This window comes from Lissotriton helveticus, chromosome 9 (genome assembly GCF_964261635.1).
Source record: "Lissotriton helveticus chromosome 9, aLisHel1.1, whole genome shotgun sequence".
In the NCBI taxonomy this organism is placed as follows: Eukaryota; Metazoa; Chordata; class Amphibia; order Caudata; family Salamandridae; genus Lissotriton; species Lissotriton helveticus.
The window spans coordinates 565,686,472-565,758,560 of record NC_136070.1 but is presented as its reverse complement, the minus strand read 5'-3'; positions in this window follow the sequence as shown (position 1 = coordinate 565,758,560).

Here is a 72,089-nt window from a genome sequence, read left to right as displayed (position 1 = left end):
TGATCACAGCAGTTTGCCTCACTGGGGCGTAGTATAAGAGGCTCATGTTTAGTATATTGCATATAGTGCCTTACTGGTTCCGAGATCTCGGATGGCATCAGGGGACTAAGAGGAGTCGCCCCTCGCCCCTGTCTGTCGCGGACGGGCGCAGACGGGCTGGACTCTGGCTTGACTCCGGCGCGAATACGGTGCGCCCGCTGAATGCGTCCGCTGCGCGGAGCCAATGCCGTTTGTTTCTATACTGTTGCCTCTCGCCCCAAGGGAGGATAACCCTACCCAAGATGGCCGCCGCACTAACTCCGCCCGTGCCCCAGGTCGAGCAGCCCTAAAATCGGCCGGACCCTCTGTGGGAGACAGCGCTAAGTGGGGTGAGTGCAAACCAATACAATTTAAAATCAAGATAAAAAGATGCCTTCACCCGAAATCGGTGTAGACAGCAGCGTTGCGCTAAATCCGCGCGCTAGTGCAGGGGGGAAAGGACACATAGGGCAGTGCACACAAAAGGTAGTTTAAAAATAGGAGCAAATAGAAAAGAATGACTGCCCGGCTCAAGCCTCAGGCGACAATTGCAGATTTCTCGCGATTTTGTCCTTCTACTGTTTTTATACTGTTGCCTCTCGCCCCAAGGGAGGATAACCCTACCCAAGATGGCCGCCGCACTAACTCTGCCCGTGCCCCAGGTCGAGCAGCCCTAAAATCGTCCGGACCCTCTGTGGGAGACAGCGCTAAGTGGGGTGAGTGCAAACCAATACAATTTAAAATCAAGATAAAAAGATGCCTTCACCCGAAATCGGTGTAGACAGCAGCGTCGCGCTAAATCCACGCGCTAGTGCAGGGGGGAAAGGACACATAGGGCAGTGCACACAAAAGGTAGTTTAAAATAGGAGCAAATAGAAAAGAATGACTGCCCGGCTCAAGCCTCAGGCGACAATTGCAGATTTATTTTTTCACTTTCAACCATACTGCACAGCAGCTGCTCTGCTGTACAAAATGGCTAAAAATTCATTGACAAATCCAATAGATCTTGCATAGCAGTGCCCTTTTGGTTTTGGCAATGCTTGTTTTGGTACTGTGTCCAGTTAGAGATTTCCTCTGCTTGGAATTTAATTTGGTAGCAGCTCCACAGTGTGGTATCTGGTGCACTGCAAGCGACTGCTGACGTTCCAGTTATAGGCTCTGAATATGTTATGGTGTAAATAAGGACTCGCTTGGTAAGAGGCACTTACCAAGATAACAAAGGTGCCCCTCATGATAACTTTTACCAATATTACATTATGTATCCTAATAATTTAAATTCCACAAATTACACATTGCAGCAGTGTTGAGCCATGCTGCATGGTTCTCTTAACCATAATCATACACAATTGCTTTATAGACATTCTTTCCTAAAGTAAAATTATGTTAGGGAAATAATATTGGATCATTTCACAAATTGCAACAATTTGTCAGGCATCATTTTTGTAATCATCATAGAAAGGGACCTTAACATAGATCCTAATATATAGTTAACAGGGACTTCCATTCTACTCTTCTTTTAAACTAGAATGAAATCCCCACCAGCCTTTATGTACAGAAATGGGTAACTCAACAGGACCTTATGCTTTTAATGGTTTAGAGTGGCCTACTATAATCATTTTAAAATCTGTTTGCCAATTTATAGTTTCAGTTTTTAATCTTAATCTCGGCTGATATACTACATAACTACCATAAAGTAATCCTATATCCGTTTATTAAGCGGTTTGTTTTATTAGCTTAAACAGATTGGGCTGGTCGCTACATCCATAGTTACAGATTTCAATATTTCCCTGTCATTTTTAGATGCTTTCCCGAAACAACTACAGATTAGAAGTTGACCAGTGCATCCCTGTCAAACTCAATCCCTTATTAACAAATAATTGTTTGCAACAGTTCCAACTAACCCATAGAAGCATTGGCCACATTTTCCGCTGATGGTTGCATATAGTGAACAAAAACCTTAATGTTGGGGAACCTAGACTTATTTTTGGTCAACAGGTTTTGAGCCAGAGCTAAAAAGAGAAAGTATGAGATGGGAGAAGGGGAGAAACAAATAAGAAAACAGGGAGAAATGAAGAAAGCAGGGATTGAAAGGAATTTACGAAAGTGAGATGGAGAGAGAAAAAATGTAGAGGGTACATAAAAGAGGCCCACGGTGGAATCAGCACTAGGCAGCTGTGGTGTTTGTTAACTCCAACATTAAGGAGCCCCGATGTTGGGCCCCTAAGGGAGCTTGGGGTCCTGCTCTTATTTTTAATTTATTTAATTAATTTACAGATGATGCACTGCGGAAGCCCAAACCAAATGGAAGTAAATAGATGTGGTCAGTTTTGTTATGTGCAGGATACAACGTTCAGTCAGTTAATAAGCACTGATTGCCAGATAGTGGATAGTCTGGAGGGCTCTGCAGGTCAATGATGTGCTAGTTCTTCATTTAGGTGTCTCTAATTATGCGCTTCAAGATAGTGTAACAAAGGATGACCTCTTTTGTTCATGTATTCTAACATTAATCTTAGGCTCTTACTACATCTGAGAGATAATTCTCTCTAGATATCCTGACATTTAATTCACCTGATGGTATCGCTAAGGCAAAGAAATGATCAATCATCTCAAGGCGGATGTCAATATTTTTTGATATTGAATCATCCATATCATTACCTGACAGAAAATAACAATTCCGCAATATAAATTCAATTACATTTGTATGATCTCTATTATTAGGTGGAAAAATGCCAAAATGCCAGCTTCTCAGAAAAAGAAACATTTATCCTCAAAGGCTGTCCTCCTAAATATGGTATGCTATGTTACCCACATTTGTAGAGTGCAACAAATACAGCTCAAAAACATTTGTTTTTAAAAAAGATCCTTGCTCATAATACACATCTAAAGTGTAGTTTTTGCCTTTACCCAAAACACAAGGCATCCAAATGAAATCTCTGCAAATAGTTCATTTTCAAGACCCCACGTGAAAGAGACAGGCGCCTAGCTTTTTATATGGAGGAGCACAAAGTGTTGCCCCCGCCTCTGGGATGCCCCCTTCACAAGGAAATATAAGAAGTAACTCTGTGAGAACTTTCACAACAAGGTAAACATGAAAGCATCTTGAAGTGCCCAAGTTTTTCTCTGAAGGAGAACAACTGAATTGTAAATCAGGCTCTAAGTATCCATCAGCAATGAAAGTACCATCCACTCTGAAGGTGATGGAACATCCAAAAACCATATTTTAGATTCATAGATCGAAGAGGAAGACGAGAGTCTAGAAATAGTTTCAGAGGGGGAGCAGTCCCATATGGGGTAAATTCTGCAGCAGTTGAAGGTGGACTATGTTATTAAATATTACCATTTTGACCCACAAAATTACAAGGATGTCCTTTACAAAGACTCGAGGTACTATAATAGACACAAAATATATATTCATTGCGACTATGACAAAGTGAAGTGTTATCCATCACTTGCCGGAGATGGCATAGGTTCCAGTATAATTTTTATGACCTTTTAGCAGATGATTTAAAAATATTTGCGCAAGAGTGACAGCACCATGTTTTCCCAAATAGCAGCCTGCTCTGCAAGCCACCCTATCACCCTCATCTTCGTGACACCCGTTACCACAGCCATCTCCACCTCAACAACCTGCACTACTGCCTCCGCCCCAAGCATTTGCCGATTCTGCTGACTCCATAGAATAGGGGGGACCAGAGCTTTGAGGAGAGCAAGCATGAAGTAAAGGACACTGGATAGTCAAGAAGAAGAGGACATCAGTCTGGAGGACAGTGGCAAACATGACGTTTCATAAGATAACCATGCATATCCCCTCATACCATATGATGGAGAGGAGATGCTATCTGAGTCTGATTCCACCACAAATAGTAGTATCTGAAAGAGACAATTAGTTATGGATTCCTCAACTTAGAATTACCCCCAGGGGTCAGTCTGGATCCCTGGTCGCCGGAATTACGTTGCGGTATCTACTTAGACACCGCCCCTGTGTGCTGACGTGAGTTCTTTCTTTTTGCGCCAGCCAGCGCAGATCCCGAGAGAGTGGTCCCTCGAGTCACTTTTTACTCCATTTTTGTGACTTTTTGTCAACGTCTGTTTGAGTCGTTACGACTCCTGGTGCACAGGGATGTCATCTCGGCGGACCGGCTTCAAGCCTTGTGTGCCTCTGGTGCCAGGAGTGTGACGACAACCTGAAGTCGTGCTCCGACTGCCGGGCCATGGCTCCGAAGTCTTTGCGGGAGCGGCCCTGAAAACTTCTGGAGGCCCCGCAGTAGGCTCGGCGCCGCTCGAGGACCCAGTCGAGAGGTAGCTCTCGGGAACCAGTCGCGGGACCCGTTGCAGAGCCATCACCACTATTCCTCCTCTTCGCCTTCGGGTAAGTTGAAGCACAAGAAGAAGGCGAAGAAGCATCGTTGCTCTTCGCGATCTCCCCGTCCGTCGGCTGGCGCAGCGCAGAATGTGGTAGGTAGTCATCCGGCTCCGCCCGCAGAACCTGTTGGGTCGACTCTGACCCTCCCTCCCTTTCCGGGAGCCGGAGCAACCCCTGCCCACCTTTGTAGTTTTTACAAAGCCCTCCATCTATTTTTGGGCAGCCCGACTCCGCCGGTGCGCCTTTGGGCCCCGTGGACTCGACTGGAGGCTCTAGGGCTTCAATGCCTGCGGCTTCAGCTCTGGCACCGCAGGGCCCCTAGGGATCCAGGCCTGGGTCCAGTTCAGCCTCGTGACACCTCCTGCGGCGCTGAATCCATTGGTGACGCCTCCGCCCCCTCTGACACCGGTTGTGTCCCCAACCGACATCGACCCTAGCCTTCCCCTCGACACGGACACAGAGCCAGACCAACATTGGTACCGGCACTGAACGGTACTTTTGTACCCCTGTTCTCCCCTGCTGTTCCCTATCACCCTGAGTGGCTACCAGAGGAGGGTGAGGAGGACCGGAAGGGGTCTGTGGACCCTCTGACAGACCAGTTAGAGGAAACGGACAGGAGAAAAGAGTTAGGTGAGGCCTGTGTTCTGGACACTTCCCCATACCTTGGTATGGTGTCTCCCCCTACCGTGGCTACAGAGGAGGGTGCATCTTACGCAGAGGTGTTGCGTAGGGCGGCTGAGGCCTTAAACCTTGAGCTTCCTACGGTGGCAGTTAGGTGCTTCAACCGGCAGCGGCCTCTTTGGAGGCGCAGCTGCCATTCAATGAGGCCCTCACGGACATTCTTTTGGGCACTTCGTCCAAGCTCAACACAGGGGCTCCTGTGGATAGGATTGCCTGACACCACCGCCCGGTCCCGGATGACCCCATTTTCCTCTCCCTTCCCTACCGCACCACCTGATAGGGAATCCAAGATGCTGGACCAGAGGAGGAGCTTCGCGCGCATCCGAGATGACCGCGTGAGCACAGGGCTCCCGAGACCCTCGCCGCCTCCCGCATCCATCCTGAATTATATCCTGACTACGAAGATGGGTTATTAATGACGCTGCCCAGCTGATATAATAGCTGCTTTCAGAAATTGATTTGGACTTCGGGTTCCTAAGCTATGACATCCTGCACTTTTGCGGCCCACCCCTTGGAGACACCCGGGTCTTGAGTTGCTGCTGTGCCCAGGCAGTAATTCAACAACACCGGCTAAAGGGGTCCAGGCCATAGCCCGGAGTTGGCTTTCGGTTTCGTTTTTGCTCACTGGCATTGTCCCTCACCCGGACCAACGCTGGGTGCAACTGGATCCCGTGACTTTCACATAGGCCTGGGAACAACGAGTGCGTGGCTGCAGACATATACTGGCTTGAATCAGCCTTTGGTGTTCCCGTGGGTGAATTCTGAGGAGCCATTTGGACCAGATCTCAGGCGCCCCTCGGGGGCACGCAGCCCACCATGACAGGCAAGCCCGAGGGTGAGAAACGGAGAGTCAAAACCACCTTCCGGGGGGGTGCAACTCAAACAAATGTTATTGGATCGTTACACTCATCCCAGAGGGTCCCCCGGTGGCACACCCAGAGTCCGGGAGGAGGCAACTGATGATCCTACTGTGTCGGCGGATTTAACACTGCAAGACGTCATGGGCGCCATTGCTAGCATCAAGACATCCATCGGCCAGCAATACGAGGCCCTGGCCCTGAAACTTGACACAGTGGCCATCGACGTTAATCTCATCAGAACAGATTTGGCGAAGACTAATGAGAAGGTCAAATCTCTAGACCTGAGGACCTCCAGCCTTAAGACGGATATGTCCGACTTGCAGACAGAAGTTCGCAATTTGAGATTCGCCAACGATTTCTTTGCTCGTCGACTGGAGGATTTTGAGGGCCGTGCAAGGCGTAATAACGTGCGTATTATTGGGGTCCCTGAAAACTCTGGAACACTGACCACTGATCTCCTTGTCGAAGACCTCATCCTCAATCACCTCACCCCCAAGGGACTGAGTAAATTCTTCGCGGTGGAACGTGCACACAGAGTGCCGGGAGGGAAGGCGAAGCCGGGGTTCCCCCCGCGGCCGATCATCGCCAGAATTTTTAATTTCAGGGATAGAGACGCCATTTTGCAGGCTTCGCGGATGGGCGGCCCTACGCAGTTTGAAAACACCACGGTGAACTTCTACCCGGACTTTTCCCAATCCGTCCAGAAGCAAAGGATGGGATTTCAGGGGGTGAAGAGGCGACTTAGAGATATGGACTTGAAGTATGCGATGCTTTTCCCGGCCCGTTTGCGTGTGGAGTATGAAGACCGGGCACTCTTTTTTGATCGCCCCGAGGGGGTGAGTGACTGGCTGGATACGTTGCCTACCCGGGGAGATCGTACGGAACATTCAGGTGGAGCTGAAGGGGGCCTGTTGGAACAAGAATGAGCGATGGAACCCTAGTCCCGGACAATGAGTACAATAGACAACTGTGGCTTGCTGACTTTTGTGATCGTATGCTTTGAGGTACACGCCCGGAGGTGGCGGGGGAGAGAGGGACCCTTTCCTCCTCTGGGTTTCTTTGTGTAGATTACTTTTTGATAGGGCGACAGGCACACTGCAAGTTGGGGTGGCTTTTGAGTCTACGCAGGGGTGCAGGGTGGGGGGAGTTGTACTGGGGTATTGTCGGGGGGAGGGGGGAAGTATGTTGGGAGTGTTCAATTTTCTTTCTTTTTCAAGGCACCGGACTGTTTCAACTTTGGACTTGGGTATTGTGTTCGTCATGAGGTGGGAGATCATCGAAGGTCTAGATGGGGGTAGGGGGCTGAGGCTATTATGCTGGAATGTAAATGGGTTGGGAGGCCGGATAAAAAGGGGGGTAGTCTTGCAAATGTTGCGACGCCTCTCCCCTGATGTAGAGTTACTACAAGAGACTCATTTGATTGGAAACGCTTGCTACGCTCTGAACAGGCGGGATATCGTCTCGCTGCACACTCTGGGTTCACTACTAGTTCTAGAGGGGTGGGTATCTTGGTCAGGAACTCTCTTCCCCTGGAAATCGATGACATAGTTCTGGATACTAGGGGGCGTTATGTTGCACTCACTGGTAGGTGGGAGGGAAAAACTATTTCATTGCTCTCGGTATACGTCCCACCTGGCTTACAGACCACTACTTTTGCGGATTTGGGACGAGTAGTTTTGGGGCTCCCAAATGGTATCCTGATACTGGGCGGTGATTTCAATTCAGTTGTCTCCGGGAGGGAGGATCGCTATCCCCCCAGGGACCTTACGAGAGCACAGTCTTGGTTGGGTGGTTTTTTAGAAGCACTGGGACTTGTGGACTGTTGGAGATTGATGCATCCAGGACAGACACAGTACACTTTCCACTCAGGTGCACATGGTAGTCTTTCTAGATTGGACTATGTTCTGATACCGGCTGCCCAGTCCTCGTCAATTGGGGAGATCAGACATCTGGCTAGAGGCATATCGGACCACTCCCCCCTGTGGTTTCAGATAAATATGAATGTAGGTGCTGAGGGAAGGGTGGCTCCGATTAATCCATGTTACCTCCTCAACCCCAAAACCCGTACTGAACTGATTAAGTCTTTGGATCTGTACTTTGCTGAGAATGTGGGGTCTGTGTCCTCTCCTGCCTCACTGTGGGAGGCATTTAAGACGGTCATTCGGGGACAGGCGCTGTCGTTAATTGGGTGCGCTAAGAAAAGCAGGAATGAGGCAGTAGTCCGCCTTGAGACTGAAATTGCTGAGTTGGAAAGTGCTTTGGAGCGGAATGTTACCCGTGATGCGCTTCATGTTCTCAGTCTCAAGCAACTTGAGTTTAGGACTTTAGTTACCGATGCAGCTAAGACGATGGGTAGAGAGCTGCAGGGACGACTGTATGATGTGGGCGATAAGGCTGGGAAACTGATTGCTTGGCTAGATAGAAGGGAGAGGGCAAGTCGTGTGATTCCAGTGATTGAGAGACCTGATGGCACGCGAGCGACTGACCCTGTTGACATCGTTGAATGCTTTGCTGAATATTTTCGGGACGTGTTTTCCCCAGTATCTAACAGGCCCGAGGAAGATTCTCATTTGTTGCTACGGGATATTGCGTTGCCTCGTTTGTCGGAGTCAGACAGGGACTTGTAGGATGCTGCGCCCACGGTTGACGAGGTGGCTCTCGCTGTACGCTCTATTCGCTCCGGGAAAGCTATGGGCCCTAATGGTCTTCCCATCGAACTTTATAAGCTGCGCCCTGACACGCTAGCGCCGTATCTCCGTGATATGTTTTTAGCATCGCGAGAAACTGGCTCCCTTCCTCGTGATCAGCGTCTTGCGACCATTGTGGTGATCCATAAGGAGGGGAAGCCACGAGACCGCTATGCGTCCTACAGGCCTATCTCGCTCCTTAATGCTGAACCTAAGATTCTAGCTAAGCTGCTCGCAAACCGCCTGATAAAGGTAGTCAGTGACCTAATCCATCCAGATCAGTCTGGTTTCATTCCAAATCGCAACACAGCATTGAATTTGCGGCGCTTGCATGGTGTTCTCGCAAGGGGGACGTCGCTGCGTGAACCGGCCATCTTGGCGTCCTTGGATGCCACGATGGCCTTTGATACAATCTAATGGCCATATCTCTGGGCTGGTCTCACAAAATTTGGTTTTGGCTCTGGATTCATTAGTTGGGTAAAACTTCTGTATGAGACACCATTGGCACAGGTTGTGGTAAACGGCCGGGTCTCCGGGCCCTTTGCTCTTGGGAGAGGTACGCGGCAGGGTTGCCCTCTGTCTCCACTTCTCTTTGCCCTTGCCTTGGAACCTCTTGCTGCCTGGATACGGTGGGAGCCCTCGATGAGAGGCATACACTGGACTCCGGACTTTGAGGACCGCATATCGCTCTATGCGGACGATATTTTGTTGTACCTCACGTCGCCTCAAAAATCATTGAATGTATTATTTGATGTGCTTAACTGGTTCGGAAGAAACTCCGGCCTCGTCATTAACTGGACTAAATCTCACATATACGTGCTCGCCGGCGGCATCCCCCTCCTGCCGCGTGGATGTCCTATCCAGGTGACACAGACGGGTTTTAAATATCTGGGAGTCTTTATAACATTGGACCCTGCGGTTCGCTACGAGCGTAATCTGCTTCCTCCGCTTCAACGTTTACGATCAGACGTGGTGGGTTGGCGTAAACTGCCGTTATCTCCTTTAGGGCGAGCAGCTCTTTTTAAAATGATGTCCTTGCCGCGGTTTTTATATGCACTCCAGAATACATTTGATGTAATTCCGGCGAGGTACTTCCGAGAGGTGGAGACTTTACAGAGGCAGTTGATATGGGACGGGCGTTCGCGTATCGCTCTTCCAAACGTAACACTTCCCTGGTATGACGGCGGTATCGCACTTCAGGATATCAGGCGATATTATTGGGCTTCCCAGCTTGCAGCAATTAACCATGTGATGTATGGACCGGCATTGAATCCAGCGTTTGAAATGAATAGATGGCTACTACCGGGGGGCGATTATAACAGGGCGCTCTATTCTGGATCTTCTCGCTCACAGCTTTCGGGACCCACAAAGATAGCAGTACGAGTGTGGCATTGTGCGACTGCGGCCATGGGCTGGAGAGATCGACTGACCCGTGCGACTCCGCTTTATGCATCTGCGAGACTGGGTTGCCTGTGGGGAACGAAAGGATTCGAGAAATGGGATATGATTGGTATCAGTAAAGTGTGTGATCTCTGGGTTAAGGGGCGGATAAAGACTTTCGTAGAACTACAGACGGAATAAAAAATAAGTGATAGGGAATTCTTTCGCTATGCCCAGGCCCACCACGCGCTGAGTTCGGTCTTTCCCGTGGGTAGCGACATTCCGGAGTCTTCCCCCCTCGAAGATCGTATATTAGATGGTCATGTGCCGGATAGCACCATTTCTCTGATCTACAAGAAAATGATCAATGATCGCTCGAGCTTGCTCGAGCACCTCAGGGCGATCTGGATTGCGGATGGTATAGAATTAGACAATGAGGACTGGCAATCAGCGATATCCTCACCCAAGGAGGTCGCGATCCCGGCCCGTCTCCGCCTGGTCCAGCTTAAGATCTTACATCGGATTTATGTTACCGGCCCCCGCTTGATTCGTATAGGTTATTCGACGGATGGTTTATGTAAGCGCGGTTGTGGTCTGCTTGGTACCTTTCTCCATATAATTTGGGAATGTCCTGAGATGGTGCTTTTCTGGAATCGCATACAAGAGGTGATGAATGAGGTAACGGGTGTTGCGATGTTGCCAGAGGCTCGACGTTGTTTGTTGAATGTATGGGAGCCGAATGACTATGATGTGTCACAGATACGATGGGCGACCCTTGGTAATATGATTGCAAAGAGAGACATTGCACAGCTGTGGGGTTCCCAGAGGCCCCCCACGGTTGCGGCCTGGAAGGAGAACATGGACTGGTGCATGTTTAGGGAGACGACTGTGTATGTGGCACGAGGCAGACCCAGAAAATGGGGAAAAATTTGGAGCCAATGGAACTCGTATCGGGGAGACGTATGTACGCCCCCCCTCACGGAGATATCAGATCCTCCCCAGTCCCCCTGACCCGACATTCCTGGCGTTGTGTAGCGTTTTTTGTTCTTGACTTTGTGTTTCCTGCCTCCGGCCCCTCATCTGTGTAAAACCCTGTACCGTATTGCTGTGCACCTCCCGTCCTCCTTGAGCACACGCCCGATTATTGTATTATTGTTCTATTGCCTTGTTGGTTTTTTCTATATTTTTCATTACAATAAAAAAGAGTTACAAAAAAAACAAACAAGATGCTGGACCACCTTGGGAAGAAGATGTTTTCTTCCTCCAGCTTAGGACTGCGGTCAGTGAACACCGCATGTCCCTTGGGCTGTTACTTCCACTCTGTGTGTGACACGGTCGCGCAGGTGCTGCCACAGAGCCCGGAGGAGGCCCGGGCCATGCTCTTCTGTGCAGTTGCTGAAGGGAGTGACGCAGCGAAGTTCGCCATACAGTGTGGGCTGGACACTGCCAACTCGCTAGGCAGGACGATTTCAACGTCAGTAGCCCTACAACGCTACACCTGGCTGAGGTCTACTGGCTTTTCAGGTGATGTCCAAGCTACACTTTTGGACATGCCCTTTGATGGCATTCGCTTGTTTGGCGACAAAGCAGACAACACCTCAAGCGTTTTAAGGACTCCAGGGCTACGGCCAGGTCCTTGGGCCTCGCTTCCACCTCTCCCCCACGCAGTCTGCTTTTTGCCCCTTTCGTAGCTACGGAAGGGGTGCCCCGTCACGTTCCATCCAGAGCCACAGGCCTGTGCAAGCTGTCCAACCACAACATATGAAGACAAGCAGCAAACAAAAAGCCAAACAAGGAAAAAATTCACAAATTGCAAGAATGTTCAAATTTAACTTTGATTTATACACTTGATTGGCCACAACAGGTCGACGCGTTTCGAACCCCTACAGCTATGGGGTTCTCCTCAGGACCAGAAAGCTGGAAAAGAACAAAAAGACAGCTATGTCTTAATATGTAACCAAACTTCCATAAAGCCACACTCCTTATACTCTGCCTCGTCTCAAGGAGTCTGCTTACCTTGTTTAATGCATGTTGTGTACAAATATGAAATACTGAAAGGTGTGTTGGGTGTGGGTTTGCTGGAATGTGTGTGGATTGAAATTAGTGGATGGTTGTGAAGAATGGTGGATATGGGATGATTGATTGGGTTTGAAAGAGAGGTTGTTTTGGATCTAAGTATGTAAAAAGGCGTAGTGAATTTGTGTTTTGTTTAGACAAGGTAGTTTGGTGTTTGTCAAAAAAATGTCATGGATCAAATCTTCTTCACCTGATTGAAACGTGATTTTTTGAATACATTTTGATTAAATCATACTGAAACAGTTGTTTCAAGATGACATTGTTTCAATTCTATGTGCCGTTAGAAATTAGATAATTGTTTATCAGTATTGGCATTTTGTTTTTTTTTGTTTGAACAGGGCTCAGCCTCACTGATTGGAGTCTAAACCCTTCTTTGTTTTTTGGCTACTAGAAAGAGTGGCAAAGAAATGTGGCCTTCCTATGACTTTGACTTTGTAACAGTGCTTCCTTTATATTTATAAGGAACAATCCATACTTTCTGTCAAATCTTACGCTGCACAGTTCGAATAGACAAAACAAGGGTTGTATTACATTCTCAAACCAGGTGGAGCGATGTTACGCATTCTGTTAGAGGAAATCTAACCGCTGTAGAAATGAACGATATCTAACAACATCAACCTCAAAGCATGAGATCTGCCAGTACTTCACAGTAATCTGACAGATGTCTTCAGTCGAATCATCTCATAATGTCATGATTGGAAAGCACTCTTTAGAAGATGAGGTCAACCCTAGCTGGATATATTTGTGACTTGCAGTTGCGCTGGGTAGCATTGAGACCCTTCTTTTTTACCCACTGTGCCACTCCACACAGAGTCCTGTCTTGTGCAAATAATTAGTGACCATGCTCCTCATGGTATCAGTTGATCCCAAACCGCAAGGCAAGGTCTCCTCCAGTAGGGGAAACAAGCAACTCAAGTCCGGTTTTGGCGATGTTAGGCCTTTTCAGTGAGGCATAGCTTGAACCCTACTGGCGCAGTAAGGAGGTAACCCTTGCCTGTGCATACCCTTACCCATGTAGGGTACTATATCACACACGCACACACACACACACACACACACACACAAGATTATGGGAGGGGTCCATGCAGATAGTGTAAATCACTGACAATTGTTCTGGATAGCATTAGAACGAATTGTTTTTCACTCACTGTTTCAGTCTCTAGACAGATTACTGCCTCATGCAAACCAGTATTGGCCTTTCTTTTCATGGGAACAGTCTCCCCAATCTGCCAGAAAGCCCCCTACAAAAGTGAACAGAAGCAACCACAAAGAAGTTTTGTCGATGTTAACCTCGCCAGTGAGGCAGAACCCGGATTCTGTCGCACAGTGAGCAAGGTACCCATGTCTGGGCGTACCCTTGGCCACTGTGGGCTGTATATTAAACACTTCTGACAATCGCTCTGAGTAGAATTGCAACCCGTAATTTTTTCCCCACTGTGCCACTCTAGACAAACACACACAGTCTGCAAATTAGTACTTATTCTGATCCTCATTGGACGAACTTCCAGGGGTCAGCCTAGAAATTGGGGAGAAGTGTTTTCTATGAACTGGTGCAACATATTTGCTTATGCTTTTCCTCCTCTTTCCCCTACCTAGTCTGACATGATTTTTTTATAAAATATTTGTATTAGTTTTACCATTAATAAATCACTTACAAAATTACAAAATTAAAAGATATTTGGCATATTTCAAAATACATAGCAGTCATCAGGGTAAGGCAACTGTTACAATCAGGGTGCATTAAACCGTCGCCTTTCTGTGTGATGCAGTTCCATTTCTGTTGACGGGTACACACCTAGGTCACCTTGATAGGCATTCCACTTGCCCCACTTTTTATCCCATTTCTTAGTAGTCTGACATGATTGACTATACCAGCCAAACATGACTTCAAAGAGCCCGGAGCCCTACCAGCCTTTCCCAGAGACATCTGTAGGGGGTGGTGTAATGCAAAATATGCTGAGGTTGATTTAGCCTCATAAATGCTCACCCCTAAGCGTGCTGCCCCAAAACCTTTAGTGTTATTGGCAGCGGGGTTCTTACCTGCTACCAGTATCCTTTAATTATTTGTGGGCGTTCCCTTCCACCGTATGGTGCAATGTGTAATATGGGGTTTTATTTATCTGAACATTATGTGGAGTATATTGAATTTTAAAGGGCAGTGGACTAGTAAAAAATGTTTTCAGTATATAAGAATTAAAAAATGTTACCGTCATTTTGCGGCTGCTCGAGGCCACCGCAGGAGGCCACTCAAGAGGGCAGCCCTCTAGTGGCATCGGGCACCCCCCTCCTGAGGGGGCAGGGAATCTGGTGGAGTCCTGTTCCTGGGCACGGGCAGTGCCGCGTCACGTCTGGTGCGCGTGGCGGGGTGGGGGGTATATAGGCCCCCCCACCATGCTGACGGCCTCTTTGTCACACCGGACACGCCATGGCCGCTACCTCACTGGACATCTCGTTTTGAGGAGTGCCCCCCTCTAGGAGCTGCTGAGTTGCAGCGTGAGTGCATCCATGTTACACTCCCCCTCCCGCCCAGCCGCCTGAGGAAGGGGGGTGTTTGGTTAACCGCTCGCTGCTCGGCCTCGTGATTGCAGCTGCCTTAGGGTTAGTAATGGGTATTCTGCACAAAAGCTTAATCGCCGCAGTGCAGGAGGGATGGCGGCAGACCAATTGGTGACAGGGTGGACCGGTAATGCAGTGGCGTCCTCACGTGGCCCAGTCTTGGGAGCTTGGCCTGCGGGACAACTTGGCTCCGGCTGCTGCCTAGTCTCGGGCCAGTGTGTGCCAGGGGGTTCACCCCGTGCTTATGGTGCACGTCGGGGGAGCGAGGGCTAACACGCGGCCTTCGCGTCGCGCCCCCTCACCTATAGTAGAAGGGACAGGGTCTAGTATCTGATATGTCTCTACAATGCCCCAGAGAAACTTCCTCTATTGGTTTCGTCTGGCTATGGCTGGGTTTACATACAATTTACCTGTTTACAGGGTGGCATGGTTGATTTCAGTTGATTGGTGGTGTTGCTTAGTGTAATGGTATCACTTGCGGTTGAGCTTGCTATACGTTGACTGGAGACATTTATGGCAATGTTCAACATGTAAGGGTGAGAGACCCACCAGTTCAGAATGGAAGCATTTTCAATATGCTACGCAGCATGCCAGAATTGTGGCTTCAATTATCTTATACAGCTAACAAGCATTGTTAAAGCCAATGGTACTGGCGTGTTGTAGGTGTACTGTGGTTTTGTTGTATATATCCGGAGGCAATGTCAGATACCACACCAGCCGGCCGCACACTAAGCTTAGCACGAAATGCCAGCGTATGGGTCAGCCATGCCAGATTGCATTGACCGCACAAACAGGAGGGAGCCTGTGGGGCACTGCTCTGCCAGAGGACCGAGGCTGCGGTAACACAGACCTTGTGTGAGACAACCTTTGCTCATGTAGAGTGGTCTCATAGGCGGGGCGTGCCTACCATCGACAGTGAGAGCTCAAGAAGCGACAAATGCTTGGTCTTCTCGCATTGGCAGGCGAATTCTGGGTGGGCTGACCTCGGCATGTCACCTTGCAGTAGTTGCACTGACTGGTAATATTGGCTGGCGCAGCACTTGGTCATCAGTCTGTACCCTCGTACGGGGATCATCCTGGGAAGCGGGCACATTAGGGCTTAGCCACCCTAGAATGATATGCACAACTGGCACACGGCGCGTCAGGGTTTGTGTCACACAGAACTGGAGGATGTCTCATGGGGCACACTCACCGCCTGTGGTCATGGTGTGGGATAATTATTGTTTTACTCTAGGAAACTGAGCTTATGCCCATGTTCTGTCTGCCTGTGCCACCGGTTACCAGCCCAATGGTGGGAAGTATAATTCTACACTTTCCCTGGAAATTACAATGCAAAGAGAGGCGCTGCGAAATGCTGAGATGGATTGGGCACGAGGGCCTTTATGAGGAACATCTGCTGGCACCATATAGAGACAGGTACCATGTACTCTGGGTGGGCATCCCTCTGCAACCATGGGCAGGTTTCAGATCGCTTCAGTTATGACATGCTCACCGGCGCTTTAGGCAGGGCAGCAGGCGGGGGTGGTAGTTGCCATCTAACAAGTGTGCTGCGGTGCAAAAAAGTCTGGGAAAACACTGTGTTAGAGCCAAACGGCGACAGGGTTCTAGACCATTTGGCATTCCCAATATTCAGGAAAGGGCAGGTATTTGCTCAGAATGTTCCCCTCTGGCTCCCACAGACTTGTCTGCCCCCTGGGCTATCCTTCTATGGGATGGGATAGAACCTGAGACTGGAAGGGGCATCTTCTGCGACCGGTGTCCCAAATACATTGATAGTCAACGCTGGGGTAGATGTACCATGAAGGGCATGATCACTACTTGGGTTGTCTCTAAGTTTTGGGGTCAAACTAGGTTGGATCATTAAGCCTACAGTCCTGAGGAAGCGTCCAGCATTCCTTCAATCCAAGTAAGGGCAGTTAGCGATAGATAAGTATCAGCGAGGGGGTTACATATACCGGCTATTCAGCATCATCGTGCCCCGGGGCCACGCGTGCTTCACAAAAACACAGAGCTGCAACCAGGAAAGTGCCAAGTGGCAACAACAAGTAAATGGGTTTAAGATGGATCTCCATGGCCTTACAGCGGTGTGAAGCCATTCTCAATTTGAGGTTCGCCCAGGTGGAAATTGGGTGCTTTTCAAGGTTCTCACGACCAATGCGTTTTGTGGTAGTTCCTAGCGGGGCAACTGACGGTGTACTGCAGATAAACAGTAAACGGGGGAACTGGGATTCTGACACTTTTGGGGGTTGGAAGCATCCAGGGTAAGAGATGGACAGTAGGTACTGTGCATCCTTGATCCGACGACAGTTAAGCAAGCGGGGTGCTCTGCGTAAGTGGTCGCTGCACCAAAAGGTGAGGTGCCTCCAATAGTGGGCACAAGACAAATATTGTTTCAAACCTGATTTACACCGTTAAGGTGTTCACCAGGGTTTATCAAGCAAAGGAGTTTGTACAAGCGTCTGGTCAATGAAGCATAGTAGGTGCACCCTAGAACCAAGGGTAGGTGGCATGTGCCTGCAGTTAAGCTTATATGCCCCACCCGGTTAGCTATATTAGCCCCGCGGGTGGGGACGCTGTCAGCCAACATAGTGTGCTGCCGTCCCAGGAAATGGGGAAACAAGGTGTCAAGCACAGAAGGCTACTATGCAATAGAACATTTGGCACGTCCAGTGTTTCAAATTGTTTTTTAATTCAACGGGCGGGTTATTGTCCACCCCTGGGGCTGCTCAGTGTAGGCAGTGTGAAGTCCCCCGCTCCCCTACTCGTGAATATGCTAGGGTGGGGGTAAGTAGGACTTAGTCAATCCTTAATGTTAGGCACCATATGACCGGCAGGGGGCATTGTATAAAATCAGATATTCTCTGAGCCGGTATGTCTAGGGGGTTTTCACCACAGAGGGAGCTGAGCGGGCGATCCCCATAAGGCAGTGGTTCCCAAACTTTTTTGACCCGTGGCTCCCTTGACCTAATCGGCAGTTGGCCGTGGCTCCCCACCATTTATTTTTTTTAACCAGTGGGCGGGATGTAAGCCCGACCTCGGGAGTACTTCCTGTTGTCTTCCGTAAAGTAATTGGGACGCAATGAAGGTATTATAATGATATTAGTAACAAAATAAGAAGATAACAGTTGTTTAATAAAAACTTGTTAAGTGAGAAACAATACAAGACTTTTTTGGACCACACAACAATAGTTTAAAAACTTCTGTATAATAAAATATCTTTTTCAATGAACAGGGAAAACAACGGAATCCGAATTTACCTTACAAACTCTAGTGAGATGGATGTGCTTGTTTTTCCTTACATAGCTCCTGAAATCTTGGAGCTATTTTTGAGATCGCAACACGCATTTCCTTTTCAAGGTTAATTGTTGCCCTATATTTGGACTTTATTACTGCAACTGCTGAGAAACCAGCTTCACAAAGGTATGAAGTAGCAAACTGGATCAAAACATGCAGGGCTCTCTTGCTTATCATTGGGTATTCATCCCCAGCTTGGCACCAGAACTCAAACAGTGACTGAGACTGGAACCTTACTTTCAATGCCAAGTCACTTGCAACATCAATAAGCTGTTCTGCTTCCTCATTGTTGAAATGCTGAGGTATCTCAGCATTGAAAGGGTTGTTCACCCATTTTATTGGCTCCACTTCATCCTCTGGAAAATATTTGTCAAGGTAAAAACGCAGTTGCGACAAATACAGAACAAAAACTGTCTGCAGTTCCTCCTTTAACACCATTCCATTCTCCTGCAGAAACTGGTCCAATGAAGGGAAACATTTATAGTCACCCTTGCTTACACTGCTTTTCCAAAGGCTCACTTTGTTCTTAAAGCCTGAAACTTTGGATGACAGTTGCAAGATGTTAGTGTTATTGCCTTGCAAGGACTTGTTCAGTACATTCAGTTTTTCAAATAGATCAGAAAGAAAACCCAATTGTATTAGAAAGTCTGCATCAATAAATTTGTCAGCAAAACAATGTTCATCATCATGTAAATATGAGTATATTTCATTCCTCAGCTCATACACTCTAAGCAGGGAATTACCAAGAGACAGCCACCGAGAGCTGCTGTAGAACAAGAGGCATGAGTGGTCGGCACCCATGTCCTCACACAGTTTAGCAAAAAATCGTGCTTTCATTGGTCTTGTTTTAATATGATTTACCACTTTGATTACTATTTTCAAAATACCATGCAGTTCTTCACTGAGGTTTCCTGCTGCCAGTGCTTCTCGGTGTATTATACAGTGTGTCCAAACAGCATTGGGCGCTTTAGATCGTATGCGAGCTTGAAGTCCTTGGTAGCATCCTGCCATTGAACGACCCCCATCTGTACAAACTCCAACACATCTCTCCCAGTCAATTTGATTCTGTTGCATAAAATCATCCACAACTGCATACAAGTCTTGACCTGTAGTTCCACCTTTGATTTCTTTACAGAACAACAAATCCTCAACAATTTGTTTTTCGTGTACAAACCGGACATAGCAAATAAGATGGGTGTCTTTGTGGTTGTCTGTTGCCTCATCCAACTGCAGTGCAAAGTCTTTTCCTCGTAGATTACAGATGAGCTGATCATTAATATCTTGAGCCATATCATTGATCCTCCGGCTGACAGTATTATTAGAAAGAGGCACTTTCAGCAGCTGTTTACCCGCATCTTCGCTGACCATGTTTGTTACCATTTTAACAGCAGCAGGCAAAATCAGCTCTTCTGCAATTGTGTGGGGTTTTTTACTCTGTGCAACTAGATAGGCCACTTGATATGAGGACAGGAGGGCATTACTATTAATTTTGGTTTGTTTAGAGAAAGTGGACTTTTGTACTTTGGCTTCTGCAACTTTTCTTACAAAAAATTCCCTTGGTTTTCCCACCACATTTGGGTGAAGACTTTCAAGATGCCTCTTAAGTTTACTTGGAAGCATGCATTCCAGAGCCAAAACTTTTAAACAGATTGCACATTGCGGACGGTCCTCATTATTAACCTGAACACATGTGAAACCATAATCCAGATACCTGTCATCGTACTTTCTGTACTTGGCTTTTCGTTTCCCGTCCTCTTTGTCAGAAGAACCTGCAACTTCACTTTGCGCAGATGAACTTGAACTCTGGATTAGAAATCTCTTCATTGTCAATCAGAAAGATGGAAATCAGTTTCACGCGTCTGAATTATTCGGATGGAGAAGTCTTTCTATCTGTAAAGTTCCTGGCCTTCTTTGCTTTTCCTTTGCTCAAGTATGTCCAGGTTTCTTCCGGGTCTCATCCAGTCTCCACGGTATAATAAGTCTGAAGTACAAAACATCCAGGTAAGAAAAGTATAAGTAGAACAAAAGTTATCCTCTTTCTAATGATGGATCTATTATTGATGTTAATATCCAATAGCAGCCCGTGATGATGATGACCATTTGGATTAATTATTCTTATTGGTACCCCACACAGGTAGAAATAGCATTCAGTTTTGTAATGAGATCTAAGATGGCACATTTTTGCAAACAATGAAGAAAGCCAAATTGCAGCTAATGTGTACATCAGACTGATTTGTAACACCAAAGACCACACTTCAACAATTCCTGGGCCCAGCCAAGGACATATCACAGTAGTACAGAGTACGCTACAGAACGGACATATCGTTTTTAATCCAAATCATGGCAGTAGTTTGACTGACATTACAGCAACCCCTACTGAGTTTTTTCTGCTCCCTAATACTTTTTGCTCTCTACTGAGAACGGGCTAAACCGAGAAACACGTGTCTAGAAAGAACAGGACTACCTACAACTTTGGTGAAAGACTACAGCAACTTTGAAAGTAAGCATACTGCATTTACCAGGATGCAATGGGATGAACTCTGCTGGGATGAGAGGCAAATGCTGCAAAGCCCGAAACATGTAAACGCAGACGCCTGTGTGCCTGTGGAGAGGTACTGTGACCTGTGAAGACTTGGGCACCATTTCAGCAACCCCTGATGACTTTTCTGCCCCTTAATACGTTTTGCTCTCTACTGATGACGGGTTAAACCACCCTCCCTCTCACTCCTGGAGGGGGCTTGAGCCATCTGCAACATCCTGGTGGGCCTTACTACTGGTCGAGAGGGCCCGTGCCTCACCCACTAAAATTGAGTGAAGAGATGTGTGGGATAGATAGACTGCAAAGGAACGGCATTTGGTAAAACCACGTGCTTACCACACAGCAGTCAGCACCAAAACAGGGCATCAAGGACCAAGTACAGAATGCTTGCATTATTGCAAAAACTAAATAACATCCTTAATAAAGAGCCTTCAGACACTGTGTGTGCTACCTGCCATAAAGCAACAATGGGAGCGCAGCAGAACAGCATTGAGCCGCAGATAGACTGGAGTCATGAACACAGAGAATGCTCAGCAATTGTAGTATTATACCTCTGCTTGTAGTTTCTACGTTTTTGTAACTTGCACAAGTCACTTTTTCCAACTGTAATGTACCTTTTGGTACTTCTTGTAGTTTGTTTGCTCACGTTACTGCCTCATGTAACTTAACGTTTGCTTTTGTAATTTGGTCACTTGTAATTTTCTCCTCATGTATCATTACTGTTCCTATTGTGAAGTGCTCTGACACCTTTGGGTAAAGTCTGCACTATATAAAAATGCATTAAATCAATCAATAAATAAATAAATATGATGCAGAAGTGGAGACCCATTCATTGGAGCATGCAGGACTATTTCTAGCAGGTGAGTCCCACCCACCTCTCTCTGTGCCATTCCAGAGAGCTCCACTGCCAATAACCTATTCTTATTCAGAAAATGTTCCCACAGAGTTTTCCATTTCTGATGCCACAGCTGTGACCCCTATATTATGAATTGGTTCTCTGCTCCTTACTGTAGCATCAGAGTCGTGCATACAATTTTCTTGACCGAGGTAACGATGTCACCGCTGGAGAAAACCACATGCATCATTTGAATGAGGAAAGATGTCCTTTAAAACGGAGACGACATTTGAAAGGGGAAAACACGGTTTCCCATCACCTTAACAAAGCTTATTGTGCAGTCAGATGGAAGCCTGTGAATCGTAGCATGCACCGAGCATTGAAGAGCTGCTCAGGCCAGAGGAGATTGGCAAACCATGATATAAATTAGATTTTAATTGGACACATTAGTAAAAATGATGGATACCATATGCCCCTTCTTTCACGAAGACACTTTTTCCTGCAAAAAAATGTAAATATCACTTCTGCCCCTTTCATTCAGCCAGATGCGTGGGTGCTTTGGTCAAGTTTCGCTTCTCATCATAAATCAACTCAGAAAGAAAATCTTATGCCAATAAAATTGAACATGGAGGCGCGCAACTACACTACCGTCTCAAATACATGCATACGTGTAAAATACAGTATTAGTGATTGCTGCATTAGTTTACAACTAGCTTACTTACCGATTTTTGTTCCACAGGGTCCCACGAGGCGAGGCGAGGCAGGGCAGGGCACTGGGGTCAACAGCAATGTTCGAGGCGATGCACGGCAGGGCACTGGGGTCAACACCAACGTTCCTCCGAAGTACAGGGTCCCACGAGACGAGGAGCGGTGCGGTGAGGTCGGGCTGGGCAGGGCAGGGCAAAACACGGGGTCAAGGGCAACGTTCCTCCGTTACACAGGGTCCCAGAGACGAGGCGAGGTGAGGTGAGGTGGGGTGAGGTGGGGTGTGGCGGGGCAGGGCAGGGCAGGGCAAAACACGGGGGTCAAGGACAACGATCCTCCTACGCTCCAAGCTTGCTAAGGCACTAATGGTGAGCCTACGCAGCTTAAGTAGGATGCGTGCGTGCGCACGTACGCATGGATGCGTGTGCTGGGCCAAACCATTACGAGGGCGCCGTTTTAAAACCCCCCCGCATGTTGGGCTTCAATGTAGGATCACCCACATCCTGCCTGGCGCGCCGCGGCGCCCCTGGCTGCTCATCACGGCGCACTAGGGCGCCGCGGCGCACAGTTTGGGAAGCACAGCCATAAGGAATAAGGGATGCCGGGCAAGGGCAGGAGGGCCCCCTTGTTCATTGTCACATACTTCTAGTTATGGACACTCAGGTGCGTCATGATTTAGAAAGCAAAAGGATTGTGCAAATGCTAAAGTATAATCCTTCTCGCCCTAGCCTAAAGTAGGCAGGCGGCTGTGGGAGCGGTCAGCTAACAAGTGGGCTGCTGTCCCTTAGATGTGGGGCACAGGTGTGCAGGACACACGGTGCTAGTTGGACGGTAGCTAGGTGAGATCAGCAAATTTATGGGGCTATGTGAGCCATGGTGTCTGAATCCGCCCCACCCAGAGCTGGCACGGGGCAGCATCATGTGAAACAGTGGAACTTTCCCACAAGAGGATTAGTTCTTGGCACAAGTTCACAGGCCAGAAGGACTTTTGGTTTCAGGAGACACTAGCTGATCCTGGCTAACAATGGCTATTGAGATATAGATGGGGTTTATCTATCACCACTAGGGAGGTATCCTTTCCCTTAGATTTGCAGGAGGCCTGTAAAGGAGAAGTTGCAGGTGAAAAAGGAGCTGTTTTGGTGGGGCTCTGTCGGCGACGGTGGCCCCCTCCAGAGCTGTGGCGGAGTTACAGGGCGATCTGGAAGCAAATGGGTACAGAAGGGCACGGCACATAGGGGTGCCAGAGCCAAAGCCCAGGAGCCTCATGGGAGGTTCCTGGAAACCGTGTTGGTGCCCCGTTAATCCTTCGGGCGGTTGTGGACCTGAACAACCGGGGGCTTGCCTTGCTACGCTCCGCCCTGAAAGGGGCGTGAGTAATAAGGGACAAAGGTGTCACGTGATCCGGAAGGAGGATCACCAGAAGGGGCAGCACAGATGGGGTTCGCCCCAGTGCTGCTTGGCTCATCAGGCGGGCAGGTGGCCCAGATGGTTGCCTGCCCTTGGATCGCCCGTAAGATAACCCACCATATTACATAACGTTGTATGTAATAAACCTGCAGCAGTTTTCCCAAAACAAAATCAGTGTGGTGTGTACTTATTTGCATGCATGCTATGTGCTTGGGGGTGGGGAGTGTGCCATGATGGTGCTATGCGGCTGCCCGAGGCCACCGCAGGAGGCCACTTAAGAGGGCAGCCCTCTAGTGGCATCGGGCACCCCCCCCCCTCCTGAGGGGGCAGGGACACTGGTGGAGTCCCCTTCCTGGGCGCGGGCAGTGCCGCGTCATGTCCGGTGCGCGAGGCGGGGTGAGGGGTATATAGGACCCCCACCATGCTGATGGCCTCTTTGTCGCACCGAACACGTCACGGCTGCTGCCTCGCTGGACACGCCGTTTCCCACCCTACCGCTTACCCGGCGTGGCAGGAAGTATGATGAGAATGTTGGAATGTTGTACTTTTTTCGTTGCAGGCAGAGTTACAGGGCGATATGGAAGCAAATGGGTACCTTTGCACAGCACATAGGGGTGCCAGAGCCAAAGCCCAGGAGCCTCATGGGAGGTTCCTGGAAACCGTGTCGGCGCCCCGTTAGTCCTTCGGGCAGTTGTGAGCCTGAACAACCGGGGGCTTGCCTTGCTATGCTCCGCCCTGAAAGGGGCGTGAGTAATAAGGGACCAGGTGTCACGTGATCCGGGAGGAGGATCACCAGAAGGGGCAGCACAGATGGGGTTTGCCCCAGTGCTGTTTGGCCCATCAGGCGGGCAGGTGGCCCAGATGGTTGCCTGCCCTTGGATCACCCGTAAGATAACCCACCATATTACATAACATTGTATGTAATAAACCTGCAGCAGTTTTCCCAAAACAAAATCTGTGTGGTGTGTACTTATTTGCATGCATGCTATGTGCTTGTGGGTGGGGAGTGTGCCATGATGGTGCAATAGGTTTCTTGCTCAAGAACATTTAGTAGAAAGAATTACGAATGTTGCATTTTTAGATGCACTGTGCCCTTATGCCTGTTAGGCTATGGAATTTAAGTATTAATATCTGGGGCAAATAGTGCATTCTAAAACCCACTACAACAATTGCATATGCATCACCATAATAGGGCTTAATAAAATAAAATTAAAACCTTCAGAAGATATATGGGTGCTTTGTCCCTACATTACATTTTGGGGAAATAGTGGCAAATGGTGCTTGCTCCTTTAGCAAAACCCTTTAGTTATTCGGTTCATGTTACTTTTACCACCACACATTACTTTTACAGTATTTGCAAGCTGGAATGTTAGTACAAGGGGAAACTCTATTGCTGTCATGGGAAGGATCCCTCCTGTCCGTGCTCCATGGCACACAGTGTATAATGTGGTTCTACCTTGTAGTCCTGTGTGTAAGCTTCCATGAAATATTCTTGGCTTTGAGCTGGTTGGGCAGTACCCCAACTTCAAATACAGCCCACATTTAGAAAGATGTTAATTGTAGAAATTCACATGAAGCACAGAACCTGAAGAAGACAGACATGATAGCCAAACTTACAGCACATCCATAAACACTGGTAAAAGCAGGGTATTAAATAGTGACAAAGGGGCATATTATCAAGGACGGGCGATACGTTATCGCCGCTTTTATCGGCAGGAAACTGCCGATAAAGCGGCGATAATGGGCTTGATAATATGCTCTATGGAATTCCTATCGAAGCCCATGTTAGATGTCTTCACATCTAACATGGGCTTCGATAGGAATTCATAGAGCATATTATCAAGCCCATTATCGCCGCTTTATCGGCAGTTTCCTGCCGATAAAAGCGGCGATAACGTATCGCCCGTCCTTGATAATATGCCCCAATATTTGTTAACAGTGCACACAGAAATCCTTTTTTACGGCTTAAGTCCCTTGAATTTTTGTGGATGTCATGTTTATTTATTTATTTATTTATGGAATTTTTAATGCGCAGCTAATACCCGAGGGTGTCTAGGCGCAGTATGATGCTTTAGGAAACAGTAATCAGCACACAAACTTATTGGTTAAAGAGCCAAGTCTTCAAAGCCCTACGAAAACAGATAAGAGTGGGGGCAGTTTTGATATGTGAAGGGAGAGAGTTCCACAGTCTGGGAGTTGCTACCAAGAATCGTCTATCTCCCCAAGTGGAGGTTCTTGTTCGGGGCACAGATAGTAAACAGCTAGCTGCTGATCTTAGGTTCCTTATAGGGGTGTATAGCTGAAATGCCTCTCTTAAAAACTTCGGGCCAGTATGATGAATGGCCTTATAAGCAATACATAAGACCTTAAATTTGATCCTGCTCTCCACTCTTAGCCAATGAAGATGGCGTATAGCTGCCGAGATGGACTGGCGCCTTGGAATGTGGAGAAGGATTCTGGCTGCCATATTTTGAACAGATTGAAGCTTGTTCAAGATATATTTATGAGTGTTGAGAAAGAGGGCATTTCCGTAATCAAGCTTGGAAAACACCAAGGTGGTAATTAGGGTTTTTCCAGCTGATGATGGTAAGTACGGTAGCAGCTTTTTTATCTTTTTCAACGTAAAAAAGGCAGCTGAGACAACCCTATTTACATGGTGTTTGAAGGACAGATGTTTATCAAAGATCACTCCAAGATTCCTGACCTTTGCGACTGGGACCGGAGGAGGACCCATCTGAGTAGGCCACCAAATCGGGGACCATTCTGGAGAGATGTTACCAAAGGTCATAACCTCCGTTTTCTCCGCATTCAGTTTTAGACAATTACTGTGCATCCATGCTTGTACCTCCAGTATCCCCTCCTGGAAATTAGCTGCTACCACTGGGCCGTTCTTATGGACCGCCAACACAAGTTGGGTGTCATCGGCGTAAGTAGTTAGGCGCATCCCATGAGATTTTATGACCCTTGCCAAGTCTGCAACATAAATGTTAAAAAGCGCAGGGCTTAACGACGATCCTTGGGGGACCCCGCATGGCAGTTTAGAAGTCGGTGAATAATAATTGCCCAGTTTGACTGCCTGTTTGCGGTTAGCCAAAAAAGAGGCTATAAGATCTTTGGCCAAATTATTAATCCCCAGGGCTGTGACACGGTCGACCAAGATAGCATGGTCGACCGTGTCAAAGGCCGCCGAGAGATCCAACAGGATGAGCACTGCTGCTCCTCCCGAATCCAAGATGTTTCTAATTTCATCGGAGGCCTTTATCAGCGCAGTTTCGGTTCCGTGTCCCCTCCGGAAACCGAACTGCGTATCATCCAGGAGTTCATGATGTTCAATGAACTCTGAAAGCTGTTGGGTCATGATGGCCTCTACGATTTTAGCGGGAAAGGGAAGGCAAGCAATGGGTCTGTAATTGGCCGTAGCCGTGGGGTCTAAGGAAGGCTTTTTGAGCAAAGGTTTAACAATGGCCTTCTTCCAGATCTCTGGGTAGACGCCTGTTTTAAAGATGGCGTTACAAATGGTGGTGAGCGGCTGAGCGATGGTATTGTAAAGTTGATTCATTATATCAGGAGGGCATGGATCAAGCGGAGAACCCGATTTGATCTTGGCAGCTAAAATGCTGACCTGATCTTCTGTCACTAGCTTGAAACCAGAAAAAGAAGGATGGGTCACAGCCAAATGGGAGGATGGATCAGTCCTAATTTCCGCTGGTAGCTGTGGGAAAATGGAATAAATGTCCATTACCTTAGTGGTGAAAAAATTGGCCAGCGAGTTACAGAATTCCTGAGAATGCTCAGTTGCAGGGCCAGTGGGAGGAGTAGAGAGAAAGTTTACCACCTGGAATAGCATCCTCGCTGAGTTCTGGGCCTGTTCAATTTTACCAGTAAAAAATGTATTTTTTTGAATAATGATAGCTTTCTTATAGATCGCCAGAGCATCTTTATAAATTTGCTTAGCAGAGGGGCTATAGTGCTTTCTCCAGCGTCTTTCTAGACTTCTACAATACTGACGTTGGAGACGCAACTCCTCTGTGAACCACTGGGCCGATGGTGTAACTCTATTTGGGCAATAAGATTTCTCAGGTGTCACCTGATTGGCTGCCTTTAATAACCATCCCTGAAAGTTAGTAGACAAACTTTCAGGATCACAAGAACTTTCCGGGACCGAAGTCCTAAGGATATTTGAGAGATGTGGAATATCGGCATTTTTCCAGGCTCGTGTTCCCAGTGATAACCGGGCTTTGGTCTGGGGGGGGTTGGATTGTATTGCTCGAATTCTAAAGATGATGGCTTGGTGGTCAGACCATACCAATGGTAGTACTGCTATCAGGTCAATGTCTGGATTGTTTGTAAACAGACCATCCAGTGTATGCCCCGCTTCATGCGTGGGACCCCTTACCAACTGTTGCATTCCTATTGCTTGCATGTCTGTGATAAGTTGGGCAGTGTCCTTAATTTCCATATCTTCCAGCGGAAAGTTAAAATCTCCAAGGATAGTATAATCCAAGGATCCTATGACCGCTTCAGTGATTTCTGCAAGCGCAGCTAAGAATTTTGTTCGGGGACCCGGTGGCCTATAGACCAATGTCCCTCTAAAAGCTTGCTTCTGGGTAAGATTAATAACAAACGCGATAGCTTCGCAGTTTGGGGTTGGAATAAGCTCAATTTTTGTCCGATAAGCATCTTTATGGATGATGGCCAAGCCACCACCTCGCCCAGAAGTTCTATCTTGTCTAACGACACAATAGCCTTCGGGGGTGGCCGAGACAAAGTCAGGACCAGAGGCCTCGTCACCCCAGGATTCGGTGATGAACAGAATGTCCAATTCCTGGTTAATGATACAGTCCCTAATAGATAGACTATGTTTGGGGAGGGAGCGAGAGTTGATAAGTGCTGCTCTGAAGTACTGAACAGTTCGAGAATGAGCCTTGCTAATTGAAGGAAGATGTAAAGTGTAATTAGCTGCAAGTACAGGCGGCGGGAGGGTATAATGACAGCCCATACAGGATGACACTATGGGAGTAAGATCTTTAGGAGGCGTAAGCATAATGCAGGACCTACCTAATCCAGGGTTCATACCTCTTAGTTGGCTGGAGGTATAGGTTAATGTTGGTATACTATCATGGATGGCAGCACGGCAAGGGGGGGTGGCCCTGCGCCCGGATCTGGATCGGACGGGCGCAGACGGGCTTGTCTTAGGCGCGTCTTCGGCGCGCGCCCGCTGCGCACGTCCGCTGCGCATCCTGATGAGAGAGGACTAAGTAGCTCTCTCCCGGAAGTGGAGAAGAGCTAGAACGCGTCCCGAGGCAGCCCCAAGATGGCGGGTGGTGCTCGAGGACGAGTCCGATTCGAAATGCCTATTCCCTCTGATGTGGAAGGGTGAGTAAAGTGCAAGTATGCGCAAAATCAATTCAACAGACTGCTACAATTATTCCGTTTTAAAATACAACAATTTACATTAAAAACGTCAAGCAACCTAAAATGCCTAAACACAGGTCTAAACAGGTCTAAATTATTAAAATGCAGAGCAATGTGAGAACACTTCGTGCTCAGTGCTGTGTCATAAAGTTATCACAGAGCCTCAGGCTCGTTCGGTCTAAGTAGCTCTCTCCCGGAAGTGGAGAAGAGCTAGAACGCGTCCCGAGGCAGCCCCAAGATGGCGGGTGGTGCTCGAGGACGAGTCCGATTCGAAATGCCTATTCCCTCTGATGTGGAAGGGTGAGTAAAGTGCAAGTATGCGCAAAATCAATTCAACAGACTGCTACAATTATTCCGTTTTAAAATACAACAATTTACATTAAAAACGTCAAGCAACCTAAAATGCCTAAACACAGGTCTAAACAGGTCTAAATTATTAAAATGCAGAGCAATGTGAGAACACTTCGTGCTCAGTGCTGTGTCATAATGTTATGTTATGTTATGTTATGCACTTTTATTAGGCGCACAGATGCTCCAGCGAAGGAGCGTCCTGGCGCCGCGACAAGGTAGCAGCACAACACTGAGAGGGCATTTCAGGAGACTAGCTGTGTGGGGCGAATCAGGGGCATCACAAAATTCTTGCATACATCCAGTTGCTAGCATGAGTGGTAGGGATAACTAGAAATAACATTTTTTAAAGTCTGGACAAACGGGTTAATTGCAATGTGAGCAAAAGAGTGATTTGCAGACATTGTAAGGTCTGAACTGTGCTGTAGCAGACAGAGAAGTAGCCACAAGATATGTCCTTGGCAATGGTAGTCCTAGTCATATCTGATTTGCAAAGGCACGGTGCTAGATCTTCTGACAGGACGTAGGTACACCAAGAAAGCAGATTCCTGCACTTGATCTTTTCAATTTTAAACAATACTCTTGCTGCTGAGCCCTTTTCTTTCCTGCCCCGTGAAGCCATGATTAAAAGATCTGCTATTGCTAAACTCCATGATCTCTGTTCTCCCAGGGTTCAGTTTTCCCTCCATCCCTCTCCATCATTAACTTTGAGCACACAGCTAAAACTGAATATCATCAGGAGGCTCTGACGAGGTCTGACAGTAGACACTGTGGAGTGGGCAGACAGTCTGCCCCCCCCTCCCCCGGGCTCTCTCGGGTCAGCAGATCCTGTATATAGAACCCTATTTCCAAGTTCCTGTCATTGCTGATTCCTTTCACTGTGAACTGTCAACCCAACCTCTTCCGTTTTCCCTCTATGTGTCATGGTTTCATGTTTTTCTTCCCTCCAAAGTTGTCAGTCACGTGATTAAGGCCCGCTACCCACAAAGCACCTTTGCACTGTGCAGTCAGATATCAGTTCTCAGGGGAAGACGACTCACATGAAAATGCTCCTTCCTCATCCCTTCTATCTTGTCTCTTTCTCTCTTATCCTCCAACTTTTCCATCTCTCTTGTCTCCCTCATTCTCAGTGCTTTGAGGTGAAAGAGTTGTGCAAGTAAGCAACAAAAATGTTAGGACATGTTTTTACTTTAAATTATTGCTTGGTTTCTCTTTGTTACTGTCTCTCATGGCCTGTCTGTCTTTAGATGTCTCGTTGGGGTTCTCTTTCTTTCTCAGTCTCCGGCAGGATGAAACAAAGGAGAAATTGGACAGTAATTTGCAGTTTATGCCCTCCCCTTCATCGTCCTCCACAAGACATTCCTGGTGGACCTTGTGATGGTGTCCTGGGTTGTGAATAGCAGTAATTGGTTGAATTTTCAAAAGTTTCATGTCCTGCCCCATAGACATTATAAAAAAATCAAATGTATTAATTTTACAAAGTAAAAAGAAAAGAGGCAAGGGCAGTACTTAATTTGTAAAATAATGAGTACCCATAACCAAAGCATCGCTCAGAAGCCTGCTTACGGTACTACTAAATGTTGCCCCCGGAATATCAAGACTGTGTAGTCTTGAATCCAAAACAGACCTCTTTAATCCATTTCCATACACACCCTGCCCCTTTATCTCACTATTGCAGGTTCCTACTTTCCCCTAAGTGACACTTTCCCATCTTTCTCTTCCTCTTTTTTTCCTGTTTGTGTATTTTCCCCCTATCTTGTTCTCAAGAAATGTGTGATGGGAAAATATAAATGTCGGTCCCCAAAAATGAATGCTAGTGGCCCCTGCCAGCAACCACAGGCTCAAATTAAGAAGTGGGCAGGAACATAGTCATACCTCAGTCCCCTATGAATTTTGAAAGTCTTAGAGCATTCCCTGCAAGAATCATATGTAAAGCATGCAGTAGTATTTGAATGAAGCTGTCTCAAGAAATGGGAACTGGAGATGTTGCTTACCATAGAAATCATTGTGGACCATAGTTTTGATCTGTTGACTAGGTCAAAGGCTCTAGATAAGTCCAAGTGCATAAATCCCTTGTTGGCGTTAGCATATTTAGACGTTAGCAAATACAAGTTGAGACATTGCTCAGTGATGCCAATACAATGTAAAAAAAACATATTGGACATTGGAGAGAATGTAATTCTCCTCTGCCAGAATCGAAGTTTGGACAATAGAACTCTAACAGCAACTTTGACAATGGAGTCCAATAATGATAGGGGCCTATAACAATTGGGGGGTCAGCTTTGTCCCCTTTCTTGAATATGAGAACAATAGTCGAGGAAGACTCGGATGAAAGAGAATAACTTCTTTCCGCAGCCCTCAACACATTAGCGACAGGGGATGCTCAGAAATCAATATTGCTTTTAAATAGATGGATACCCCGGTTGGGCTGCAAGCCTTTCCCTTTGGCCTTTTAGCAACAGTTTACTGACATTAAATTGTCAGTTTTATATTCAAGGGGGGTTTACACATGGAGCCAGTCCCTAGAGTGCACATAGCCCTAAAATACTCTTTCCATGAATGTGATTGTATTACAGCGTTAAGGGTGTGATCTGGGGCTTATCGTGAAAAACACTCCCAGTTTGTAGGGCCTCTCATACTCCTTCCCTGATCATTATTTTCCTGCCATTAAGGATCCCCTTGTGATTCCTTCTAGAAGCTTGCACTTTAATTCAGTTTTTCAGAATCTTTTTTAGAGCTCACATTAAGCCCTTCTGCGCCACTGAAGAGACAGAATAAATCCAGGTACATTCGTTTTTAGGTCTCGCGCCTGCGATGCATATGGCGCAGCCATATGCATCGCGCAGGCGCGATACTATAGTTGCCGAGTCTGCTTCCCAGGAGACAGGAGACTGGCACGCGCACGCTCAGGAAAGCGATCGGAGCCGGCCGCGCGCGCGCGTTCCCAATCTCCTGTCTCTCTGGTTATGTCTAGTCTGTTCGGGAACGTTTGGCATTCCACAGCAGCGTCTCCCCTATCCCCGCCGCCACATCCGGGCACGCTCCCTTGGTGGTTTTAAATGTAAACAGGCGCAGAGGCTGTATTTGCACGTGGTAGAAAGATGATTATACATGCAGCTAAACTTTTTTGCGGTTTCGACCCGAAGGTACTGGAGCGCTTTATATGAACACTAGTTATGTAATGTTCACTTTTTAGGCACTGGGAGATTACGCGATTTGCCAGAAAAACAGGATGGTGAGACGACGCCAATTACTGCCCGTAACATATGCTAATATTATTCATAGATTCGGAAAGGTCAGGTAAACTTGGACAGTAGCGTATTTGTATTGCCGTAAACTGCGTCTCCTCTCCATACATGCACTGCCTCATATCTGGAGTCCCGCGCGCAGTGTCCCTGTTTATACTACAGATATCTGGGGTGTAATAATATTTCATTGATCTGCCTTTCCGCCCCACTGTTCTGTGCCTACCAGTTTCCGACCGGCACTTATGCTGAATGGCAGGTTAGTGTGTGTAGAGCGTTTTTGTTTGATGTTTGTGGGCATAATGAATTACCTGGTGGATGTTCAAATGTTTTAATGAAGAAGGGCACCCTACTTTGTTTCACCACGGTGCCCGTTTTCATTTTAGAAGAGGTTTACTTCTAGTTTAGCACGGCGTTGAAGACAATTTACTTGGCCCGAGCTGTGTCTGTCTCTCTCGCACTTTCTTCTCGTTTGCCACACTTCTGCACTCTGTTTCATCAGCTACAGATGTGGCACGCAACCGTCTCCCGAGAAGTCATGAACTATGTCGTCTGCACAGTTTAACAGCCAACATCTGCCGCAGCAGCAGCCTGATGGAAACAACAGCATGGAAATTATGTTTTTTAAGCAGAGCGATAAAGCGGCTCAGTCTACAGGACTCTGCTTTCATTTACCCTCAGTGGATATTTATTTAATATTATTAACTTCAAAATAACTGCGAATAGCGGTTGAAAATGCATTTTTTAGCATTTAAAAAAGTGGTACATAAAATATAATACACGAAATCAGTTAAATATTTTGGTTTGATAACTTTTTGTTCTCGAGAGACTGAAACGCGTTAAAATATAAACATAGAAAATGTGCATAAAACATGTCTGCAGCTGTGATGTCCATATAGGAGTCTGTTGTTTTACTCATGAAAAAATGTGAAGACATTGCGCATTTTGTGTACATATGAAATGCATTAGTGTTTCTTATTTTCATGAAGCGCGGCCTTCTGATTTTTACCAGTACAATAAATTATCTTACATGAACAGAGCTGTTCTGTTACTGGAAACCGTTTGTTTTGATATGTGTAATGTGATGCATTCCTTTTTACGGTATTTATGGAACAGGGTGACTTTGCCCCACTGGAGCAAATTTTGGCTTACTAATAAAACATGTAGCGATGCGGATGGGCTTGCAGGTGCTGGATGACGCCCTTTGCTTCGTAAAGGAAGGTAACATCATCTGCCTTCTGGCATTTCTTGGTATCTCAGCGACCTTTGATAACGTCGGCAATAAAGCACTTCTCGACACTTAAGCCATATTTATTTTTTTATTCAGAGAAATACTGCACTGGCTTTTTCCCTTTGTAAAGATCTCAATTTATATTGAATGAAACTAAGACCCTCCCCCCCCCCAGCCCCTTACTTGCAGGATTCTTAAAGGTACCACCCCATCATCAGTGCTATTTAACCCCGTGCATGACATCTCTGTGAACTTTCACCTCACTGTCACCTCTCACTGTGTTGCAGTTCACTATTTGTGTGGATTACACCCATCTGTTATTGATTGCCACTTTGCAGTCCTGCCTCACAAGAATACACCAGTGGATTTATTCTGCTTTTCAGAAACTAGAATTCCCTCACTTAAACCGTGGCTCATTCGTGCTTCTTCACTAGGCAGTGCACCACTTGCAAGTGCCCCAAGCCACTCTAATTCTCAGCTTCCGTGTCCAGAGCGGCATAATAAAGGTGCATTAAATAGGCTTTTTGGAAAAAACAAGAAAGATTAATGTATTCATACCACGGAATAGGTTCTGTTTGCCATGTCATTCAGACATTAGTGGGGACAGTACTACCATCTAGTTATTTCACCTCTTATTTTGCTAAAAGGGCATCGCACTTCATTATCATTAGGGTAAAGGAAATCTGACAGCATTACCCTTTGGCTGGCCACATGCTTATCCCATGGCTACCAACGATGATCATATAATGTACTACCTATGCTGCACCACATTCAAACGGCTCATATGCATATAAGAACATCTTAAAATAGCCCCTGGATCCGCATTTACCCAAAGCAAATATGCTACCAGTAAAAATGAAATGAAAAATAAAAAGCAAGACCACCTTTTCACTCTGATGCCTAGAACTTTTACTTACATTTAAGTGTGGGGTGGGGCACTCTTTGCGGAGATGTATTGGCTAGGTTAAAACAGCGCATGTCTCTTCCCCCTATAAGAGGAATCGCGTTGATTGAAATTTGACAACACACTCGCCTCTTCTATCTATCTATCACCCTCACTCTATCTATCTATCTAGCTATCTATCTATCTATCTATCTATCTATTGCCCTCACTCTATTTATCTATCGCCCTCACTCTATCTATCTATCTATCGCCCTCACCCTATCAATGTATCGCCCTCACCCTATCGATCTATCGCCCTCACTCTATCTATCTGTCTATCGCCCTCACTCTATCTATCGATCTATCGCCCTCACTCTCTCTATCTATCGCCCTCACTCTATCTATCGCCCTCACTCTATTTTTATTTAAGTATTAATTATTTTAAAAAATTAAAAGCCATTGTTATTTGTAATATCAATACATCTAAGTCACATAAATACAACACATATTGCATTATAAATGCTATAGGTGTCACATTTGCAAAAGTTAAAAGTATTGGCATTGTAAATGACAAAGTTATTAATTTTGCGACTTTCAAAACCAACACATGAATAAAAAAATTGTCAATACAATACCAATAGCTCAAACTTTCCTAATGCGAGACCTATTGCATTGCAAATGCCTGTTGTTTATAGGATGAGAAGCAGTGGTTAACAATTTTTTTTAGCTTGGCTTAATATTACAAAGGCAGACCGAATCACATCCAGCGAAGAACACACCTCAAGGCTCAAGAAAAGCTCCTCATTGAGCTCCTTTCCTGCTGCACCACCCCAGAAATTTGTAATCTTATCATTGAGTTTGGTCTTTTTGGGGCGGAGTGCTTTGTATAGGTGTGCTACTTGGTGTCCTAGTGTGTTGAGACTGGCTGCCAGATGTATGAGTGATGGTGTCTGGTTGTTAAGGTTCGCCTTCCTGATTGCCACTTTGATTTTCAGGAAGTTGTAGAGCTCTATGCTTAGTAGATTGTGAGCTTCCTTGAGGGTGTCAAATGTTGTGTACTCGCCTTGCTTTTGAAGGTCGTGGGCAGTGGAGATGCCATGTTTGTACCATTCGTGCATGTCTAGAACCCTATCCCTGTATCTTAACTTAGGGTTATACCAGATGGATTCTAATTGGCCTCCCTTGATGCTTGTTGTCAGGAGTTTGTCAACACTTAGAAGAGCTGATTTCGTGTTCTTTAGGACTGGGTTGTCCTTGGCTGCTGGGTGTCGAGTGGCGGTGAGGAGGGCAATGGGGTTCATGCCTTTTAGTAGTCCTCGCTCGAGTGTGAGCCATGCTGGGATGTATTCGCGGAACTATGGAGATCAACTTCTAGAAAAAAAATAACTGCAACGCTAAACCAGACCAAATACTGGCTAGTGCACAAGGCGTACTGGACACCAGCCCGCCTGGCCTCCATAGGGATCCGAGAGAGTGATGCATGCTGGAACTGTGACAGAGAGAAGGGAGACTTAGAACACCTGCTTCTCAGCTGCCCTAAGATCAGGGGATTCTGGGACAGAATTGGGGCACTTATCAAAGAGATCACTGGAGTAGCCATACACATAGATTTCCCAAGTGTAGTCCTAGGTTTTGCATCCCCGGCCATCACAACGAAAGAGGAACGCGACCTCATTGACCTACTGCTGACGGCTGCAGTCAAAATAGTCCTAAGTAACTGGAAGGACACCTCAAAGGCTGCGCCGAAGGCATGGCTAAACTGGGTCACGTTCCTAAGGGGGGCAGACAACATCACAGCGAAACACACGCCGAAAACTCATAGGCAGTCGAACATGTGGGAACCCCTTGACCTCTACCTATCCTCGCAGAAACCCCCATAGGCACAGATTCTAGACCACCGCAGAGGGTCGCAGCCTGTGGATCCACGCGCCAACAAAAGGAAACCAACACGATAGGCTCCTCCACTCTTTCTTTCTCTACCTCTACTCTCCGCTATCCTCGCTCTCGTCCGGGGCGTGGGTCCAGGACACCAGCCGAGCAAAGCAGAGGGGGCGGCAGAAGATAATGATAAACTGGACTTTGAAACGGACACTCGAAAGAAGTCACGGGAACAGCGGTGGCCTACACCCCCCCCTCCTACCTCCCCCCGGCGCCTCTCTCTTTCTCTTTTTCTTTTCCTCCCTTTTTCCTCCACTCATGTATATTCCGTGCTCCATGTAAATATATATTTTTTTTACACAATAAAAAATTACAGAAATAAGAAAAGCTCCTCATTGGCCGCAAGCCAAAGTTTCTTAATAAACCTATCTCTGCTCAACGTGGACAATTTAATACTAGTTAGTCCCTTGTTCTTTACATAGTCCACCTCGGGCTGACATCGAATGTAAACTGCATGAATGCGAATATTTCGTTTTTTACTACCTTTGAAAATCAATCTTAACTGTGTTTCAATGTAATAATCTAATCTCACTGAACCTGTAACATAATTTTTCCACTCCTTGCTTTAACCCAACCCTAATTCAACTAATGCGGTTCTCAAAGCATTGTAGTTCGGATTCTGGTGTAGATTGTAGGGCTAAAATTTGTAAACTTCAACTACAAAAATATTAGAAAAATCCATGCCACGGATCTCACCGAGGAAACAGTTTTTGTTTTTACTTGCGGCACCGAGGGGCATAACTGACACTTTCCAGCCCTACCTACTTTTAAGAAGCAGTGCCCTTTCCCAACCAGACCTACATATAATGCCGACCCTGACGTGGCTAACCCTTCCCTTGTCTTTCGGGCTGCTCAGGGAGGCACTTGCCTCTATGTGGCAGTCTGTGCCCCGGCCCTACCTGTTTTAAAAAAAAATTGCCCCTATGGTTTGACACGTGACTCTCTCTCTGTCTGAGCTGCACCAGCTTTCCAGAAAAGCACCGCCTGGCTTCCCCTCGTGACCTTTCAGACAGGCACTGGACTGACGTGTTACTCGTCAGTAACCAGACCGGTCAAAGGCCGTTGATGCCTGTAACGTAGCCAGTATGTCGGAGGCCCTAGTTCGAAGAAGGAGATGCAACCCCCCCCCCCCCCACCACCCACCCCCCACCCCCACCCTTTCCCGGCTGCTGCTTGAATAATAAAATGGTGCAACAATCAGGGTATAGTGGGCCCCCCGGGCCCCGGTGCTACTGCACCCGCTGTACTAATGGAAACTACGCCCCTGGGTGCAGCGTTTTGACTTATTTCCTTTCGCAGGCCCCCGCCTGACACGAGACTGATTCTTTCCCAGCCCTAATGTCCTGACCCGTTTCTGTCAGTTTGGGCGGGCCTGCCTCAGAGTCTGGGAATGCGAGTGGTAGGTGGTTCTGTCAGGCGCCATTCTCCCGAGCACAGACCGGCCTGTGGTCACGCTAGTCATGGAGTGTCCCAGTGGCACCAGCGTGCAAGAAGAGCTGAGATGGCGCATTCCTTCCCAGGGTGCGTGTCTGGGGTCGTGTGCCGTGCAGAATGGCGGCTCTAGACCACACTGGGCCTCATTGAGCCCCCATGGCCTCAGCGTGTGTGTCTGGGTCTCACCGGCTGCCACTGCGCTTCCGTGGTTGGTACCAGGGTGTGTGCTTCACTGCAGGGCGGCCTTCCAGATGTTCTCCACATCATGTGCCTGCAAGCTGCGTGACTCACGTTTCCACATTAGCTGCTGCTAAAAATCCCTCCTTGTTGTTTTTCTGCATTTTGGAATCCATGGCACCAGATTTCTGTGTGCTAACGTGGGAGAGGTCAAACGGGGGATTGGGGGCCTCCGTCCATGCAGTGCACTAGGCATCCATCTGGAAGAGTTACGTGTCCACCTCATCCCGTTTTGGACCTGTTGTGTATTTGTGTGGGCGTTTGTCAAGCGCTACATTCCACCGTCATAGCGCCTGGGGAAGCACGTAAGCATGTAAGTGAATAGTTCTTTCATAGCAATGTATTAGAATACTTAGATGCTGAGACCCAGGAAGTGGAAGAACTGTTCTCTCGCCCAGGAAGGATGGAGTCTGGGACGGATATTCCCTCATTCTAACTTGAAAACAGGGATGACAATTCCTCGAAGATAAAGGAATACTGAAAAGCCTGGGGGGTCCAGGATGATGATCAATGGCTGATATTTAGCGTCATTATGCGGTGTTATGCGTGTTACCAGGGGTGTAACACAGGCCCACGCAGCCCCCGCGGTGCGGGAGGGCCTCTAGCTCCAAGGGGCCCCCTCGGCACTGCACTGTGGCCGGAGAGCTCCTGATTGAGCACGGAGGGGGCCCCTCTAAGTACCGCGCAGGGAGGCCCCCTCACTTTTCGTTACGCCAGTGCGTGTTACCTTGTGTCGGCTGCTTCTAAAGGGCTCACTGCAGTGCTGGGGCTGCCTCAAAGCGCTAGGACTGGGAGAGGAAAAGAGGTATCAGGAAAGAGGGATTGAGGTAAGGGCTTTGCGATTGGACAGAGCTACCTCGAAAATTCCATACCGTCCTAGCTGGCCGCGAGCTAGTGCATCGTAGACAGCCAGTTTAGGTCAGCTCTGCGGACACAAGTGTGTCAAAGCTTTTACTCGATGTCATCGATTTAGGTGCGGATGTTGCTTTTCATAGACTAGGCCCTTTTTAAAACGTGTACCCCCTTTGAAGCTGTCACCTGTTTGGGTGATCTAGAGTAGATCTTTGTTGGACAGTATGGATGATATATAAGAAACACGATCGAAAGGTTTTGGCTGGACGAAGGGGCCTATTTATGTAAAAGTCATGCAGTCCAGTGCCCAAATGTGCTGGCTGCACTGTGTAACAGGGAAAGGGCAGGAATGTGCCGCATTTACGGCAATACGACGCATTCCTGCCTTTTCCTGTGCGCCGGTGCCCACAGGCGCATCGGTAATCCGCACAACTCAGAGAAGGCGGCTGAGTCTTCGGGATGACCACAATTGTGGCCAAGTCTGACTCAGGGGGAAAGGAACCAGTCTCCGCTACATGGTGGAAAAGGCCAAGCAGCCGGGGGGCCAAGATGTCACGAAAGGCAGCGTAGTATTCCTGTGGGTACCCGTTGGGACCGGGCGTCTTACCGGGGTACAGGAGGGGTATGGCTTCCTGAACCTCCTCCAAAGTGAAGGGGCGGTCCAGTTCGTCTGCGGTGTGTTGGGGGAGAGAAAGCAGTCAGTCGTCGGCCCCGTCCAGCAGGGCAACCAGGGGCGCCTCCGGGGGTCGAGCGGCATAGAGGCGCGTGTAGAAGTGTGCGAAAGTTTGCGCTATGGCCGCGAAGTCGCATTGAGGGTGCCATCGTGTGAGCGAACCTCCGGAATAATATGGTTGATCTTGGGAAAGGAGACCAGATTGTGAAGGAGCTTGCCGTTTTTGTCCCCCCATCCATACACCTGCGCCACCGACGAGCGCCACAGCATTTTGGCCGAGTCCAGCGAGATCTGACGGATCTCATCACGGACCAGTGCCAGCTGCCGGGAGGAGTCCGAGCACTCGTCAGAGGAGTGCGCAGTTTCCAACCGTGCCGCCCGGGACTCCAGTCGCTCGAGGCGGGCCAGCTGTTCCGATCTCTTCGCATGCACCAAGCCTCTGGCCACACCGCGAATCACGGCCTTGCCTGCCTCCCACAACGTCCCCTATGAGGGGACCGAACCCACGTTGGTGGAGAAATAGTGACTGATCTCCCGATCGAGGGACTCCACCAGAGCGGAGTCCTGCAGGAACCAAGCATTTAGACGCCTGACCGCCCGCGGACCCGACGGGAGTCTGAGGGAGACCGGAGAGTGGTCGGACAGTCCCCTGGGTAGAATAACGGCGCCAGAAACAAGCCGGCAGTTGGTGGGCGGCAGCAGCAGGAGGTCAATGCGGGAGTGGGTATGATGGGAGGCCGATGTGTGGGTAAATTGATCCGTGCGAGGGTTCCAGACACGCCATATATCGCAGAGCCCCAGAGCCGACACCCAGCTCGACGGTGCCTTAGCAGAGGTGATTCGGGCCACAGACGGAGTCCTGGTCGTGTCTCGTCGGGGCTGCATAACAGTGTTGAAGTCTCCCCCAACTATTGTGAGACTCTGTGGGAGGGAGGAGAGGACCTGTGTGAGGTGTCGGAGCGTCGGGGGCAAGAGGGTGGGGGGGTCGTAAAGGCCCAGGAGGTGTAAGGGGCATCCTTCCACTGTACCCGATACCACCACATACCTGCCCTGCAGGTCCGTTTTGCCCGAGGTCAAGGTGAAGGGAAGGCTCTTTTTAAGTAAGACTGCCACCCCTCGGGATCCGCGTGCAAAACCAGAGTGCCAGACACTGTCAAAGCCGTATCGGGCAAGGAAGTTACACGGGGTACCTAGAAGGTATGTCTCCTGGAGAAGGAGGATGTTTAGCGTGTGGCGATGGGCAGCACGGAGGATGGCCGCGCATTTGATGCGGTCCAGGAGACCATTGACGTTCCAGGAGAGAACGTGGAGGGGTCTAGTGAGCGTGTATGCCATAAGAGGGGACAGGACATGAGGGGGCGGGGCACAGCGGGGGCGCACATCCAGATAGGGAAGGCCCTGTTACCAAAACCCGAGTCTGAGGGAATCGCACGGGGTTGGTGATTCGGTCAACAGTGCCGAGGAACCAAGGGAGGAAGGCTTCCCAATGGCAGCCCCAGTGAGGTCGAGAATAACAAATTAGTGGACACAAGGAGCTGCATGTCAAGCAGGGACTCACCCGCAAGGTAGTGCTAGGAAGTGAAGCTGCAACCAAACCAAACAGCGGCCCGTGGGCAGCTAAGAGTAACAAACTGTCGGGAGGGGGCTTTTAAGTAGGTTCTGGTTAGATTATGTTTTAGGGGTATCGATTGTGAGTTTTGGCTCGATAAGGTATGTGAAGTATTCAGCACGGTTTTGTTTGGTTAGAATTCAAGGGTTTTGCTGTGGAAGTATTTTTGATGTGAATTTTTTTTGGGGGGAAAGGGGTGTAGAAAATAAAAACCTTCTCTGGGGTCTCATTGATACTTGGTCCTTTTAAACCAACGAAGAAGAAATTGGCACAGAAGCTGAAATATAAAAGAATATCTTTATTAACCTCAAATGAGGAAGACTACGTCACACAGAAGCCTTAGCAACTAAATGAGGCAGTCTGAGGAGTACAGAAAACTGGGGCCTTATATATGCTTAGGGTTACATAGTCAGCATAAGACCAAGCGGCAGTCCTGGCTCATGCAAGCATGCAAAATTACTAATATGGACATGCAAGATCTGCTTGCTCAACAAAGTGGGAGGAGAGTTACTTTTCCATACAGCAGCAAAAAGAGCCTGACAGTTCTACAAGATGAGCAGGCGCATTCTACTAGCTAGGCTCTTCTGAGCATTTGCTAAGGTGGAAGATGCTAAATATAGTTTGTTTCTAGGCAGACTACAAGAGCAGTCAACACTGAGGGAGGACAGAGCACATGGCGAGCACGTGGAAGCACATGGCAAACAAGATGGCTGCCAGAAATACAAAATGGCTTTCAGCTCATGCTAACAAATCCCTCCAATATTTAACAGGGGTAGAAATAGGCTTTTGTTGACCAAGGTGTTCTTGGTATTTGGAGTAGTATTTGGTTGTGTGAGGTGTTTGACGGATCAACAATTGATTTTGGTGGGTTTGGAATGTATATTTTGGGGTGACTATCTGGAGTAAACTGTAGATGAATGGTGCAGTTGGTGGATTCCAGACCCTAGGCTTGAGAGGAATAAGGGTTTGGCGTAGATGGAATGGACTTTGATAAGTGAAGTTCTGGAGGTGGCACCTTTTACCAGCTACAAAAAGCAGAGGAGAGAGACCTGGGTCCCTAGAGTGTGGATGACTGGAGGAAGGGAAGGCACACACCTCCCCCAACAATCCACCATCACTTCACAATACAGGGTCATACAGATGAAATACTTACATAGGATTAGTACACACAAGAGATTATGGCAGATAGGAGTAAACCCTTGCCGAAATGTTTGAGATGTGTTGCTCTAAGAGGGGATTCAACACATACTGTTTGCGCTTGTGAGAGGCTGACCCCCACTTTTGGGACAGGGTGTTGACTTGCTTAGAACGTGTTGGGATGGAGGGTCACTAGGGACCCAAAATTTACCCAATTCCACATTACTACGGCATAGATAATAGTAGGTGCAAAGTGGCCCTGATGTGGCTGGGCATTGAAGCAGCCAAAGGGGATATTGCAAGGGTCATGGAAGGGAGGAGATACAATGTTGCTGGAGAGTGAAATTGGGGAATGGATCGGTGCATGAGCTTGGCGAGTCCTATGTATAATGATACAGGATACTCACAGGAACACCACAGACTATGGTCAGATTGGTGCAAATACTGGGGTATTCTTTTGATACTGAGTGGAGAATGATTCCAGATCCTGGATAGGGAAATTGCTGTCTTTGGAACCTAGACTGCTGCCCACCAACAGAGAGGGGGTTGAGACAGGCCGTAACTGTCCTTCATGATGAATCCAGGGATGCATGTGCTGTTTATTGATTTGGACATGAAGTGTGCTTGGCCCTACTTATTCATCTGCTTGTTACCTATGTACAATATGATTATGGGACCTAATAAAATATTTTGTTGAAAACAAGATAAGGCCTGGGAGATCTAGAGTATGATTTTGGCATTTTGATTTTGAGGTCTGGAGGATGAATTGGTTGGATTAGGTGTAAGCTTGATCTGCGGTGGGTCTTAACTATGAGGTTTATAAGGGATATAGAATGTGTTTTGAATGGATCATATGTGGGGAAATAGATTGTGGGTGAATGATGTTTTCCAGGGAAATTAAGTAGGTAAGGAGGATCAGGTGCTGGGGAGAGGAGGAACCTTCAGTTGGGTTTGCTTGAATGAGGTGTGCAGAATCTATGAAGATTCTGGTCTTAGGGTGTATACTAGGATCTAGAAGGGTTTTGGCAGGAGGAGCTCTTCAGGGACTTTTACTGGTTTTGATTGGATCAGCTGTAGGAGATTTATATAAGCTTGGTTGGTGAAGGTGTTTGGGGATATGTACTGTATTTTGGTGGCAGAGATATTCAGTCATCTATATTGGTTTTGGTTGGATGGGGATCTAGAGTTTTGTTTTGGTGAAGCGATTACATTTTGTAGCATCTGGATTAGTACTGGTTGGATGATCTATTTAGTATATCTATAATAGGCTTTAGTTTAATGAGGTTTGTACAGGAGTACCTGGAGTGTGGTTTGTTTGAATAGGGCGTTCAGGGTCTGAAATTGGTTTTGGTTGGATGAGGTGTTCAGTGGGTTTGTAATACATTCTGGCTGGATGATGTGTTTGCTGTATTTGGAGTAGATTTTTGTAATTATTATTTGAGGCCCCTGGAATACATTTTGTTTGGGCGAGGTGCTCCGAGGATTTGGGTACGTTTTGGTGAAGTATTTCATGGGGGGGGAAATGGGTTTACTTTGAAAGGGTGTTTTGAGAAGTTTGAGGGGGTTTTGAAAACATTGGGGGATATTCTCAAGAATGTGTGATAACCATCGCAAAAGTAACTTAACGCAGCTGTCAACATCGCAGTCTATCATAGGAAAATTACACTTTGTTAACTATGTATTCACAACACGGTGGTACCATGCGATAGTCTCCAGATAACTCATCAAATGACCGTGTAAAAATCAACGCCACGCCAGAAAAATGCAAAACTTGAACGCAAAAAAAGCTGCGATGAGGTCAATCGCGATACAAAAATCATCAAAAATAAGCAACAGGCCTACAATTCACACGCGTTAGGTGGGAAAAATCACCATAAAGGTAGTAAAAACCAGACAAACAAATGCCAAACAACAGCGAAGCACAATGGATGTTGCCGGAGCAAGTACAGAGGAGAACCAGAACAACACAAGCCCACCGGAGGACCTGCCTGGGACCTCGCGGTCAGGGAAGGCCAAGGAGAAGAGTAGGAAGAAACGGTTCAGTCCACAGGAAAACTGGATTATGATAACGGAGGTGGTAGAACACCATCAACAACTATTCGTCACCTCCACTGTATCATTGGCAACCAAAAATGGACTATGGCAGTCCATCGTGGACAAGGTGAATGCAGTTGGAGTGCTGAAGAGGACAATAGAAGAGGTCAAGAGGCGCTGGAATGATGTCAAGAGCAAAACCAAGCTGAAACTCGCCACCAACCGGAAGGCAGCAAACCAGACTAGAGTTGGGAGTCCAGCGCCGTGGGAGGACCGGACGAGATGGAGAAAATGGTGTCCACAGTCATCAGTGGGGAGACGGTGGCAGGAGTTGGGGGGCCGGTCACTGCTCAACATGACCGGACACAACATCACCAGGGTGAGTAACGACCAGGGACTGGGTGGACAGGGGGAGATGGGCACCATCGCACACATGCACAATTGAGCTGAACACATCTGCGGCCAAACCATGCCCTAGCCCCCAACTCCCACCAAGAGACCAATGTACCCAAGTCTGCAACATCTCAGCACTGTATAAGCATAGAAGTCAAAGGCATATCGTATGAAATAGAGAAGGAGCAGCAAAATCAGTGCTGCAGGGGCTACTCCGCCGAAATGCAACACACACACATAACAGCAGAGCACATCAACACTGACAACAATGTGGTACAAACCGCAACACGTCCACAACAGAACACAGGACACAACTGGTGCAGACTGGGTGGAGACACTGGCCAATCACATTTGGCATTGCAGGGACCTGTGAGTTGACAATGTACAAGTACAAACACACACACGTCATGTTGTCGAAATGTCCACTGTCCCCCATCAAATAGACAGTTCCTCCCAAACTGCCACAATATACACAGTCATGCAGTATGTACAAAAACATGTACGCGACAACATACATGTGGACACATTGTTAAACTGTATCTCCCCTTCACATTGCAGAGGGAGAATCAACACCTCCTGCAGAGCAGCCCGACCCTCTCTTCTCTGATGACGAAGAGGACCACAACAGCTTCGACTACGATGCCCTCCAACAGCTCGTGGACAGCCTCCGCAGCCCACTTCCAGGATCTGGGCAGACCAGCTGCATCGAGGGGACCCCACCCTCTGCACAGATCACATAGCAGGCAGCACCCACCACCACGACTGCCTCTCAGGACCCTCACGAACAACACATGACCTTCCAATGTTGTGTGGGCTGTGGGCTTCGACCGCATGGCAGACAAACTAGATGCCATACGTGGGTGTCTAAGTCCTATCAGGGACCACTCACAGTCCCTAACAGACACCCACAGTCCGCTCCATGCTCTCCAATGGACCATGGCTGACATTGCTGGAGCCCTGACTCAGAGAATAGAACAACTGTTCAGTCAGAGTGGCTCCAGCGATGTTACACGGGAGTTGGGAAACATGCAGAGGTTAATGGATCACGATCGCTCCCTGGAAATCATCGTGGATATGCTCAATTCCTCGTTCGAGCTTTCCACAGTCCCGGCCCTCTGGAAACACGCCATGATAACGCCATTGCTAAAAAAAAACACAGCAGACCCGGAAATTCCAGCAAACTATAGACCTATATCTCTACTCCCTGCATTCTCCAAATGCTTAGAGAGACACGTCCATTCAGTCTTATCCACATTTGCTGAAAACAATTCACTCCTGCACCCTTCGCAATCTGGCTTCCGGGCTGGTTTCTCGACAGAATCCACCCTTCTAGGAGTTACGGAACATATCCAGAACCTCCTTGATAATGGTCAAACGGTCGCGCTCGTACTCTCAGACCTGAGCGCGGCCTTTGACACCATTTCTCACGAAACACTCATCAAGGTGTTACACAGAAACGGTGTCCGTGGGAAAGCGCTCGAATGGATTCGGTCCTTCTTGGCTCAACGGACTTGCCAAATAACATCCTCCTTGGCCTGTTCCGACACCTTTTAAGCTCCTCACGGAGTGCCACAGGGATCTATTTTGAGCCCCCTGTTTTTTAACCTTTACCTTAGACCCCTGGCTGACCTAGCGGAGAGATCTGGTCTCACCCTCATGACCTACGCCGATGATTCTCAAATTATTTTTTCCCTGTCTGAATCTAGTCCACTATCTCCATCCCTTCTCAAATTAGGGCTTCAAAACATCCTTAATTGGATGACAAGAAACCAATTAAAGCTAAATGGAAACAAAACAGAGATTCTTCTACTAGGGAAACAACGAGATCTTTGGAACCCCTCACACTGGCCCAACCAGATGGGAAATTTTCCCACCCCAGTTACTCAAGTACGAAATCTGGGAGTCATCATGGATAGTTCTCTCTCCATGAAGCAACAGGCCAGCAAAGTTGTCGGCCTGTGCCTTACCATCATCAAATGGTTGAGGAAAATCCTTTGGATGCTGCCCTCCTCCACTCAAAAAACCGTAGTCAATGCCCTCATAACATCTCGGCTTGACTACGGCAATATTCTATACTTTGGTTCCAACAAAGCGGTAGTCAGTCGGCTGCAGCTTGCCCAAAACGCAGCTGTTCGACTACTGTGCAGAATCCCCAAAAATTCCGGAGTCTCGAGCTACCGTCGTGAGCTCCATTGGCTCAGGGTTGAAAACAGAATCCGCTTCAAAGCCCTGAACTATATGTTCAGAATCAAAGCAGGAATCGCACCCAAATACCTTTTAGCTTTGGCTCATCCTTATGCTCCCAAGCGAAACCTTCGATCGCAATCAGCCGCCAACTTCTGCGTACCCAGATTTAAACTGGCTAGAATGGGTGGCAGATCCTTTGCCCATCTAGGACCATCCCTCTGGAACGCACTCCCTCTCTATATTCGAAAGGAGGAAAATCATGCTAGGTTCAGAAAGCACATCAAGACCTGGTTATTCGATTAACATCCTGATTAACCAGTAATCCCCTGCCATCTTTATGATTTGTCTCGGCGCCGGGAAACACTTATTGGGTAGCTGTCGCGCCTTATAAGTTTAAAAAATAAAATAATAAATAAATAATAAATGGAGACCATGGAGCAGGTGAATGTGGAAAAGCAGCTGCCACGGCTGCACACCAGCGAGTGGTAGCCGGGTTCCTCAATGACCTCAAAACCATCTTCATGCCATTGCTGCCACAAAGCCTAGCGCTGATCCATGCTACTGCTACCACTACATCCACCTCTCCGCCCGCTGAAGTGTCAGTGCCACACAGTGCGGCAGACATTCCACCTCCTGCCCCTGAGGTATCACTGGCACACAGTGCTGGAGACAGAACACCACCACCCACGTGTGAGGCACATGAAACAGCAGGGGACGAAGATGCGGATGAATCTGCCTTCATGGTACGAAGGATGCAGTAGCATGCATCTCTGCCATAGGGATTGTTTCTGCTTGGTCCTGCCCTCTGCATCATCACCTTCCACTGTCCCCCGATGCACTCTGCGACACTCACCTTGGACCTCGACATGGACTGCTATATTCTGTTTGATCGCCAATGACACAGCAATCAGACTGCGGACTGAACTCTTCCCCTTCCTTTGGACTTGTAATTCCATGAAGGACTCTGGCTGGCCCTCCACGGGCCAACATTGTCATTGTGGGGATTGCACAGCCCTGTGCTGATCCAGATGCAACACTCCACTGAATGTGCATTAAACATTCATAATCACACAGATGTGACATGTCTATGGTCTTTCAAGTGTGGAAGTATGGATGAATGTAGGCTCAGTGAATTCCTCTTACGTCCAGGTGGCTCATGTCGTTGGACTTGGGTCACAGGGTGACACATTGCCGAATGCGGACCGGGTGGCGCAGACACAACAACAGGGACACACGCATTAGTTACTTCCTTGTCCAGCCCCGTATGCAACCACGCCCAGAGCCCCGGGTCATAGTTCACACCCTTACGCTGGACTGGCATCTGCTTACGTTCACGGGGGGGATGACAACACTACATGACCCAGGTCTACTCTGTAGTGATCTGCTGATCACAGGTCTAATTGTCAGCATGCCACAGCCACTCCCTCATGGCTGGAATTCACCCACACAAACACGCATCCAGCACACGCGTCACAGGACATGTACCCTGCCAATAAAAAGGGCCGGGCACACGTGCTCGATGCCATTTCCTACCTCTCTCTGGGTGTATCTGTGTAATGTTGATGCAGGCATGAGGGCCCAGGGCCCTGCAGCATCACATTCCCCCGGCCCGGAGGTGACATGATGGCGTCCGCACCACAATGCCCAATCATACAGGGTCCATGACTTGCAGGGCACAGACTTGGTGGCACCGGCTAGACTGCGGTCGGCATAGGCACACCACCACAGGACGGTGACTTTTGGTGCACTGAGGTAGGAGCACCTTAAGTGCTGAGTGGGTGTGCAGCTTGTGATGATGCCCCGTCCCGGCGGTCCGGACTGCTCAGGTGTATGTGCCCTGCTGGACCGCAGTGTAAGCCAGAGCCAGTGGTTAGCGTGGGCCTACCACCACGTGGCGTCTTCTTCTGGATTAATGAGTTAGTGGCACCTCAAGGGCTGAGCGGGTGTGCAGCCTGCGATGATGCCGGGTGCACTGGTATGTTCTCTGCCATGGCGAAATCAAGACCCAGGATCAAATGTGAGACCTGGTGGCCTGCGGAGCGGGGCTGCATGATGTGGAGGGTGCCCTGTCCGCAGGCCCCAGGCTAAGGGCTTGCACCGGCACGTGTTGGGCTCTCATTGCGCACGCCGGTGGTCGAAGGTGAGCAGTGATGCCTGGGTGCGCAGGGGCGGGCATGCACCGCTGGGCAGTGGGAGGGGCTGGGATGCATCTGCATGGGTGCGCAAGTGCGGGCATGCACTTCTGGGTGGCGGGAGGGTCTGAGGTGCATCTGCATGGGTGCGTGGGGGCGCACATGCACCACTGGGCGGCGGGAGGGGCTGGAGTGCATCTGCCTGGGTGCCCAGGGGGCAGGCATGCACTGCTGGGCGGCGAGAGGGGCTGGGGTGCATCTGCATGGGTGCGCAGGGACGGACAGGCGATGATGTCGTATGCAATTGTATGTGCTTTGCCATTCATGTATCTGGACTCTGTTTCAGATGACAGATCTGTTTCAGATGAGGGACCTGGTGAACTGCACTACATACCGGCACGTGGTTGGAGACACACCGGTGTCAGCAGGTGAGCAGTGAGGCCTGGGTGCGCAGTGTCGGCACTCTCTCTCCCTGCCCATCTGTAGGAAGGTAGATCCCTGACTATGGTTGCCCCCAACTTTTTGCCTGGTGTTTTGCTGGTTTTCTGACTTAGTTGACCTGGGACCCTGCTATTCAGGGCCCCAGGCCTACTGCTCTCTCTGTAAAATGGATTCCATGTACCTTAGGTACATATCTAAATTGGATACTGAGTCACCTTATCAGTCCCTGTACAGTGTACCTTAGGTACCCAGGGCATAGGTGTACCCAGGGCCTACCAGGGGCTGCAGCATGTATTATGCCACCCCTGGCTGGCCATCCAAATCTGACACAACTGGCTGCTTGACAGCTGGGGCAAGGTGGTGTACTCACCCTTTGCTTTAGATATAGTATACCTATATCTAACCCTAAAATGGACACACAGATCTCCTATCAGTCACTCCTATGGCAGGCCTTAACAATCCTGAAGGCAGAGTGCTTGGAATCGTGTGAGATGGTGCTCTAGCATGAGCTGAGCCTGTCTGCGGCTTTCGGGATCCATCCCTTAGCCGTTTCCATGATATCGCATACCATATACTCTTAAGTGCATTATAATCCTCGCGGTTAAATGCCAACTCTGGTATCGCTTTATCAAAACATGTCGAGTAAGGTGTCATACGAATTGGAATACTAACCCCTCGCCAATTCTGGCGACGGGGTTAGCATTCCACCCTTCTAGAGGGACACGACATGCATGTAACCTATAACCCGGTTAAAAGTCAGACAGAGCCTTAGCATCCACAAAATGGATGCTGCCACCGAGACACAAGTCTGCCCTCCTGCTGCTGGGAGTCCTCCCAGAGCAGGAGATAAGGACAAAGGGTTTCCTGCCAGGGGCGGTGCCAGCACCGTCCCAGACAGGGTTTTGTGTATTGTAGGTTGTTAGACCTGACACCTTTTGGCGTGGTTCTTCCCCCATCTTTTTGCCTCTGACTCATGTGTTTTGATGCTGTGCTGGATTTCGTTTTTGCTGATTTAGATGTTTTGGACACTCTGCCACTGCTGATCAGTGTCAGAGTGTAAGTGCTCCCTCTGTAAATGGTGATATTGATTGAATATACCTGATTGGCATATTTGTAGCACCACGAAGTCCCTAGTAAAGTGCACTGTGTGTGCCAGGGCCGGTGATGACAAATGCTACTAGTGGGCCTGCAGCGCGGATTGCGCCACCCACATGAGTAGCTTTAAAATGGTGACTCAGGCCTGCCAGCGCGGAGCCTGTGTGCAGTCAGTGACTGCCATGTCAGCCTGGCCAGTGTCCCCACTGGCTGGGCTTAACCCTCCCCTGTCTGTGCACATCAGCCACCCCTATGGAAGGCTCCAGGTACCCCCCTGGGTAGGGTGCAGTGAATGGATAGGGTAGAGCGTGTACTAGTGCAGGTAACATGCTCTGGTAGAGAGCAGCAGCCACTTTGTGTGCTCACTGCTGTAGGGCTGTAGGGCTCCCTAGGGTAGCCTGGGGAGGCTGGTCCCATTGGATCCCAGCCTATCTCCCTATAGGAACAAGATGGAACATCCATGAGAGATATCCCTGGACTCAGAATTTAATGACACATCTTTTAGTGAAGGGTGTTTTTGAATCCTGTGTTGGAGAATAGCACTTTTAGAAAGTGGCTGTTCTCTTGTCTAAACCTTTTTCTATGTGCCTGGGTTTGTGGAATGTCTGCCTGGTCTGGATGTGACAGGAAGGGGCTGCAGAGCCCCAGAGGAGAGGGTCGGAGCCATCCTGGGGATGAAAGGGCACATCTGCCTGCTTGGGAGGAGGGAGGAAGGAATGCCAGATAAGTGCTGGACTGTGCCTGCCTACCTCCCCCACATTCGCTCTCTCCTGGTGGTCAACTGACCCCCCTGGCCCTGAAGCTGACAGGAAGAAGAAAGCCAGAGACACCTCAGTGCTCCGCAACCCCCAGAACTGGTTTAGACTGGACCCAGGGCCTCCATGCACCAAGAACTTCAAAGACATTGGGGGTATAAGGAAAGGACCCCTGTCTGCAGAAAGTTAGATTCTGAAATTCTGCAAGCAAGAAGGAACCCTCGCTGGAAGGAGGGCAGCTAGAGAACTGAAGGAAGATTGCCTTGCTGTGTGCTCTAAGGGCTGACTTGTTCTGCTGTCCACCTGGAAGCTAGGGAGAAGAAAGGGACTTTGCTGAAGTGCTGTGACCCTGCCTACTTGAAACTGCCAAGACTCTGCTGTGAGCTGTGTCTACAATTGAATCTCCAAGGGCCTGAGAAGAGCTGGCCTCCTGCTGGGAACCCAGGGCTAAAGGTTCCTAAAGCTATCCCAGGAAACAGCTGCAAAGTCGTGCTGTTGGGACCCAGGACGCGTGGTGCTGGACTGCGGGGCGTGAGGAGGAGATCGGTGTGCTCATCGGCACATTAATCGTGAGGGTTGGAGGCTTGTGGAGCCTCCCCTCGTGAAATCTGCTCCCCGGTGGCGGCAAGGTCGAGAGGGGGGGTCTAGTTCTGACCAGCGCCCTCTAAAACCCTTTGCCGCCAAATCACCGTCGCAGCCCGGGGCCAGGATCACCCCTGGAAGTGGCTGTTCGTGACCAGGAGCGGCCGCGGCGAAGAACGAAGCCGCCGCGACCCCATTGGCTGAGGGAGCCGAGCCCCCTCACTAACGCCGCGACGGGATTGGCCCGTGCGGCGCAGCGTCATCAGCAGTAGTAGGGCCGTGATTGGCCGGAGTCGCGGAGCGTCATCGTTTGCTGTCCCGGGAGCCGCCCTGCCATTGGCTGACTCCCGGGTGCTGTGGAGGCTCGCCTGAGGAGCCGCGAGGGGATTGGCTGCCTTCGCTGAGGCAGCTGACGAAGCCGAGGACTCAGCGCGATCACCGCCGGGCCCGGGAAGACGTGACCTGACCCCGCCGAGGGATCTCCGTAAGTGCTCCAGCCCCTGGCCTGCCGTCTCTGCTCCCCGCTGCTCTGTGAAGGATCCAGAGCGGGCGGAGAGCGTCCTGAGACCGGCCGGGCGGGAGCAACACTGAGCCGGCACCCGCGAGGTGCCCCTGGGGGACCCGCGTCACTACAAGCACAAGGAAAGAAGTCCCCCCTCGCCCAGGATACCGGGTGAGCCGCGCAAGAAGCGCTTGTGGTCCCTGAAGCCAGGGGACCCTTGGGGGATAGTTGTTCTACATTGGCATTGTTTACTCATCATTTTGGAGAGCGTTTTTGATAACATAAATCAGTGGCCATATCTTTGAGTGCTGATTTAAGAGACTAGAGACATTTGTTTTGAGAACTTCCTGAAATTAAGAAAGACCAATTAAGAATTAAGTGCAACCTTGTTCTAGATGAAGTGTTTAACGTGCAACCTTTAAACTAGAAATGCTATCTGTTCTAAAGAATTGATTATCGTGCAACTGCTTGATTTACCTTGCTGAAACTAGATAAAGTTATATATATTTTTATAAAAATATACTTACCCGTGTGGTCTCAGTTTGTGGTGGATTGGGAATTGCTGTTGTGTTAAGTGCAAATGTTATCCACATTGTCTCCGAGTTTAGCCTAGACTGCTCGCGCCATGCTACCTAGAGGGTGAGCAGGGGTTATCTCAGAGGGTTATTCCGTTGCCCTGACCGGAGCTAGGGGTCCCTACTTGGGCCAAGGTACTTACCTTTGCCAACCAGAGACTCCCGGTTCTAACATTGGTGGCAGCGGTGGGATTTTGAACTAATAATTGCACTTGACCGGCAGTAATTTCTTGTACATCACTAGTCTAGTTTAGCAGAACAGGTTGCGCAAGACTTTTTCTTTTTGGTGAAACCTTTTTAGTTGAAAAAGGGTAGGAAGCATCATGTCTCGGAAAGCGCCAAGCGTGAATGGAGACGTGGAGGTGGAATTTGAAATCCAGAAGTTGTTAACCTATAACAAGGAGCAACTGAGAAAAGTCTGCAAACAGCTTGAATGCCCAGTGAGGGGCGGCGCAAATAAGGAAGAGCTACAGACAGCTCTGAGGGCCTGGTGGGAGGCCAAACATGGTGTCCCAGAAGCTCCTATGGAAGAGGGTGGCGCACAGGAGATTGGGTTTTGGCCCAGTGAATTGCCAGTGGCGAAGCCAGCGTCTAGGGCCGGCAGCACCCACTCCAGTAGGAATATTTCTCCAGAGGAAGTGGAGGAGAATCAGAGAACTAGGGCCCATGAGATTGAGCTTTTGAAACTCAGAGCGGACGCCGATGAGAAGAGACTGCGCCTGGAAATTGAGAGAGAGGCGCAGGAGAGAGCGGCACAGGAGAGAAGGGATGCTCTCGCTTTGGAGGAGAAGAAGCTCGACTTGGCCCATGAGAGGGGCATGAAGGAATTGGCCATCAAATATAAAGAGAGGGTGCCCAGTTCTAATGGTGGCAGCGCACAACCAGTACAGGCGAGTAAGGTATACATACCAAAGGATCTGGTACAGAATTATCAGGGGGGTGATGATATTTATGCGTGGTTTAGAGCGTATGAACTAGCCCTAAGGATGAATGAAGTGCCTGAGAAGAATTGGGGAGCAGGATTGTGGAAGCATTTTGAGGCCTCTGGGAGGGATGTTTTGGCACCCTTAGAAGCAGAGGATGCTTTGTCCTACTCCGCCATGAAGGGGGCTTTGTGCCTCAGGTATGGGCTCACTGCTGAACAGTACCGCCAGAAGTTTAGGAACTTCAAGAAGCTTGATTCAAGTACTTGGGTGGAGTGTGTGAGTATGTACACGCGTGCACTGGAAGGTTGGATGAAGGGCAGCAAAGTTACTGATTATGTGGGGTTGTGTCACTTGATTAGTAGGGAGCACTTAAGTAGTTTGTGTGTCCCAGAGCTGCGCCAGCATCTTTTGGATAGTAAGTTAACTGATCCCAGTGAGCTTGCTAAAGAGGCGGACCGGTGGACTAGCACCAGGGTCCACAAGGGGGTGGTAAGTACCCCAGCCAAGGGTGGACAGGGTCCTCCGCAGAAGAGTGGGGGGGACACGGGTAATCAAAAGGAGTCTTCTAAAGGGCCCCAAACTGGTTCCCAGGAGAAGGTGTCTCAACCCCCCAAGTCTAAGAAGTCCTGGCCCCGTAAGGGCAAGCAGGACAACAGGCCCCCACCTACCTGCTTTACATGTGGGCAGGTGGGGCACATTGCTCCCAAATGTCCAAAGAAACCTCCAGCACCCTCTGGTGCTCCAGCACCGGCATTGGCCAGTGTAGCTTTGGGAGGGGATCTGATCTCTAGTGGGGAGGAAGGGTTAGCAGTGATGACCCTTGTCTCTTTAGGAGACCGAGAGATGGCCCAGGAAACCTTGCTGCCCCAAAACACTAAGAAATACGGGCAGAAGGTGACCATCAATGGACAGGTAGTGGAGGCTCTGAGAGACACAGGGGCCAGCGTGACATCTGTTAGGTGTCAGTGGGTGTCTGAAGAGCAAATTGTTCCCCAGGTACTCCGGCCTGTGGTGGCAGCTGACAGTTCAGTGCGCTACTGCAGGCTGGCGAAAGTTCCATTTGAATGGGGAGGAGTCTCCGGTGTTTTGGAGATTGTAGTAAGTGATGCCTTGCCTGTAGATTGTCTATTAGGTAATGACCTGGAGAGCTCCCCATGGAAAGAGGTGGAGCACAGGACTCACTTGGAGATGTTGGGTTTGCCTGCGTGGATCTGTGTGTCCACCCGTGCAATGACAGCAAGAGAGGGCGGTCTAACAGAGCTGGAGCCTGGAAAAATGGCCCAGGGACCTGCCAAGAGAGGAAGGGGTAGAGGGCGCGGGAAACCGGCCCCCACTGTTCCCACGGTCCAGGAGGAGGCAGACCCAGAGGGGGATGCCCTGGAACCGACGGGGGAGCAGGTGGCCGAACTAGGGGAATTGCCTGAGCTGTCCCAGTGGCAGCAAGAGGGTGGTCCCTCCAGGGAGGAATTCTGCCAGGCTCAGAAGGAGTGCCCTTCTCTCATTGGTGTGCGGCAGCAGGCTGCTGACCAGGCCGCAGGCCTGGGGTCCAAGGAGCATTTGATCTATTGGGAGGATGACTTACTTTATAGTGAGCCTAAGTTCGCTGAGCCCGGCGCAGCCCGTGTGCTGGTGGTACCGGAGCGCTTCAGGAACTTCCTACTGGGTCTGGCTCATGACGTGCCTCTCGCAGGACATCTGGGGCAAGACAAGACCTATCACAGGCTTGTCACCCATTTCTACTGGCCCCAGATGAAGACGCACGTCTCTGCCTTTTGTAAGTCTTGTCAGACTTGTCAGGCCAGTGGCAAGAGTGGAGGGAAGCGTGTGGCACCCCTCCAACCCTTTCCCGTGGTGAGCACCCCTTTTGAGCGGGTGGGCATTGACATCGTGGGGCCCCTGGATCCCAAGACAGCCCTAGGCAACAGGTTTATCCTGGTCTTGGTGGACCATGCCACTCGGTACCCGGAAGCCCTTCCGCTCAGGACAGTCACCGCCCCAGTGGTGGGCCGTGCCCTGATGGGGATCTTTTCCCGGGTGGGATTTCCGAAGGAGGTCGTTTCGGACCGCGGGACAAACTTCATTTCTAAATATATGAAGTCCCTGTGGAGTGAGTGTGGGGTGACATACAAATTCACCACTCCTTACCACCCTCAAGGAAATGGTTTGGTTGAGAGATTCAACCGCACATTGAAGGGCATGATTATGGGCCTGGAAGAGCCCATGAGGCGGAAATGGGATGTCTTGTTGCCATGCCTGTTGTTTGCCTACAGGGAGGTGCCTCAGAAATCATTAGGATTCAGTCCCTTTGAGTTGCTGTATGGCCACCCTGTCAGAGGGCCTCTGGCTCTGGTGAAGGAGGGGTGGGAGAAATCCCGTGGGAAAACCCCTCAGGATGTGTTCAGCTATGTGCTGGCCATTCGCAACCAGACCAAGCGCTTCAGGAAGCTCGCTCAAGAGAACCTGGAGGCTAGCCAGGAGGAAATGAAGAGGTGGTATGACCAGAATACTTCTCTGGTTGAGTTCCAACCTGGTCAGAAGGTGTGGGTGATGGCGCCAGTGGAGCCTTGTGCGCTCCGTGACAAGTGGTCTGGCCCATATGAGGTGGTGGAGCGCAAGAGCGAGGTTACCTATTTGGTTAACCTGAAGACTCCCAGGCAGCCCCTGAGAGTGCTACATGTGAACCGCCTCAAACCCCACTTTGAGAGGACTGAAGTGACTATGCTCATGGCTACAGATGTTGGAGGGGAGGAGGATAGTGATCCTCTCCCTGACCTCCTGGCAGTCAAGGAGCAAGATGGGTCAGTGGATGGTGTGGTCCTCTCCCCCACCCTGACCCCAGAACAGCAGGAGGACTGTCGCCAAGTCTTGGGTCAGTTCGCCCCACTGTTCTCCCTGACCCCAGGTGTCACCAAATGGTGCGTCCACGACGTGGACACTGGAGACAGCATGCCTGTGAAACAGAAGTTTTACAGGGTGGCTGACAAGGTCAGAGCTAGCATCAAGGAAGAAGTTTCCAAGATGTTGGCGCTTGGGGTTATTGAGCCCTCCAGCAGCCCCTGGGCTAGCCCAGTGGTCTTAGTGCCTAAGAAAGCTGCTACCCCCGGTGGCCCCCCAGAACTTCGGTTCTGCGTGGACTACCGTGGGCTCAATGCGGTCACGAAGACTGACGCGCACCCCATCCCCAGAGCTGATGAGCTGGTGGATCGGTTGGGAGCTGCCCAGTACCTGAGTACTTTTGATTTGACTTCAGGGTACTGGCAGATTGCCTTAACTGACGGGGCAAAGGAGAGGTCAGCATTTTCAACGCCAGAAGGACACTTCCAGTTTCGTGTCATGCCCTTTGGGTTGAAAAATGCCCCCGCCACATTTCAGAGGTTGGTCAACCAGGTGCTGGCAGGGCTGGAGCAATTCAGCGCGGCCTACCTGGATGACATTGCGGTGTTCAGCTCCACTTGGGAGGAACACCTGCAACACCTCACTGAAGTGTTGAAGGCTCTGCAAAAGGCAGGCCTCACTATCAAGGCCAGTAAATGCCAGATAGGGCAGGGATCTGTGGTGTACTTGGGACACCAGGTGGGGAGCGGCAAGGTGGCGCCCCTACAGGCGAAGATTGATACCATTCTGGCTTGGGAACCCCCCAAGACCCAGACTGAGGTGAGAGCCTTTCTAGGTCTCACCGGGTATTACAGACGGTTTGTCAAAGGCTATGGCACCATTGTGGCCCCTTTGACAGAGCTGACATCTAGGAATCAGCCCAGGAAAGTGAATTGGACTGAGGCCTGTCAAACTGCTTTTGACACCCTCAAAACTGCCATGTGCACAGCACCGGTGCTTAAGGCACCTGACTTTTCAAGTGAGTTCATTGTGCAAACTGACGCTTCAGAGCAAGGCGTGGGAGCAGTGCTCTCACAGATCAATGATGAGGGAGGAGACCAACCTGTGGCTTTCATTAGCCGGAGGCTAATCCCCAGGGAACAAAAATGGAGTGCCATTGAAAGAGAAGCTTTCGCTGTGGTCTGGGCTCTGAAGAAGCTGAGGCCCTACCTGTTTGGGACTCACTTCCGCGTTCAGACCGACCACAGGCCCCTCAGATGGTTAATGCAGATGAGGGGTGAGAATCCAAAATTGTTGAGGTGGTCCATTTCCCTACAGGGGATGGACTTTACGGTGGAGCACCGCCCTGGTACAGAACACGCCAACGCTGACGGTCTGTCCAGATTCTTCCGCCTTAGTGATGAGGACTCCCAAGAGGTTGGGTAGTTCTCCCCACTTTCAGCTGGAGGGGACACGTGTTAGACCTGACACCTTTTGGCGTGGTTCTTCCCCCATCTTTTTGCCTCTGACTCATGTGTTTTGATGCTGTGCTGGATTTCGTTTTTGCTGATTTAGATGTTTTGGACACTCTGCCACTGCTGATCAGTGTCAGAGTGTAAGTGCTCCCTCTGTAAATGGTGATATTGATTGAATATACCTGATTGGCATATTTGTAGCACCACGAAGTCCCTAGTAAAGTGCACTGTGTGTGCCAGGGCCGGTGATGACAAATGCTACTAGTGGGCCTGCAGCGCGGATTGCGCCACCCACATGAGTAGCTTTAAAATGGTGACTCAGGCCTGCCAGCGCGGAGCCTGTGTGCAGTCAGTGACTGCCATGTCAGCCTGGCCAGTGTCCCCACTGGCTGGGCTTAACCCTCCCCTGTCTGTGCACATCAGCCACCCCTATGGAAGGCTCCAGGTACCCCCCTGGGTAGGGTGCAGTGAATGGATAGGGTAGAGCGTGTACTAGTGCAGGTAACATGCTCTGGTAGAGAGCAGCAGCCACTTTGTGTGCTCACTGCTGTAGGGCTGTAGGGCTCCCTAGGGTAGCCTGGGGAGGCTGGTCCCATTGGATCCCAGCCTATCTCCCTATAGGAACAAGATGGAACATCCATGAGAGATATCCCTGGACTCAGAATTTAATGACACATCTTTTAGTGAAGGGTGTTTTTGAATCCTGTGTTGGAGAATAGCACTTTTAGAAAGTGGCTGTTCTCTTGTCTAAACCTTTTTCTATGTGCCTGGGTTTGTGGAATGTCTGCCTGGTCTGGATGTGACAGGAAGGGGCTGCAGAGCCCCAGAGGAGAGGGTCGGAGCCATCCTGGGGATGAAAGGGCACATCTGCCTGCTTGGGAGGAGGGAGGAAGGAATGCCAGATAAGTGCTGGACTGTGCCTGCCTACCTCCCCCACATTCGCTCTCTCCTGGTGGTCAACTGACCCCCCTGGCCCTGAAGCTGACAGGAAGAAGAAAGCCAGAGACACCTCAGTGCTCCGCAACCCCCAGAACTGGTTTAGACTGGACCCAGGGCCTCCATGCACCAAGAACTTCAAAGACATTGGGGGTATAAGGAAAGGACCCCTGTCTGCAGAAAGTTAGATTCTGAAATTCTGCAAGCAAGAAGGAACCCTCGCTGGAAGGAGGGCAGCTAGAGAACTGAAGGAAGATTGCCTTGCTGTGTGCTCTAAGGGCTGACTTGTTCTGCTGTCCACCTGGAAGCTAGGGAGAAGAAAGGGACTTTGCTGAAGTGCTGTGACCCTGCCTACTTGAAACTGCCAAGACTCTGCTGTGAGCTGTGTCTACAATTGAATCTCCAAGGGCCTGAGAAGAGCTGGCCTCCTGCTGGGAACCCAGGGCTAAAGGTTCCTAAAGCTATCCCAGGAAACAGCTGCAAAGTCGTGCTGTTGGGACCCAGGACGCGTGGTGCTGGACTGCGGGGCGTGAGGAGGAGATCGGTGTGCTCATCGGCACATTAATCGTGAGGGTTGGAGGCTTGTGGAGCCTCCCCTCGTGAAATCTGCTCCCCGGTGGCGGCAAGGTCGAGAGGGGGGGTCTAGTTCTGACCAGCGCCCTCTAAAACCCTTTGCCGCCAAATCACCGTCGCAGCCCGGGGCCAGGATCACCCCTGGAAGTGGCTGTTCGTGACCAGGAGCGGCCGCGGCGAAGAACGAAGCCGCCGCGACCCCATTGGCTGAGGGAGCCGAGCCCCCTCACTAACGCCGCGACGGGATTGGCCCGTGCGGCGCAGCGTCATCAGCAGTAGTAGGGCCGTGATTGGCCGGAGTCGCGGAGCGTCATCGTTTGCTGTCCCGGGAGCCGCCCTGCCATTGGCTGACTCCCGGGTGCTGTGGAGGCTCGCCTGAGGAGCCGCGAGGGGATTGGCTGCCTTCGCTGAGGCAGCTGACGAAGCCGAGGACTCAGCGCGATCACCGCCGGGCCCGGGAAGACGTGACCTGACCCCGCCGAGGGATCTCCGTAAGTGCTCCAGCCCCTGGCCTGCCGTCTCTGCTCCCCGCTGCTCTGTGAAGGATCCAGAGCGGGCGGAGAGCGTCCTGAGACCGGCCGGGCGGGAGCAACACTGAGCCGGCACCCGCGAGGTGCCCCTGGGGGACCCGCGTCACTACAAGCACAAGGAAAGAAGTCCCCCCTCGCCCAGGATACCGGGTGAGCCGCGCAAGAAGCGCTTGTGGTCCCTGAAGCCAGGGGACCCTTGGGGGATAGTTGTTCTACATTGGCATTGTTTACTCATCATTTTGGAGAGCGTTTTTGATAACATAAATCAGTGGCCATATCTTTGAGTGCTGATTTAAGAGACTAGAGACATTTGTTTTGAGAACTTCCTGAAATTAAGAAAGACCAATTAAGAATTAAGTGCAACCTTGTTCTAGATGAAGTGTTTAACGTGCAACCTTTAAACTAGAAATGCTATCTGTTCTAAAGAATTGATTATCGTGCAACTGCTTGATTTACCTTGCTGAAACTAGATAAAGTTATATATATTTTTATAAAAATATACTTACCCGTGTGGTCTCAGTTTGTGGTGGATTGGGAATTGCTGTTGTGTTAAGTGCAAATGTTATCCACATTGTCTCCGAGTTTAGCCTAGACTGCTCGCGCCATGCTACCTAGAGGGTGAGCAGGGGTTATCTCAGAGGGTTATTCCGTTGCCCTGACCGGAGCTAGGGGTCCCTACTTGGGCCAAGGTACTTACCTTTGCCAACCAGAGACTCCCGGTTCTAACATAGGTAGACAGGGCTTTAGAGGAAGGTGACTGCAAGTGGCACCCCGGTGCTCACTGTGCATAGGCCGGCTTGAACCAGTTCCAGGGTCACTCCAGACCCTGTGCTGGGGAAAAGCCCGCCAAGGAAGTGGGTGTAACCACCCCCCTCCTAGTCCCACCCATAGGGCAGGACTTAGTCGCGTGCCAGCCCCTTTTTACAGGATAAAGGTAGAGACTGGCCCCCTTCCAACTCAGATCATCTTTGGAATCAAGACACGACTTTCTGCGAAAGGACTTCAAGATTTCCTTCTTCAAGATTCTCCCTTGTGACTAAGGAGTAGTCACCCTGCATCCGCAGGCACCATCTAAAGAACACTGCGGTCTGCTGTAAGTCCTTCCTCCGGAATCCGACTGCCCAGCTCGACGAGAACCGGCTTCCCTGGCACCTCTGACCTCTACCCACCTCTACAGCCCAGCTGAGAACCGTGGGTGCGACGAGACCTCAAGGGACCGGCCATCTTCAAGACTGCCCGACTTCTTTCCAGCAAGCCCGCCGAGTATTCTACTGGTGAGTGCTTTGGGGTCCGAGAAGCCCCGACTCTGAGCAGCTCCAGCTCCGAAGTGCAGCCCCCCAGCATCTCCACGATCTGCGTGGGGCCCTTCTGCTTTCCGCTGCTCACCGCGTTGTTTGGCTACTAGCCCGTTGGCTTGTGGCCTTCCTGACGACGCCCGACGACATTTCTGCTGCTGGTCTGGTTGCTCCAGACTGGCCCTTGCTCCCTTCCAGAAGAGGAGCACCCCGGACCCTCCTGGTCCACTCAAGACGCCATTTTGAGTCCACCGCGTGGGCTTGAATTAGCCAAGGCTTGTTGCCCAATCCTGGGTAACTTCGACGCCGACGACCTCATCCTCCGTGGGACAGCTCGCACCTCCATCCTGGTCGCCGACAACGCCTCCTGGTCCGAGAGACTGCAGAGCCCAGCAGTGCCCACTCACCTGACTGCGGTGACTTCGCCCGGTGCCATCCTGGTGCCCACTTAATCACTGGCTAGTGATTCAAGAACTTGGTCCCCTCTGCTTTCAGGTTTTCTTCTTCCTTGATCCAGGCTTGGATCCATCGAACTTTCCTTCACTGGTCGCCTGCCAGCAACTTCTTCCTTCCAGGCTCCTGGTCCGGCAACGAGATCCCCGACGTCTTTTCAGACCTATGCAGCTGCAGCCCCTGGGCTAGGTAACTTCGGCACTCCGGTGTCCCAGCATAGCCTCACTATCCAAGGGTCAGGATCCACTGTCGTTTTCTCCCTACCAGGTCGGGTTCGCCCGTGAACACTAACTTTGTGAATTCTAGCTTCCATAGACTTTGTCCCGCATCCCGCGTGAGAGTGCACACTCTGCACCCGAGTCCCCTGGGCCTCCTAGTAGTAATCTAACGATTCCCTAGTCCAGTCCTAGCGATTCCAAAGCCTATTAGAACTGTTACTTACCTGCTAGTAATTCGCATTCCACTTTTAGCGTATATGGTTTTTCGTGCCCCTCGGGCATTTGTGTAACGTGCTAACTTAAAAGTATTTTCGTAAGAGTTTTGTTGTGTGCTTAGCTCCCTGTCTCATAAAGAGCCAGGGTAGTCTTGTTATAAATAAATACACTGTTTATTTTCATAACAACTTGTGTGGTGTCCTTTCACTGGGTGTTCAAGGGGTAATGTGATGGTAAAACAGCTGGCTTAACACGCCCTCTAGAGTCTTAGCCTTAGACTGCTCGTATCCATGCTACTAGGATAGCTGGTCTATAAGGTTGACTTACAACCAATCATCAATAAGGGTTGTTTGGACTGATATATAGTGATCACTAGAATAGTGAGCACTGCACATCAGGCCAACTTCTCACATTGGTGAGCAGCGGGTGGGATTTGAGCTTGCTGTTGTTTTACCACACATGCCCTAAGAATATCTTGTGAAAGATCACATAAGTACTAAAGGTACATATAACTTAGCTTAGAATACTCTGAGTTCTACTGAACCAGCTGTTGTAGCTCCTAGGGCCTAGCACACCCTAAACTACAACTCTAGCAAGGGATCAGTAGGCAAACATATAGTGTAGGTAAGTGCACCACTTACACCTCACTAGAAAAGCATGTCGACTCAGGGGGACTCTACTGAGACTCCCCTGGTCAGTGTTGACCCTCCACAGGTCACTTCAAGATATGCAGCTCTCAGCTTTCATGAGATGAGACAGATCTGTGTCTCCAGAAAACTGAAGCAGGGGTCTAACCCCACCACTTCCTTTCTGATAGGTCTCTTAGAGACATATGATGCCAGAAAGCTTTCTCAGTTACATGAGAACATGCCAGCCTTAGAGGGAACCTCTGGGGATCCAGATCTCCACAACACTGATTCAGCAGTTGAGGAGGAGGATCAGGAGGTACTCTCTGGGGATGAGGTAGACAAGGGTCTTGAGGTAGTCAGAAGGCTAACTAGGACCAACTTAGACTTACTTGGGCTAGGATCTGGGGGCCCCCCAGTACTAACCCGAAGTGGGCCTAACCTTGGAGTTAGGAGAGATAGATCTCTTTCTAGGGACTCCAATAGATCTCTGCACTCTAATGCCTCTTCTCAGGGGAGAAGGAATCCTCCACAGAGGAGATTTACTTCCCCTCAGAGAAGGGAGCATGAAGCTAGGATGAGACAAGCTGAACTGAGGATTGAAAGGGAAGAAATTGCCCTGGCCAAAGAGAAGCTTGCCCTGGCAAGAGAGCAGCAGATGAGTGGGCTAGCTCCCACTGGTGGCAGCAATCTCCCAAGAGATAAAGAGAAGGGTTTAGATACTAAACACCTGACTAAAATAGTGCCCCCCTTTAAGCAAGGGGATGACATCCAGAAATGGATGGCTGCTCTGGAGAGGGCCTGCACTGTGCAGTGCATTCCCCAGAGTCAGTGGGCAGCTATACTGTGGCTCTCCTTTGATGGTAAAGGTAGAGATAAGCTCCTCACTACAAGAGTGGAGGATGCTAACAATTACCAGGTCCTGAAAAATGCACTGGTTGATGGGTTTGGTTTAACCACTGAGCAGTACAGGTTGCTGTTCAGAGACACCCAGAAAACTCAGTCTCAGGACTGGTCAGACTTTGTTGATTGTGCCACTAAGGCTTTGGAAGGCTGGCTACTGGGTAGTAAGGTTACTGATTTCAAGGGATTGTATAATCTAATTATGAGAGAGCAAGTCTTAAATAATTGTCAGAACCAGTTATTACACCAGCACCTGGTAGACTCTGATCTGACCTCTCCACAAGAATTGGGTAAGAGGGCAGACAAATGGGTCAGAACCAGGATTAGGCCCAAGAACCAAGGTGGTGACCAGAAAAAGGAATCAACCAAGCCTCAAGAGAAGGGTGGGAATAAATCTTCAGATCAAACCACACCAGGGCCCCAAAAATCCTCTGAGGGGGGTGGGTCCCAGAATCCTTCCAACAATCAGAAGAAACCTTATTGTTATCCCTGTAAACAGGTGGGTCATTTAAAAACTGACAGCAGTTGCCCCAAGAATAACAATAAGGAAAACATACCCCCAAGTAACATTTCCAAACCTCCTGTTACTACTAGTAGTAATCCCCCAGGTGGTGGGAGTGCCCCCAAGAATTTGGGTGCATTTACTTTGGGAGTTCCTGGGGACTCTGGCCTAACCAGGTCCCCAAACTTAGATACCCTTGTCTGTGAGACTGGCATGGGGTTTGCCAACTTCACAACTTGTCCCAACACTTTGGGCAAGTACAGACAGGAGCCCCTCATCAATGGTATAAAAGTTGAGGCCTATAGAGATACAGGGGCTAGCATCACAATGGTGACTGAGAGTCTAGTCCCCTCAAGGCAACTTTTACCTGGTGCCACATACCAGGTGACCAATATTGATGGAGTACAGAGAGATCATCCCATGGCAGTGGTCAATCTCAGCTGGGGAGGTGTCACTGGCCACAAGAGAGTGGCAGTGTCACCAAACTTGCCTGTAGATTGCCTACTGGGGAATGATTTAGAGCTCTCAGCCTGGGCTGAAGTAGAGCAAGAAACCCATTCTAGAATGGTGAACATCCATGGTAAGGTTAGTGGGGCAGTGTTAGCCACAGCCCCAGTCCAAGATGTCCTCCCTGAACAGGTCAGGAGGGTTGTGCCAGTCACAACCCAATCTCAGACAACTTCCTTCCCAGAACAGGTTGTCAAGGCTGTCATGGTAACAGCCCACACCCAAACTGAGCCCCCTCCTGAAAAGGTTGGGAGAGTTGTGATGGCCACAGCTCAAACTCAGACAGATGATAGTGTTGTGAAGCCTGAAACTATGGATCACTCCACTCAGACAGAGAGTATTGAGGAGGAAGAGAAATCTCCCTCCCACCAGACTTTAGGAAAGGATCAGCCTCCTCAGGGAACTGATCTGACCCCTTGTGAGGAAACTGCCACAGAGGTAGTCAGGCCTAGCCTGGCAGAACCCCTGATGTCAGTGGACCCTTCCAAGGTGGGACCCAGTCTGGAGCAGGTAACCTGCCCCTCTCTACCCTGCCTCAGTCAGCCCAGGGCTGTAGAGGTCAGGGAGGCCAGTGTTGGACCCCAAAGGGCCCCCTGTCCAAAAGAATTCCCCAATCAGCAGAATAAGGGCACTGAAGCTAGTAATCCTAGCCAAGTGAAAATAAAACAGACTCCTGAGGGATCCCCCTTAAAATTAGTTAGGGACCTCCCACAGATGGACACTGTTGGGCACAGCCAAACTTGGGACCTGAGGGCCCCAGACCTGACCTGTCCCTCCAGTAAGCCAAACAGAGGGACCCAACCTCCAGCTGTCGGTAGCCAGAGGTTGACCCTGAGAGCCCAAAACAACTCAGTCTTGGAAAGAAAGGCCTCTATGGTGGAAAATGATTGGAGGAAGCTGAGCCCAAAATTAGTGGAGCCTCACTTCAGTACTCCATTTCAGCACCAGCCTTTTACTTTGCCAAAACACACCACAGGTAGAGATTCCCTATGGTGGAGACCCTCAGACACCCTTAGGGTGAGGGATTGCTTAGTGGACCATGAGATAGGGGGTAACCATGCCAGTGCTGGTACTTCCTTATATGGCCACTCAGGCAATATAGGCTTACCTGGCAAGGCTAGCCTTATCTCCTTTCGTTTGGGGGGGGGTTATGTAGGAAGGTAGATCCCTGACTATGGTTGCCCCCAACTTTTTGCCTGGTGTTTTGCTGGTTTTCTGACTTAGTTGACCTGGGACCCTGCTATTCAGGGCCCCAGGCCTACTGCTCTCTCTGTAAAATGGATTCCATGTACCTTAGGTACATATCTAAATTGGATACTGAGTCACCTTATCAGTCCCTGTACAGTGTACCTTAGGTACCCAGGGCATAGGTGTACCCAGGGCCTACCAGGGGCTGCAGCATGTATTATGCCACCCCTGGCTGGCCATCCAAATCTGACACAACTGGCTGCTTGACAGCTGGGGCAAGGTGGTGTACTCACCCTTTGCTTTAGATATAGTATACCTATATCTAACCCTAAAATGGACACACAGATCTCCTATCAGTCACTCCTATGGCAGGCCTTAACAATCCTGAAGGCAGAGTGCTTGGAATCGTGTGAGATGGTGCTCTAGCATGAGCTGAGCCTGTCTGCGGCTTTCGGGATCCATCCCTTAGCCGTTTCCATGATATCGCATACCATATACTCTTAAGTGCATTATAATCCTCGCGGTTAAATGCCAACTCTGGTATCGCTTTATCAAAACATGTCGAGTAAGGTGTCATACGAATTGGAATACTAACCCCTCGCCAATTCTGGCGACGGGGTTAGCATTCCACCCTTCTAGAGGGACACGACATGCATGTAACCTATAACCCGGTTAAAAGTCAGACAGAGCCTTAGCATCCACAAAATGGATGCTGCCACCGAGACACAAGTCTGCCCTCCTGCTGCTGGGAGTCCTCCCAGAGCAGGAGATAAGGACAAAGGGTTTCCTGCCAGGGGCGGTGCCAGCACCGTCCCAGACAGGGTTTTGTGTATTGTAGGTAGGCAGGGCTTTAGAGGAAGGTGACTGCAAGTGGCACCCCGGTGCTCACTGTGCATAGGCCGGCTTGAACCAGTTCCAGGGTCACTCCAGACCCTGTGCTGGGGAAAAGCCCGCCAAGGAAGTGGGTGTAACCACCCCCCTCCTAGCCCCACCCATAGGGCAGGACTTAGTCGCGTGCCAGCCCCTTTTTACAGGATAAAGGTAGAGACTGGCCCCCTTCCAACTCAGATCATCTTTGGAATCAAGACACGACTTTCTGCGAAAGGACTTCAAGATTTCCTTCTTCAAGATTCTCCCTTGTGACTAAGGAGTAGTCACCCTGCATCCGCAGGCACCATCTAAAGAACACTGCGGTCTGCTGTAAGTCCTTCCTCCGGAATCCGACTGCCCAGCTCGACGAGAACCGGCTTCCCTGGCACCTCTGACCTCTACCCACCTCTACAGCCCAGCTGAGAACCGTGGGTGCGACGAGACCTCAAGGGACCGGCCATCTTCAAGACTGCCCGACTTCTTTCCAGCAAGCCCGCCGAGTATTCTACTGGTGAGTGCTTTGGGGTCCGAGAAGCCCCGACTCTGAGCAGCTCCAGCTCCGAAGTGCAGCCCCCCAGCATCTCCACGATCTGCGTGGGGCCCTTCTGCTTTCCGCTGCTCACCGCGTTGTTTGGCTACTAGCCCGTTGGCTTGTGGCCTTCCTGACGACGCCCGACGACATTTCTGCTGCTGGTCTGGTTGCTCCAGACTGGCCCTTGCTCCCTTCCAGAAGAGGAGCACCCCGGACCCTCCTGGTCCACTCAAGACGCCATTTTGAGTCCACCGCGTGGGCTTGAATTAGCCAAGGCTTGTTGCCCAATCCTGGGTAACTTCGACGCCGACGACCTCATCCTCCGTGGGACAGCTCGCACCTCCATCCTGGTCGCCGACAACGCCTCCTGGTCCGAGAGACTGCAGAGCCCAGCAGTGCCCACTCACCTGACTGCGGTGACTTCGCCCGGTGCCATCCTGGTGCCCACTTAATCACTGGCTAGTGATTCAAGAACTTGGTCCCCTCTGCTTTCAGGTTTTCTTCTTCCTTGATCCAGGCTTGGATCCATCGAACTTTCCTTCACTGGTCGCCTGCCAGCAACTTCTTCCTTCCAGGCTCCTGGTCCGGCAACGAGATCCCCGACGTCTTTTCAGACCTATGCAGCTGCAGCCCCTGGGCTAGGTAACTTCGGCACTCCGGTGTCCCAGCATAGCCTCACTATCCAAGGGTCAGGATCCACTGTCGTTTTCTCCCTACCAGGTCGGGTTCGCCCGTGAACACTAACTTTGTGAATTCTAGCTTCCATAGACTTTGTCCCGCATCCCGCGTGAGAGTGCACACTCTGCACCCGAGTCCCCTGGGCCTCCTAGTAGTAATCTAACGATTCCCTAGTCCAGTCCTAGCGATTCCAAAGCCTATTAGAACTGTTACTTACCTGCTAGTAATTCGCATTCCACTTTTAGCGTATATGGTTTTTCGTGCCCCTCGGGCATTTGTGTAACGTGCTAACTTAAAAGTATTTTCGTAAGAGTTTTGTTGTGTGCTTAGCTCCCTGTCTCATAAAGAGCCAGGGTAGTCTTGTTATAAATAAATACACTGTTTATTTTCATAACAACTTGTGTGGTGTCCTTTCACTGGGTGTTCAAGGGGTAATGTGATGGTAAAACAGCTGGCTTAACACGCCCTCTAGAGTCTTAGCCTTAGACTGCTCGTATCCATGCTACTAGGATAGCTGGTCTATAAGGTTGACTTACAACCAATCATCAATAAGGGTTGTTTGGACTGATATATAGTGATCACTAGAATAGTGAGCACTGCACATCAGGCCAACTTCTCACACCATCTCTTCTGTTATCTGTGTTTCTCTCCCCCCTCTCTGTCCGTCTTTCTCTCTCTCCCCCTCTCTGTCCGTCTTTCTCTCTCTTCCCCTCTCTGTCCGTCTTTCTCTCTCTCCCCCTCTCTGTCCGTCTTTCTCTCTCGCCCTCTATTTCTCTCTCTCTCTCTCCTTCGCTTTCTCGCTGTCCTTTGATAAGCGCAAGTCACACCTTCTCATCTGGATTTTTGTCTTGCATGCTGTGACCTACAGATTGTCCTGAGGAGAGCCGCCATGTGTCTTCGTTTCTGTTCTGTTTTTATTTGAATAAATATTTGATTGTTAATTCGAAGGTGAATGTGTGATGCTCATTTTTGTGACAACACATGCATGTCACCAAATGTGAGTGTGCGACATCAGGCTGATTATTTGGTACATGTTTCGTGTATTTGATGTGGCATGTCTTTGCCCTGGTGGGGGGTGGGTGCCCTGGAGGGGGTCCTGGGGGTGGTGGCGGTGGGTGTTGTGCCCCTGTTGAGGCTCCCAGCTGCATGATCGTTGGCTCCATGGCATCTGTTGCCCTTCAGCTGTGGCTCTGGGCTGGGCTCCCTTTTGTGGTGCAGGCTGTTGTCTGACTTTACACCAGGTCAGAGCAGGTGTCAGTTTCCTGCTGCTAACGCGCCTTATCGCCTGTTTTGGGTTCTTATCGCTGATCTGGCTGGTCATTGAGAATGTTGCGGGTGGTGTTGTTGCGACTTTTGGCACGGGAACGCCTACTCTGCATCTCATTAGGGATAGTTGCGGGGGTCATCTGTGCGATGTTTTTTGCGGCTGTTATCGCAGATAAACTGGTGATATGGGCTGTTAACATCAGCTTGTGAATGGGGCGATAAATTTATCGCCACTTTGGCTGGGATAAAGTGCAGTTAACTCGGCGATAAGTCCTTTTTATTTATTCATTTATTTATTTATTTAATGTGTTTTTATATAGCGTGGACTTTACCCGAAGGTGTCAGAGCGCTTCACAATAGGAACAGTACTGATACATGAGGAGAAGATTACAAGTGAACAAATTACAAAATCAAACGTTAGGTTACATGAGGGAAAAGTGACAATCATGAGCAAACAAATACAAGAGCTAGTAAACGGTACATTACAGGAGGAAAAAGTGACATGTGTGCAGGTTACACAAGCGTACAAAGTACAAGTAGAGATATAGTACTGCAATAAATGGCAGTCACTCAAACACAAGAGCAAACGTTACGCAGGCAATGGTGGCACTTGTGCAAGTATCTAAAGCAAACAAAATGCAAGAGGTAGCAAATAGTGTGTTACAAGAGAAAAGTGACGTGTGCATGTTACAAAAGAGTACCAAACACAAGTAGAAGGATACTACTGCAATAAATGGCAGACACTCAAACCACAAGAACACACTGGGAAGGCACTTCCATAGTCATGGAGAATAGAATTTTCTATAATGGAAGGTCTCCCTTCAGATAATAGAGAGGGCGTGAATTAAATTTGGAAGTGTCTTTGAAGGAGGAGAATTTTTAGGTCAGTTTTGAAGGCCTGGGAGGAGATGGTGGTCCGCAGCTGAGGCGGAAGTGAGTTCCAGATTCTCACTGCGTTGCCTGAAAAGGATTGGACCATCAAACTTTCCTTCTTGAAAGTGGGAGGTTCAAGCAGTAAATTTTCCGTTGTGCTGGTCTAGAGCCTCCAGAGAATTTCAGTTTATTCGCCAGGTAGCGAGGAGAAGAGGAGTGCAAGGCTTTGTGGGTGATACAGGCAGTCTTGTAGATAGATCTTGCCTTGATGGGAAGCCAGCGGAGGGTGGATAACATGGGTGTGATGTGGTTGCTTCTTTTGGCCCCATAAATTAAACGAGCTGCTGAATGGAGAACAGATTTAAGGGGGGACAGGTGAGTTTGGGGAGGCCAGTAAGAAGAGAATTGCAGTAGTCCAGTCTGGAGAGGACCAGCGATTGGACCAGGGTTTTACGGTCTTGCTCCAAGAAGAAGCGACCAATTCCCCAAAGAAGGCACAGTTGGTATCGAGCAGACTTTGCAATGGAATTGATGTGGGAGATTAGTTCTATTGTTGTTACATTATACTGTGTGGCATTATATGCCAAATGCACCAGTTTTACAGTGTGCATATAATGCTTCGTACCATGTGGTTTGACCACCACTCCTAAATATACACTTATTGTATTTTACTCAGTACTGGTTTCTATGCATTGCATTTTACAGTGTGGTAGCTTATAGTCATGTGGCTTACACCCACATCTTTTACGTACACATTTCTGTCACGTGGCTTACACCCACATCATTTACGTACACATTTTGTCATGTAGCTTACACCTACATCTTTTACGTATATTTTGCATGGTTCCATGTGCTTTGCTCACACTTTCACATGGTACTTCCACATCTATTGTGCATGTTGCATTTCACATTTTTACATTGTCCTGTGTGGGTCCCTCCCACACCTTCTTCTCCTTTACTTTACGATTGTTTCATGTGGTTCATCCACATATATTGCATATGTTGCATTTTACAAATTTACCTTGTGCCGTGTGGGTACTTCTCACACCTTTCACCCAACCTGCTCTTGGGGAAGTTCTATTGTGTAGCACACTGTTAGATCTGGGGGTCGCTAGTTGGCAATGGTTATTACCTCTGTCCAAATAGGGGCCCTTACTTCTAAGTCAGGATAAGGGGATTACACTCCTTAATAACCCCTGCTCACCCCTTGGTAGCTTGGCACGAGCAGACAGGCTTATCTCAGAGGCAGTGTGTTAAGCATTTGTGAATATAGACAGTAATACAGTGATAACACTACAGATGGACACACCACAGGTTTTATAAAAATACATAAAGTATAGTCAACAATGTGAGCTGACTTCAAAGAAGGTGTCCAGCCGGACACAGTATTTAATCAATGCTTTGTGTAAAGGAATTTTTGAACAGAAAATACAATGGGATACACTCCTGTATCCTTTAACATGAAAACATAACAAAACACATTACAGGGGAAGGGTTTATCAGGCAACGGAACACAGGATGCTCTCAATCAATCAATTGCTTGTCTGAGCTAACCAGAAATAGTAAACACACTCATAAATTACAATGTGAAACTGTGTGCTACTATATT